Source organism: Saccoglossus kowalevskii, chromosome 9 (assembly GCF_978046115.1).
Source record: "Saccoglossus kowalevskii chromosome 9, keSacKowa6.1, whole genome shotgun sequence".
Taxonomy (NCBI): domain Eukaryota; kingdom Metazoa; phylum Hemichordata; class Enteropneusta; family Harrimaniidae; genus Saccoglossus; species Saccoglossus kowalevskii.
This window is the reverse complement of record NC_140649.1, coordinates 10,720,570-10,792,658: the sequence shown is the minus strand read 5'-3', so window position 1 is coordinate 10,792,658 and position 72,089 is coordinate 10,720,570.

The following is a 72,089-nucleotide window of genomic DNA, read 5'->3' as shown; positions in this document are numbered from 1 at the left end:
AAAGTTTATAGATGTATTTGTTTATATGACCTAAGTTGTTGGCATATAGAAACACGCAGTTGTAAAGTCAAGAAATTTAATAAAGGCCAGTTGAAAGCAGCCTGTGGATGTTCACATGAGCTGACTGTAAACTGTTGGAAAACTGCGTGCAAAGTTGGAAAAAGCGGTTGAAATGTTGGCGAAGTTGCTTGTATATTTAACCTAAGTCATTGGCACGACACTCCCGCAGTTAAATTTCGAAAACATTAAGTAAATGTCTCGAGAATGCCTCATAAATAAGCAGACTATCACAATAGACCACAGGAAAATCGACGACAAACTGTGTACAAAGTTGTGAAAAGCGATTGCAAAGTTGGTAGTTTCATTCGGGATTGTTACCTGTGATATCATATAAACAAGTCCCATAGTTAAAAGTTCGAAAATGTGAAAACTAGTTCCTAATTTGTTGTTAAATTACCGTAGTGTTGCTCAAAGTATGTAGAGGTCATAGGTCATTTTTAAATGGCACTTTTGCAAGCGATATCGATTTTGAAACTTTGAAAAACATGAAATAGCCGCCAATTCGGTTCAATTTCAAATAGTCCATGCAGCTGTGTTGTTAGGTGAACAACTCATGTTTAAAGTAAAGCACAATCGGGCGTGGTTATTACTTGCATGCGAGACTCACTGAGAAAACAATCTGTTGTTTTTACTTTTTGTTTCATCACACACACGGAAAAAATATAAGGCGACATTCATGCATTTTTTCTTACTGTGATGTCAATCATTTCTTGTGAAAATCGTGGAATTTTTGTATTTGTTTAATTAATGAAAAGTTTTAAAATTTCGTGTTTATTTAAAAACAAGTGGTTGGGGTCTGCAGGCACGTAGTGGGATTTATGCTGTTAATACTCCGTGCAAAGTTGTTCAAAGTGATTGCAAAGTTGTGCAAAGTGATTTCAAAGTTTTTAGATGTATTTGTTTATATGACCTAAGTTGTTGGCATATAGAAACACGCCGTTGTAAAGTCAAGAAATTTAATAAAGGCCAGTTGAAAGCAGCCTGTGGATGTTCACATGAGCTGACTGTAAACTGTTGGAAAACTGCGTGCAAAGTTGGAAAAAGCGGTTGAAATGTTGGCGAAGTTGCTTGTATATTTAACCTAAGTCATTGGCACAACACTCCCGCAGTTAAATTTCGAAAACATTAAGTAAATGTCTCGAGAATGCCTCATAAATAAGCAGACTATCACAATAGACCACAGGAAAATCGACGACAAACTGTGTACAAAGTTGTGAAAAGCGATTGCAAAGTTGGTAGTTTCATTCGGGATTGTTACCTGTGATATCATATAAACAAGTCCCATAGTTAAAAGTTCGAAAATGTGAAAACTAGTTCCTAATTTGTTGTTAAATTACCGTAGTGTTGCTCAAAGTATGTAGAGGTCATAGGTCATTTTTAAATGGCACTTTTGCAAGCGATATCGATTTTGAAACTTTGAAAAACATGAAATAGCCGCCAATTCGGTTCAATTTCAAATAGTCCATGCAGCTGTGTTGTTAGGTGACCAACTCATGTTTAAAGTAAAGCATAATTGGGCGTGGTTAGTACTTGCATGGGAGACTCACTGAGTAAACAAGCTGTTGTTTTTTCTTTTTGTTTCATCACACGCACGGAAAAAATATAAGGCGACATTCATGCATTTTTTCTTACTGTGATGTCAATCATTTCTTGTGGAAAATCGTGGAATTTTTGTATTTGTTTAATTAATGAAAAGTTTTAAAATTTCGTATTTTTTTAAAAACAAGTTGTTGGAGTCTGCAGGTACGTAGTGGGATTTATGCTGTTAATACTCCGTGCAAAGTTGTTCAAAGTGATTGCAAAGTTGTGAAAAGTGATTTCAAAGTTTATAGATGTATTTGTTTATATGACCTAAGTTGTTGGCACATAGAAACACGCAGTTGTAAAATCAAGAAATTTAATAAAGGCCAGTTGAAAGCAGCCTGTGGATGTTCACATGAGCTGACTGTAAACTGCGTGCAAAGTTGGAAAAAGCGGTTGAAATGTTGGCGAAGTTGCTTGTATATTTAACCTAAGTCATTGGCACGACACTCCCGCAGTTAAATTTCGAAAACATTAAGTAAATGTCTCGAGAATGCCTCATAAATAAGCAGACTATCACAATAGACCACAGGAAAATCGACGACAAACTGTGTACAAAGTTGTGAAAAGCGATTGCAAAGTTGGCAGTTTCATTCGGGATTGTTACCTGTGATATCATATAAACAAGTCCCATAGTTAAAAGTTCGAAAATGTGAAAACTAGTTGCCAATTTGTTGTGAAATTACCGTAGTGTTGCTCAAAGTATGTAGAGGTCATAGGTCATTTTTAAATGGCACTTTTGCAAGCGATATCGATTTTGAAACTTTGAAAAACATGAAATAGCCGACAATTCGGATCAATTTCAAATAGTCCATGCAGCTGTGTTGTTAGGTGACCAACTCATGTTTAAAGTAAAGCACAATCGGGCGTGGTTAGTACTTGCATGGGAGACTCACTGAGAAAACATGCTGTTGTTTTTTCTTTTTGTTTCATCACACGCACGGAAAAAATATAAGGCGACATTCATGCATTTTTTCTTACTGTGATCAATCATTTCTTGTGGAAAATCGTGGAATTTTTGTATTTGTTTAATTAATGAAAAGTTTTAAAATTTCATATTTTTTTAAAAAACAAGTTTTTGGTGTTTGCAGGCACGTAGTGGGATTTATGCTGTTAATACTCCGTGCAAAGTTGTTCAAAGTGATTGCAAAGTTGTGCAAAGTGATTTCAAAGTTTATAGATGTATTTGTTTATATGACCTAAGTTGTTGGCATATAGAAACACGCAGTTGTAAAGTCAAGAAATTTAATAAAGGCCAGTTGAAAGCAGCCTGTGGATGTTCACATGAGCTGACTGTAAACTGTTGGAAAACTGCGTGCAAAGTTGGAAAAAGCGGTTGAAATGTTGGCGAAGTTGCTTGTATATTTAACCTAAGTCATTGGCACGACACTCCCGCAGTTAAATTTCGAAAACATTAAGTAAATGTCTCGAGAATGCCTCATAAATAAGCAGACTATCACAATAGACCACAGGAAAATCGACGACAAACTGTGTACAAAGTTGTGAAAAGCGATTGCAAAGTTGGTAGTTTCATTCGGGATTGTTACCTGTGATATCATATAAACAAGTCCCATAGTTAAAAGTTCGAAAATGTGAAAACTAGTTCCTAATTTGTTGTTAAATTACCGTAGTGTTGCTCAAAGTATGTAGAGGTCATAGGTCATTTTTAAATGGCACTTTTGCAAGCGATATCGATTTTGAAACTTTGAAAAACATGAAATAGCCGCCAATTCGGTTCAATTTCAAATAGTCCATGCAGCTGTGTTGTTAGGTGAACAACTCATGTTTAAAGTAAAGCACAATCGGGCGTGGTTATTACTTGCATGCGAGACTCACTGAGAAAACAATCTGTTGTTTTTTCTTTTTGTTTCATCACACGCACGGAAAAAATATAAGGCGACATTCATGCATTTTTTCTTACTGTGATGTCAATCATTTCTTGTGAAAATCGTGGAATGTTTGTATTTGTTTAATTAATGAAAAGTTTTAAAATTTCGTGTTTTTTTAAAAACAAGTGGTTGGGGTCTGCAGGCACGTAGTGGGATTTATGCTGTTAATACTCCGTGCAAAGTTGTTCAAAGTGATTGCAAAGTTGTGCAAAGTGATTTCAAAGTTTTTGGATGTATTTGTTTATATGACCTAAGTTGTTGGCATATAGAAACACGCCGTTGTAAAGTCAAGAAATTTAATAAAGGCCAGTTGAAAGCAGACTGTGGATGTTCACATGAGCTGACTGTAAACTGTTGGAAAACTGCGTGCAAAGTTGGAAAAAGCGGTTGAAATGTTGGCGAAGTTGCTTGTATATTTAACCTAAGTCATTGGCACAACACTCCCGCAGTTAAATTTCGAAAACATTAAGTAAATGTCTCGAGAATGCCTCATAAATAAGCAGACTATCACAATAGACCACAGGAAAATCGACGACAAACTGTGTACAAAGTTGTGAAAAGCGATTGCAAAGTTGGTAGTTTCATTCGGGATTGTTACCTGTGATATCATATAAACAAGTCCCATAGTTAAAAGTTCGAAAATGTGAAAACTAGTTCCTAATTTGTTGTTAAATTACCGTAGTGTTGCTCAAAGTATGTAGAGGTCATAGGTCATTTTTAAATGGCACTTTTGCAAGCGATATCGATTTTGAAACTTTGAAAAACATGAAATAGCCGCCAATTCGGTTCAATTTCAAATAGTCCATGCAGCTGTGTTGTTAGGTGAACAACTCATGTTTAAAGTAAAGCACAATCGGGCGTGGTTATTACTTGCATGGGAGACTCACTGAGAAAACAAGCTGTTGTTTTTTCTTTTTGTTTCATCACACGCACGGAAAAATATAAGGCGACATACATGCATTTTTTCTTACTGTGATGTCAATCATTTCTTGTGGAAAATCGTGGAATTTTTGTATTTGTTTAATTAATGAAAAGTTTTAAAATTTCGTATTTTTTTAAAAACAAGTTGTTGGTGTCTGCAGGCACGCAGTGGAATTTATGCTGTTAATACTCCGTGCAAAGTTGTTCAAAGTGATTGCAAAGTTGTGCAAAGTGATTTCAAAGTTTTTAGATGTATTTGTTTATATGACCTAAGTTGTTGGCATATAGAAACACGCAGTTGTAAAGTCAAGAAATTTAATAAAGGCCAGTTGAAAGCAGCCTGTGGATGTTCACATGAGCTGACTGTAAACTGTTGGAAAACTGCGTGCAAAGTTGGAAAAAGCGGTTGAAATGTTGGCGAAGTTGCTTGTATATTTAACCTAAGTCATTGGCACGACACTCCCGCAGTTAAATTTCGAAAACATTAAGTAAATGTCTCGAGAATGCCTCATAAATAAGCAGACTATCACAATAGACCACAGGAAAATCGACGACAAACTGTGTACAAAGTTGTGAAAAGCGATTGCAAAGTTGGCAGTTTCATTCGGGATTGTTACCTGTGATATCATATAAACAAGTCCCATAGTTAAAAGTTCGAAAATGTGAAAACTAGTTGCCAATTAGTTGTGAAATTACCGTAGTGTTGCTCAAAGTATGTAGAGGTCATAGGTAATTTTTAAATGGCACTTTTGCAAGCGATATCGATTTTGAAACTTTGAAAAACATGAAATAGCCGCCAATTCGGTTCAATTTCAAATAGTCCATGCAGCTGTGTTGTTAGGTGACCAACTCATGTTTAAAGTAAAGCACAATCGGGCGTGGTTAGTACTTGCATGGGAGACTCACTGAGAAAACATGCTGTTGTTTTTTCTTTTTGTTTCATCACACGCACGGAAAAAATATAAGGCGACATTCATGCATTTTTTCTTACTGTGATCAATCATTTCTTGTGGAAAATCGTGGAATTTTTGTATTTGTTTAATTAATGAAAAGTTTTAAAATTTCGTATTTTTTTAAAAACAAGTTGCTGGAGTCTGCAGGCACGTATTGGGATTTATGCTGTTAATACTCCGTGCAAAGTTGTTCAAAGTGATTGCAAAGTTGTGCAAAGTGATTTCAAAGTTTATAGATGTATTTGTTTATATGACCTAAGTTGTTGGCATATAGAAACACGCAGTTGTCAAGTCAAGAAATTTAATAAAGGCCAGTTGAAAGCAGCAGCCTGTGGATGTTCACATGAGCTGACTATAAACTGTTGGAAAACTGCGTGCAAAGTTGGAAAAAGCGGTTGAAATGTTGGCGAAGTTGCTTATATATGTAACCTAAGTCATTGGCATGACACTCCCGCAGTTAAATTTCGAAAACATTAAGTAAATGTCTCGAGAATGCCTCATAAATAAGCAGACTATCACAATAGACCACAGGAAAATCGACGAGAAACTGTGTACAAAGTTGTGAAAAGCGATTGCAAAGTTGGCAGTTTCATTCGGGATTGTTACCTGTGATATCATATAAACAAGTCCCATAGTTAAAAGTTCGAAAATGTGAAAACTAGTTCCCAATTTGTTGTTAAATTACCGTAGTGTTGCTCAAAGTATGTAGAGGTCATAGGTCATTTTTAAATGGCACTTTTGCAAGCGATATCGATTTTGAAACTTTGAAAAACATGAAATAGCCGCCAATTCGGTTCAATTTCCAATAGTCCATGCAGCTGTGTTGTTAGGTGAACAACTCATGTTTAAAGTAAAGCACAATCGGGCGTGGTTATTACTTGCATGGGAGACTCACTGAGAAAACAAGCTGTTGTTTTTTCTTTTTGTTTCATCACACGCACGGAAAAAAATATAAGGCGACATTCATGCATTTTTTCTTACTGTGATGTCAATCATTTCTTGTGAAAATCGTGGAATTTTTGTATTTGTTTAATTAATGAAAAGTTTTAAAATTTCGTATTTTTTTAAAAACAAGTTGTTGGTGTCTGCAGGCACGTAGTGGGATTTATGCTGTTAATACTCCGTGCAAAGTTGTTCAAAGTGATTGCAAAGTTGTGCAAAGTGATTTCAAAGTTTTTAGATGTATTTGTTTATATGACCTAAGTTGTTGGCATATAGAAACACGCAGTTGTAAAGTCAAGAAATTTAATAAAGGCCAGTTGAAAGCAGCCTGTGGATGTTCACATGAGCTGACTGTAAACTGTTGGAAAACTGCGTGCAAAGTTGGAAAAAGCGGTTGAAATGTTGGCGAAGTTGCTTGTATATTTAACCTAAGTCATTGGCACAACACTCCCGCAGTTAAATTTCGAAAACATTAAGTAAATGTCTCGAGAATGCCTCATAAATAAGCAGACTATCACAATAGACCACAGGAAAATCGACGACAAACTGTGTACAAAGTTGTGAAAAGCGATTGCAAAGTTGGTAGTTTCATTCGGGATTGTTACCTGTGATATCATATAAACAAGTCCCATAGTTAAAAGTTCGAAAATGTGAAAACTAGTTCCTAATTTGTTGTTAAATTACCGCAGTTTTGCTCAAAGTATGTAGAGGTCATAGGTCATTTTTAAATGGCACTTTTGCAAGCGATATCGATTTTGAAACTTTGAAAAACATGAAATAGCCGCCAATTCGGTTCAATTTCAAATAGTCCATGCAGCTGTGTTGTTAGGTGAACAACTCATGTTTAAAGTAAAGCACAATCGGGCGTGGTTAGTACTTGCATGGGAGAGTCACTGAGTAAAGAAGCTGTTGTTTTTTCTTTTTGTTTCATCACACGCACGGAAAAAATATAAGGCGACATTCATGCATTTTTTCTTACTGTGATGTCAATCATTTCTTGTGGAAAATCGGGGAATTTTTGTATTTGTTTAATTAATGAAAAGTTTTAAAATTTCGTATTTTTTTAAAAACAAGTTGTTGGTGTCTGCAGGCACGTAGTGGGATTTATGCTGTTAATACTCCGTGCAAAGTTGTTCAATGTGATTGCAAAGTTGTGCAAAGTGATTTCAAAGTTTTTAAATGTATTTGTTTATATGGCCTAAGCTGTTGGCATATAGAAACACGCAGTTGTAAAGTCAAGAAATTTAATAAAGGCCAGTTGAAAGCAGCCTGTGGATGTTCACATGAGCTGACTGTAAACTGTTGGAAAACTGCGTGCAAAGTTGGAAAAAGCGGCTGAAATGTTGGCGAAGTTGCTTATATATTTAACCTAAGTCATTGGCACGACACTCCCGCAGTTAAATTTCGAAAACATTAAGTAAATGTCTCGAGAATGCCTCATAAATAAGCAGACTATCACAATAGACCACAGGAAAATCGACGACAAACTGTGTACAAAGTTGTGAAAAGCGATTGCAAAGTTGGTAGTTTCATTCGGGATTGTTACCTGTGAAATCATATAAACAAGTCCCATAGTTAAAAGTTCGAAAATGTGAAAACTAGTTCCTAATTTGTTGTTTAATTACCGTAGTGTTGCTCAAAGTATGTAGAGGTCATAGGTCATTTTTAAATGGCACTTTTGCAAGCGATATCGATTTTGAAACTTTGAAAAACATGAAATAGCCGCCAATTCGGTTCAATTTCAAATAGTCCATGCAGCTGTGTTGTTAGGTGACCAACTCATGTTTAAAGTAAAACACAATTGGGCGTGGTTAGTACTTGCATGGGAGACTCACTGAGTAAAGAAGCTGTTATTTTTTCTTTTTGTTTCATCACACGCACGGAAAAAATATAAGGCGACATTCATGCATTTTTTCTTACTGTGATGTCAATCATTTCTTGTGGAAAATCGGGGAATTTTTGTATTTGTTTAATTAATGAAAAGTTTTAAAATTTCGTATTTTTTTAAAAACAAGTTGTTGGTGTCTGCAGGCACGTAGTGGGATTTATGCTGTTAATACTCCGTGCAAAGTTGTTCAATGTGATTGCAAAGTTGTGCAAAGTGATTTCAAAGTTTTTAAATGTATTTGTTTATATGGCCTAAGCTGTTGGCATATAGAAACACGCAGTTGTAAAGTCAAGAAATTTAATAAAGGCCAGTTGAAAGCAGCCTGTGGATGTTCACATGAGCTGACTGTAAACTGTTGGAAAACTGCGTGCAAAGTTGGAAAAAGCGGCTGAAATGTTGGCGAAGTTGCTTATATATTTAACCTAAGTCATTGGCACGACACTCCCGCAGTTAAATTTCGAAAACATTAAGTAAATGTCTCGAGAATGCCTCATAAATAAGCAGACTATCACAATAGACCACAGGAAAATCGACGACAAACTGTGTACAAAGTTGTGAAAAGCGATTGCAAAGTTGGTAGTTTCATTCGGGATTGTTACCTGTGATATCATATAAACAAGTCCCATAGTTAAAAGTTCGAAAATGTGAAAACTAGTTCCTAATTTGTTGTTTAATTACCGTAGTGTTGCTCAAAGTATGTAGAGGTCATAGGTCATTTTTAAATGGCACTTTTGCAAGCGATATCGATTTTGAAACTTTGAAAAACATGAAATAGCCGCCAATTCGGTTCAATTTTAAATAGTCCATGCAGCTGTTTTGTTAGGTGACCAACTCATGTTTAAAGTAAAACACAATTGGGCGTGGTTAGTACTTGCATGGGAGACTCACTGAGTAAAGAAGCTGTTATTTTTTCTTTTTGTTTCATCACACGCACGGAAAAAATATAAGGCGACATTCATGCATTTTTTCTTACTGTGATGTCAATCATTTCTTGTGGAAAATCGTGGAATTTTTGTATTTGTTTAATTAATGAAAAGTTTTAAAATTTCGTATTTTTTTAAAAAACAAACCGTGCAAAGTTGTTTAAAGTGACTGCAAAGTTGTGCAAAGTGATTTCAAAGTTTATAGATGTATTTGTTTATATGACCTAAGTTGTTGGCATATAGAAACACGCAGTTGTAAAGTGAAGAAATTTAATAAAGGCCAGTTGAAAGCAGCCTGTGGATGTTCACATGAGCTGACTGTAAACTGTTGGAAAACTGCGTGCAAAGTTGGAAAAAGCGGTTGAAATGTTGGCGAAGTTGCTTGTATATTTAACCTAAGTCATTGGCACAACACTCCCGCAGTTAAATTTCGAAAACATTAAGTAAATGTCTCTAGAATGCCTCATAAATAAGCAGACTATCACAATAGACCACAGGAAAATCGACGACAAACTGTGTACAAAGTTGTGAAAAGCGATTGTAAAGTTGGTAGTTTCATTCGGGATTGTTACCTGTGATATCATATAAACAAGTCCCATAGTTAAAAGTTCGAAAATGTGAAAAGTAGTTCTTAATTTGTTGTTAAATTACCGTAGTGTTGCTCAAAGTATGTAGAGGTCACAGGTCATTTTTAAATGGCACTTTTGCAAGCGATATCGATTTTGAAACTTTGAAAAACATGAAATAAATGAAAAAGTCCATGCAGCTGTGTTGTTAGGTGAACAACTCATGTTTAAAGTAAAGCACAATCGGGCGTGGTTATTACTTGCATGGGAGACTCACTGAGAAAACAAGCTGTTGTTTTTTCTTTTTGTTTCATCACACGCACGGAAAAAATATAAGGCGACATTCATGCATTTTTTCTTACTGTGATGTCAATCATTTCTTGTGAAAATCGTGGAATTTTTGTATTTGTTTAATTAATGAAAAGTTTTAAAATTTCGTATTTTTTTAAAAACAAGTTGTTGGTGTCTGCAGGCACGTAGTGGGATTTATGCTGTTAATACTCCGTGCAAAGTTGTTCAAAGTGATTGCAAAGTTGTGCAAAGTGATTTCAAAGTTTTTAGATGTATTTGTTTATATGACCTAAGTTGTTGGCATATAGAAACACGCAGTTGTAAAGTCAAGAAATTTAATAAAGGCCAGTTGAAAGCAGCCTGTGGATGTTCACATGAGCTGACTGTAAACTGTTGGAAAACTGCGTGCAAAGTTGGAAAAAGCGGTTGAAATGTTGGCGAAGTTGCTTGTATATTTACCCTAAGTCATTGGCACAACACTCCCGCAGTTAAATTTCGAAAACATTAAGTAAATGTCTCGAGAATGCCTCATAAATAAGCAGACTATCACAATAGACCACAGGAAAATCGACGACAAACTGTGTACAAAGTTGTGAAAAGCGATTGCAAAGTTGGTAGTTTCATTCGGGATTGTTACCTGTGATATCATATAAACAAGTCCCATAGTTAAAAGTTCGAAAATGTGAAAACTAGTTCCTAATTTGTTGTTAAATTACCGCAGTTTTGCTCAAAGTATGTAGAGGTCATAGGTCATTTTTAAATGGCACTTTTGCAAGCGATATCGATTTTGAAACTTTGAAAAACATGAAATAGCCGCCAATTCGGTTCAATTTCAAATAGTCCATGCAGCTGTGTTGTTAGGTGAACAACTCATGTTTAAAGTAAAGCACAATCGGGCGTGGTTATTACTTGCATGGGAGACTCACTGAGAAAACAAGCTGTTGTTTTTTCTTTTTGTTTCATCACACGCACGGAAAAAATATAAGGCGACATTCATGCATTTTTTCTTACTGTGATGTCAATCATTTCTTGTGGAAAATCGTGGAATTTTTGTATTTGTTTAATTAATGAAAAGTTTTAAAATTTCGTATTTTTTAAAAAACAAGTTGTTGGTGTCTGCAGGCACGTAGTGGGATTTATGCTGTTAATACTCCGTGCAAAGTTGTTCAAAGTGATTGCAAAGTTGTGCAAAGTGATTTCAAAGTTTTTAGATGTATTTGTTTATATGACCTAAGTTGTTGGCATATAGAAACACGCAGTTGTAAAGTCAAGAAATTTAATAAAGGCCAGTTGAAAGCAGCCTGTGGATGTTCACATGAGCTGACTGTAAACTGTTGGAAAACTGCGTGCAAAGTTGGAAAAAGCGGTTGAAATGTTGGCGAAGTTGCTTGTATATTTAACCTAAGTCATTGGCACGACACTCCCGCAGTTAAATTTCGAAAACATTAAGTAAATGTCTCGAGAATGCCTCATAAATAAGCAGACTATCACAATAGACCACAGGAAAATCGACGAGAAACTGTGTACAACGTTGTGAAAAGCGATTGCAAAGTTGGTAGTTTCATTCGGGATTGTTACCTGTGATATCATATAAACAAGTCCCATGGTTAAAAGGTCGAAAATGTTAAAACTAGTTCCTAATTTGTTGTTAAATTACCGTAGTGTTGCTCAAAGCATGTAGAGGTCATAGGTCATTTTTAAATGGCACTTTTGCAAGCGATATCGAATTTGAAACTTTGAAAAACATGAAATAGCCGCCAATTCAGTTCAATTTCAAATAGTACATGCAGCTGTGTTGATAGGTGACCAACTCATGTTTAAAGTAAAGCACAATCGGGCGTGGTTAGTACTTGCATGGGAGAGTCACTGAGTAAAGAAGCTGTTGTTTTTTCTTTTTGTTTCATCACACGCACGGAAAAAATATAAGGCGACATTCATGCATTTTTTCTTACTGTGATGTCAATCATTTCTTGTGGAAAATCGGGGAATTTTTGTATTTGTTTAATTAATGAAAAGTTTTAAAATTTCGTATTTTTTTAAAAACAATTTGTTGGTGTCTGCAGGCACGTAGTGGGATTTATGCTGTTAATACTCCGTGCAAAGTTGTTCAATGTGATTGCAAAGTTGTGCAAAGTGATTTCAAAGTTTTTAAATGTATTTGTTTATATGGCCTAAGCTGTTGGCATATAGAAACACGCAGTTGTAAAGTCAAGAAATTTAATAAAGGCCAGTTGAAAGCAGCCTGTGGATGTTCACATGAGCTGACTGTAAACTGTTGGAAAACTGCGTGCAAAGTTGGAAAAAGCGGCTGAAATGTTGGCGAAGTTGCTTATATATTTAACCTAAGTCATTGGCACGACACTCCCGCAGTTAAATTTCGAAAACATTAAGTAAATGTCTCGAGAATGCCTCATAAATAAGCAGACTATCACAATAGACCACAGGAAAATCGACGACAAACTGTGTACAAAGTTGTGAAAAGCGATTGCAAAGTTGGTAGTTTCATTCGGGATTGTTACCTGTGATATCATATAAACAAGTCCCATAGTTAAAAGTTCGAAAATGTGAAAACTAGTTCCTAATTTGTTGTTTAATTACCGTAGTGTTGCTCAAAGTATGTAGAAGTCATAGGTCATTTTTAAATGGCACTTTTGCAAGCGATATCGATTTTGAAACTTTGAAAAACATGAAATAGCCGCCAATTCGGTTCAATTTCAAATAGTCCATGCAGCTGTGTTGTTAGGTGACCAACTCATGTTTAAAGTAAAACACAATTGGGCGTGGTTAGTACTTGCATGGGAGACTCACTGAGTAAAGAAGCTGTTATTTTTTCTTTTTGTTTCATCACACGCACGGAAAAAATATAAGGCGACATTCATGCATTTTTTCTTACTGTGATGTCAATCATTTCTTGTGGAAAATCGTGGAATTTTTGTATTTGTTTAATTAATGAAAAGTTTTAAAATTTCGTATTTTTTTAAAAAACAAACCGTGCAAAGTTGTTTAAAGTGACTGCAAAGTTGTGCAAAGTGATTTCAAAGTTTATAGATGTATTTGTTTATATGACCTAAGTTGTTGGCATATAGAAACACGCAGTTGTAATGTCAAGAAATTTAATAAAGGCCAGTTGAAAGCAGCCTGTGGATGTTCACATGAGCTGACTGTAAACTGTTGGAAAACTGCGTGCAAAGTTGGAAAAAGCGGTTGAAATGTTGGCAAAGTTGCTTGTATATTTAACCTAAGTCATTGGCACAACACTCCCGCAGTTAAATTTCGAAAACATTAAGTAAATGTCTCGAGAATGCCTCATAAATAAGCAGACTATCACAATAGACCACAGGAAAATCGACGACAAACTGTGTACAAAGTTGTGAAAAGCGATTGCAAAGTTGGTAGTTTCATTCGGGATTATTACCTGTGATATCATATAAACAAGTCCCATAGTTAAAAGTTCGAAAATGTGAAAACTAGTTCCTAATTTGTTGTTAAATTACCGTAGTGTTGCTCAAAGTATGTAGAGGTCACAGGTCATTTTTAAATGGCACTTTTGCAAGCGATATCGATTTTGAAACTTTGAAAAACATGAAATAAATGAAATAGTCCATGCAGCTGTGTTGTTAGGTGAACAACTCATGTTTAAAGTAAAGCACAATCGGGCGTGGTTATTACTTGCATGGGAGACTCACTGAGAAAACAAGCTGTTGTTTTTTCTTTTTGTTTCATCACACGCACGGAAAAAATATAAGGCGACATTCATGCATTTTTTCTTACTGTGATGTCAATCATTTCTTGTGGAAAATCGTGGAATTTTTGTATTTGTTTAATTAATGAAAAGTTTTAAAATTTCGTATTTTTTAAAAAACAAGTTGTTGGTGTCTGCAGGCACGTAGTGGGATTTATGCTGTTAATACTCCGTGCAAAGTTGTTCAAAGTGATTGCAAAGTTGTGCAAAGTGATTTCAAAGTTTTTAGATGTATTTGTTTATATGACCTAAGTTGTTGGCATATAGAAACACGCAGTTGTAAAGTCAAGAAATTTAATAAAGGCCAGTTGAAAGCAGCCTGTGGATGTTCACATGAGCTGACTGTAAACTGTTGGAAAACTGCGTGCAAAGTTGGAAAAAGCGGTTGAAATGTTGGCGAAGTTGCTTGTATATTTAACCTAAGTCATTGGCACGACACTCCCGCAGTTAAATTTCGAAAACATTAAGTAAATGTCTCGAGAATGCCTCATAAATAAGCAGACTATCACAATAGACCACAGGAAAATCGACGAGAAACTGTGTACAACGTTGTGAAAAGCGATTGCAAAGTTGGTAGTTTCATTCGGGATTGTTACCTGTGATATCATATAAACAAGTCCCATAGTTAAAAGTTCGAAAATGTGAAAACTAGTTCCTAATTTGTTGTTTAATTACCGTAGTGTTGCTCAAAGTATGTAGAGGTCATAGGTCATTTTTAAATGGCACTTTTGCAAGCGATATCGATTTTGAAACTTTGAAAAACATGAAATAGCCGCCAATTCGGTTCAATTTCAAATAGTCCATGCAGCTGTGTTGTTAGGTGACCAACTCATGTTTAAAGTAAAACACAATTGGGCGTGGTTAGTACTTGCATGGGAGACTCACTGAGTAAAGAAGCTGTTATTTTTTCTTTTTGTTTCATCACACGCACGGAAAAAATATAAGGCGACATTCATGCATTTTTTCTTACTGTGATGTCAATCATTTCTTGTGGAAAATCGTGGAATTTTTGTATTTGTTTAATTAATGAAAAGTTTTAAAATTTCGTATTTTTTTAAAAAACAAACCGTGCAAAGTTGTTTAAAGTGACTGCAAAGTTGTGCAAAGTGATTTCAAAGTTTATAGATGTATTTGTTTATATGACCTAAGTTGTTGGCATATAGAAACACGCAGTTGTAATGTCAAGAAATTTAATAAAGGCCAGTTGAAAGCAGCCTGTGGATGTTCACATGAGCTGACTGTAAACTGTTGGAAAACTGCGTGCAAAGTTGGAAAAAGCGGTTGAAATGTTGGCAAAGTTGCTTGTATATTTAACCTAAGTCATTGGCACAACACTCCCGCAGTTAAATTTCGAAAACATTAAGTAAATGTCTCGAGAATGCCTCATAAATAAGCAGACTATCACAATAGACCACAGGAAAATCGACGACAAACTGTGTACAAAGTTGTGAAAAGCGATTGCAAAGTTGGTAGTTTCATTCGGGATTATTACCTGTGATATCATATAAACAAGTCCCATAGTTAAAAGTTCGAAAATGTGAAAACTAGTTCCTAATTTGTTGTTAAATTACCGTAGTGTTGCTCAAAGTATGTAGAGGTCACAGGTCATTTTTAAATGGCACTTTTGCAAGCGATATCGATTTTGAAACTTTGAAAAACATGAAATAAATGAAATAGTCCATGCAGCTGTGTTGTTAGGTGAACAACTCATGTTTAAAGTAAAGCACAATCGGGCGTGGTTATTACTTGCATGGGAGACTCACTGAGAAAACAAGCTGTTGTTTTTTCTTTTTGTTTCATCACACGCACGGAAAAAATATAAGGCGACATTCATGCATTTTTTCTTACTGTGATGTCAATCATTTCTTGTGGAAAATCGTAGAATTTTTGTATTTGTTTAATTAATGAAAAGTTTTAAAATTTCGTATTTTTTAAAAAACAAGTTGTTGGTGTCTGCAGGCACGTAGTGGGATTTATGCTGTTAATACTCCGTGCAAAGTTGTTCAAAGTGATTGCAAAGTTGTGCAAAGTGATTTCAAAGTTTTTAGATGTATTTGTTTATATGACCTAAGTTGTTGGCATATAGAAACACGCAGTTGTAAAGTCAAGAAATTTAATAAAGGCCAGTTGAAAGCAGCCTGTGGATGTTCACATGAGCTGACTGTAAACTGTTGGAAAACTGCGTGCAAAGTTGGAAAAAGCGGTTGAAATGTTGGCGAAGTTGCTTGTATATTTAACCTAAGTCATTGGCACGACACTCCCGCAGTTAAATTTCGAAAACATTAAGTAAATGTCTCGAGAATGCCTCATAAATAAGCAGACTATCACAATAGACCACAGGAAAATCGACGAGAAACTGTGTACAACGTTGTGAAAAGCGATTGCAAAGTTGGTAGTTTCATTCGGGATTGTTACCTGTGATATCATATAAACAAGTCCCATGGTTAAATGGTCGAAAATGTTAAAACTAGTTCCTAATTTGTTGTTAAATTACCGTAGTGTTGCTCAAAGCATGTAGAGGTCATAGGTCATTTTTAAATGGCACTTTTGCAAGCGATATCGAATTTGAAACTTTGAAAAACATGAAATAGCCGCCAATTCAGTTCAATTTCAAATAGTACATGCAGCTGTGTTGATAGGTGACCAACTCATGTTTAAAGTAAAGCACAATCGGGCGTGGTTAGTACTTGCATGGGAGAGTCACTGAGTAAAGAAGCTGTTGTTTTTTCTTTTTGTTTCATCACACGCACGGAAAAAATATAAGGCGACATTCATGCATTTTTTCTTACTGTGATGTCAATCATTTCTTGTGGAAAATCGGGGAATTTTTGTATTTGTTTAATTAATGAAAAGTTTTAAAATTTCGTATTTTTTTAAAAACAATTTGTTGGTGTCTGCAGGCACGTAGTGGGATTTATGCTGTTAATACTCCGTGCAAAGTTGTTCAATGTGATTGCAAAGTTGTGCAAAGTGATTTCAAAGTTTTTAAATGTATTTGTTTATATGGCCTAAGCTGTTGGCATATAGAAACACGCAGTTGTAAAGTCAAGAAATTTAATAAAGGCCAGTTGAAAGCAGCCTGTGGATGTTCACATGAGCTGACTGTAAACTGTTGGAAAACTGCGTGCAAAGTTGGAAAAAGCGGCTGAAATGTTGGCGAAGTTGCTTATATATTTAACCTAAGTCATTGGCACGACACTCCCGCAGTTAAATTTCGAAAACATTAAGTAAATGTCTCGAGAATGCCTCATAAATAAGCAGACTATCACAATAGACCACAGGAAAATCGACGACAAACTGTGTACAAAGTTGTGAAAAGCGATTGCAAAGTTGGTAGTTTCATTCGGGATTGTTACCTGTGATATCATATAAACAAGTCCCATAGTTAAAAGTTCAAAAATGTGAAAACTAGTTCCTAATTTGTTGTTTAATTACCGTAGTGTTGCTCAAAGTATGTAGAGGTCATAGGTCATTTTTAAATGGCACTTTTGCAAGCGATATCGATTTTGAAACTTTGAAAAACATGAAATAGCCGCCAATTCGGTTCAATTTCAAATAGTCCATGCAGCTGTGTTGTTAGGTGACCAACTCATGTTTAAAGTAAAACACAATTGGGCGTGGTTAGTACTTGCATGGGAGACTCACTGAGTAAAGAAGCTGTTATTTTTTCTTTTTGTTTCATCACACGCACGGAAAAAATATAAGGCGACATTCATGCATTTTTTCTTACTGTGATGTCAATCATTTCTTGTGGAAAATCGTGGAATTTTTGTATTTGTTTAATTAATGAAAAGTTTTAAAATTTCGTATTTTTTTAAAAAACAAACCGTGCAAAGTTGTTTAAAGTGACTGCAAAGTTGTGCAAAGTGATTTCAAAGTTTATAGATGTATTTGTTTATATGACCTAAGTTGTTGGCATATAGAAACACGCAGTTGTAATGTCAAGAAATTTAATAAAGGCCAGTTGAAAGCAGCCTGTGGATGTTCACATGAGCTGACTGTAAACTGTTGGAAAACTGCGTGCAAAGTTGGAAAAAGCGGTTGAAATGTTGGCGAAGTTGCTTGTATATTTAACCTAAGTCATTGGCACAACACTCCCGCAGTTAAATTTCGAAAACATTAAGTAAATGTCTCGAGAATGCCTCATAAATAAGCAGACTATCACAATAGACCACAGGAAAATCGACGACAAACTGTGTACAAAGTTGTGAAAAGCGATTGCAAAGTTGGTAGTTTCATTCGGGATTATTACCTGTGATATCATATAAACAAGTCCCATAGTTAAAAGTTCGAAAATGTGAAAACTAGTTCCTAATTTGTTGTTAAATTACCGTAGTGTTGCTCAAAGTATGTAGAGGTCACAGGTCATTTTTAAATGGCACTTTTGCAAGCGATATCGATTTTGAAACTTTGAAAAACATGAAATAAATGAAATAGTCCATGCAGCTGTGTTGTTAGGTGAACAACTCATGTTTAAAGTAAAGCACAATCGGGCGTGGTTATTACTTGCATGGGAGACTCACTGAGAAAACAAGGTGTTGTTTTTTCTTTTTGTTTCATCACACGCACGGAAAAAATATAAGGCGACATTCATGCATTTTTTCTTACTGTGATGTCAATCATTTCTTGTGAAAATCGTGGAATTTTTGTATTTGTTTAATTAATGAAAAGTTTTAAAATTTCGTATTTTTTTAAAAACAAGTTGTTGGTGTCTGCAGGCACGTAGTGGGATTTATGCTGTTAATACTCCGTGCAAAGTTGTTCAAAGTGATTGCAAAGTTGTGCAAAGTGATTTCAAAGTTTTTAGATGTATTTGTTTATATGACCTAAGTTGTTGGCATATAGAAACACGCAGTTGTAAAGTGAAGAAATTTAATAAAGGCCAGTTGAAAGCAGCCTGTGGATGTTCACATGAGCTGACTGTAAACTGTTGGAAAACTGCGTGCAAAGTTGGAAAAAGCGGTTGAAATGTTGGCGAAGTTGCTTGTATATTTAACCTAAGTCATTGGCACAACACTCCCGCAGTTAAATTTCGAAAACATTAAGTAAATGTCTCGAGAATGCCTCATAAATAAGCAGACTATCACAATAGACCACAGGAAAATCGACGACAAACTGTGTACAAAGTTGTGAAAAGCGATTGCAAAGTTGGTAGTTTCATTCGGGATTGTTACCTGTGATATCATATAAACAAGTCCCATAGTTAAAAGTTCGAAAATGTGAAAACTAGTTCCTAATTTGTTGTTAAATTACCGTAGTGTTGCTCAAAGTATGTAGAGGTCATAGGTCATTTTTAAATGGCACTTTTGCAAGCGATATCGATTTTGAAACTTTGAAAAACATGAAATAGCCGCCAATTCGGTTCAATTTCAAATAGTCCATGCAGCTGTGTTGTTAGGTGAACAACTCATGTTTAAAGTAAAGCACAATCGGGCGTGGTTATTACTTGCATGGGAGACTCACTGAGAAAACAAGCTGTTGATTTTTCTTTTTGTTTCATCACACGCACGGAAAAAATATAAGGCGACATTCATGCATTTTTTCTTACTGTGATGTCAATCATTTCTTGTGGAAAATCGTGGAATTTTTGTATTTGTTTAATTAATGAAAAGTTTTAAAATTTCGTATTTTTTTAAAAACAAGTTGTTGGTGTCTGCAGGCACGTAGTGGGATTTATGCTGTTAATACTCCGTGCAAAGTTGTTCAAAGTGATTGCAAAGTTGTGCAAAGTGATTTCAAAGTTTTTAGATGTATTTGTTTATATGACCTAAGTTGTTGGCATATATAAACACGCAGTTGTAAAGTCAAGAAATTTAATAAAGGCCAGTTGAAAGCAGCCTGTGGATGTTCACATGAGCTGACTGTAAACTGTTGGAAAACTGCGTGCAAAGTTGGAAAAAGCGGTTGAAATGTTGGCGAAGTTGCTTGTATATTTAACCTAAGTCATTGGCACGACACTCCCGCAGTTAAATTTCGAAAACATTAAGTAAATGTCTCGAGAATGCCTCATAAATAAGCAGACTATCACAATAGACCACAGGAAAATCGACGACAAACTGTGTACAAAGTTGTGAAAAGCGATTGTAAAGTTGGTAGTTTCATTCGGGATTGTTACCTGTGATATCATATAAACAAGTCCCATAGTTAAAAGTTCGAAAATGTGAAAAGTAGTTCTTAATTTGTTGTTAAATTACCGTAGTGTTGCTCAAAGTATGTAGAGGTCACAGGTCATTTTTAAATGGCACTTTTGCAAGCGATATCGATTTTGAAACTTTGAAAAACATGAAATAAATGAAAAAGTCCATGCAGCTGTGTTGTTAGGTGAACAACTCATGTTTAAAGTAAAGCACAATCGGGCGTGGTTATTACTTGCATGGGAGACTCACTGAGAAAACAAGCTGTTGTTTTTTCTTTTTGTTTCATCACACGCACGGAAAAAATATAAGGCGACATTCATGCATTTTTTCTTACTGTGATGTCAATCATTTCTTGTGAAAATCGTGGAATTTTTGTATTTGTTTAATTAATGAAAAGTTTTAAAATTTCGTATTTTTTTAAAAACAAGTTGTTGGTGTCTGCAGGCACGTAGTGGGATTTATGCTGTTAATACTCCGTGCAAAGTTGTTCAAAGTGATTGCAAAGTTGTGCAAAGTGATTTCAAAGTTTTTAGATGTATTTGTTTATATGACCTAAGTTGTTGGCATATAGAAACACGCAGTTGTAAAGTCAAGAAATTTAATAAAGGCCAGTTGAAAGCAGCCTGTGGATGTTCACATGAGCTGACTGTAAACTGTTGGAAAACTGCGTGCAAAGTTGGAAAAAGCGGTTGAAATGTTGGCGAAGTTGCTTGTATATTTACCCTAAGTCATTGGCACAACACTCCCGCAGTTAAATTTCGAAAACATTAAGTAAATGTCTCGAGAATGCCTCATAAATAAGCAGACTATCACAATAGACCACAGGAAAATCGACGACAAACTGTGTACAAAGTTGTGAAAAGCGATTGCAAAGTTGGTAGTTTCATTCGGGATTGTTACCTGTGATATCATATAAACAAGTCCCATAGTTAAAAGTTCGAAAATGTGAAAACTAGTTCCTAATTTGTTGTTAAATTACCGCAGTTTTGCTCAAAGTATGTAGAGGTCATAGGTCATTTTTAAATGGCACTTTTGCAAGCGATATCGATTTTGAAACTTTGAAAAACATGAAATAGCCGCCAATTCGGTTCAATTTCAAATAGTCCATGCAGCTGTGTTGTTAGGTGAACAACTCATGTTTAAAGTAAAGCACAATCGGGCGTGGTTATTACTTGCATGGGAGACTCACTGAGAAAACAAGCTGTTGTTTTTTCTTTTTGTTTCATCACACGCACGGAAAAAATATAAGGCGACATTCATGCATTTTTTCTTACTGTGATGTCAATCATTTCTTGTGGAAAATCGTGGAATTTTTGTATTTGTTTAATTAATGAAAAGTTTTAAAATTTCGTATTTTTTAAAAAACAAGTTGTTGGTGTCTGCAGGCACGTAGTGGGATTTATGCTGTTAATACTCCGTGCAAAGTTGTTCAAAGTGATTGCAAAGTTGTGCAAAGTGATTTCAAAGTTTTTAGATGTATTTGTTTATATGACCTAAGTTGTTGGCATATAGAAACACGCAGTTGTAAAGTCAAGAAATTTAATAAGGGCCAGTTGAAAGCAGCCTGTGGATGTTCACATGAGCTGACTGTAAACTGTTGGAAAACTGCGTGCAAAGTTGGAAAAAGCGGTTGAAATGTTGGCGAAGTTGCTTGTATATTTAACCTAAGTCATTGGCACGACACTCCCGCAGTTAAATTTCGAAAACATTAAGTAAATGTCTCGAGAATGCCTCATAAATAAGCAGACTATCACAATAGACCACAGGAAAATCGACGAGAAACTGTGTACAACGTTGTGAAAAGCGATTGCAAAGTTGGTAGTTTCATTCGGGATTGTTACCTGTGATATCATATAAACAAGTCCCATGGTTAAAAGGTCGAAAATGTTAAAACTAGTTCCTAATTTGTTGTTAAATTACCGTAGTGTTGCTCAAAGCATGTAGAGGTCATAGGTCATTTTTAAATGGCACTTTTGCAAGCGATATCGAATTTGAAACTTTGAAAAACATGAAATAGCCGCCAATTCAGTTCAATTTCAAATAGTACATGCAGCTGTGTTGATAGGTGACCAACTCATGTTTAAAGTAAAGCACAATCGGGCGTGGTTAGTACTTGCATGGGAGAGTCACTGAGTAAAGAAGCTGTTGTTTTTTCTTTTTGTTTCATCACACGCACGGAAAAAATATAAGGCGACATTCATGCATTTTTTCTTACTGTGATGTCAATCATTTCTTGTGGAAAATCGGGGAATTTTTGTATTTGTTTAATTAATGAAAAGTTTTAAAATTTCGTATTTTTTTAAAAACAATTTGTTGGTGTCTGCAGGCACGTAGTGGGATTTATGCTGTTAATACTCCGTGCAAAGTTGTTCAATGTGATTGCAAAGTTGTGCAAAGTGATTTCAAAGTTTTTAAATGTATTTGTTTATATGGCCTAAGCTGTTGGCATATAGAAACACGCAGTTGTAAAGTCAAGAAATTTAATAAAGGCCAGTTGAAAGCAGCCTGTGGATGTTCACATGAGCTGACTGTAAACTGTTGGAAAACTGCGTGCAAAGTTGGAAAAAGCGGCTGAAATGTTGGCGAAGTTGCTTATATATTTAACCTAAGTCATTGGCACGACACTCCCGCAGTTAAATTTCGAAAACATTAAGTAAATGTCTCGAGAATGCCTCATAAATAAGCAGACTATCACAATAGACCACAGGAAAATCGACGACAAACTGTGTACAAAGTTGTGAAAAGCGATTGCAAAGTTGGTAGTTTCATTCGGGATTGTTACCTGTGATATCATATAAACAAGTCCCATAGTTAAAAGTTCGAAAATGTGAAAACTAGTTCCTAATTTGTTGTTTAATTACCGTAGTGTTGCTCAAAGTATGTAGAGGTCATAGGTCATTTTTAAATGGCACTTTTGCAAGCGATATCGATTTTGAAACTTTGAAAAACATGAAATAGCCGCCAATTCGGTTCAATTTCAAATAGTCCATGCAGCTGTGTTGTTAGGTGACCAACTCATGTTTAAAGTAAAACACAATTGGGCGTGGTTAGTACTTGCATGGGAGACTCACTGAGTAAAGAAGCTGTTATTTTTTCTTTTTGTTTCATCACACGCACGGAAAAAATATAAGGCGACATTCATGCATTTTTTCTTACTGTGATGTCAATCATTTCTTGTGGAAAATCGTGGAATTTTTGTATTTGTTTAATTAATGAAAAGTTTTAAAATTTCGTATTTTTTTAAAAAACAAACCGTGCAAAGTTGTTTAAAGTGACTGCAAAGTTGTGCAAAGTGATTTCAAAGTTTATAGATGTATTTGTTTATATGACCTAAGTTGTTGGCATATAGAAACACGCAGTTGTAATGTCAAGAAATTTAATAAAGGCCAGTTGAAAGCAGCCTGTGGATGTTCACATGAGCTGACTGTAAACTGTTGGAAAACTGCGTGCAAAGTTGGAAAAAGCGGTTGAAATGTTGGCGAAGTTGCTTGTATATTTAACCTAAGTCATTGGCACAACACTCCCGCAGTTAAATTTCGAAAACATTAAGTAAATGTCTCGAGAATGCCTCATAAATAAGCAGACTATCACAATAGACCACAGGAAAATCGACGACAAACTGTGTACAAAGTTGTGAAAAGCGATTGCAAAGTTGGTAGTTTCATTCGGGATTATTACCTGTGATATCATATAAACAAGTCCCATAGTTAAAAGTTCGAAAATGTGAAAACTAGTTCCTAATTTGTTGTTAAATTACCGTAGTGTTGCTCAAAGTATGTAGAGGTCACAGGTCATTTTTAAATGGCACTTTTGCAAGCGATATCGATTTTGAAACTTTGAAAAACATGAAATAAATGAAATAGTCCATGCAGCTGTGTTGTTAGGTGAACAACTCATGTTTAAAGTAAAGCACAATCGGGCGTGGTTATTACTTGCATGGGAGACTCACTGAGAAAACAAGGTGTTGTTTTTTCTTTTTGTTTCATCACACGCACGGAAAAAATATAAGGCGACATTCATGCATTTTTTCTTACTGTGATGTCAATCATTTCTTGTGAAAATCGTGGAATTTTTGTATTTGTTTAATTAATGAAAAGTTTTAAAATTTCGTATTTTTTTAAAAACAAGTTGTTGGTGTCTGCAGGCACGTAGTGGGATTTATGCTGTTAATACTCCGTGCAAAGTTGTTCAAAGTGATTGCAAAGTTGTGCAAAGTGATTTCAAAGTTTTTAGATGTATTTGTTTATATGACCTAAGTTGTTGGCATATAGAAACACGCAGTTGTAAAGTGAAGAAATTTAATAAAGGCCAGTTGAAAGCAGCCTGTGGATGTTCACATGAGCTGACTGTAAACTGTTGGAAAACTGCGTGCAAAGTTGGAAAAAGCGGTTGAAATGTTGGCGAAGTTGCTTGTATATTTAACCTAAGTCATTGGCACAACACTCCCGCAGTTAAATTTCGAAAACATTAAGTAAATGTCTCGAGAATGCCTCATAAATAAGCAGACTATCACAATAGACCACAGGAAAATCGACGACAAACTGTGTACAAAGTTGTGAAAAGCGATTGCAAAGTTGGTAGTTTCATTCGGGATTGTTACCTGTGATATCATATAAACAAGTCCCATAGTTAAAAGTTCGAAAATGTGAAAACTAGTTCCTAATTTGTTGTTAAATTACCGTAGTGTTGCTCAAAGTATGTAGAGGTCATAGGTCATTTTTAAATGGCACTTTTGCAAGCGATATCGATTTTGAAACTTTGAAAAACATGAAATAGCCGCCAATTCGGTTCAATTTCAAATAGTCCATGCAGCTGTGTTGTTAGGTGAACAACTCATGTTTAAAGTAAAGCACAATCGGGCGTGGTTATTACTTGCATGGGAGACTCACTGAGAAAACAAGCTGTTGATTTTTCTTTTTGTTTCATCACACGCACGGAAAAAATATAAGGCGACATTCATGCATTTTTTCTTACTGTGATGTCAATCATTTCTTGTGGAAAATCGTGGAATTTTTGTATTTGTTTAATTAATGAAAAGTTTTAAAATTTCGTATTTTTTTAAAAACAAGTTGTTGGTGTCTGCAGGCACGTAGTGGGATTTATGCTGTTAATACTCCGTGCAAAGTTGTTCAAAGTGATTGCAAAGTTGTGCAAAGTGATTTCAAAGTTTTTAGATGTATTTGTTTATATGACCTAAGTTGTTGGCATATATAAACACGCAGTTGTAAAGTCAAGAAATTTAATAAAGGCCAGTTGAAAGCAGCCTGTGGATGTTCACATGAGCTGACTGTAAACTGTTGGAAAACTGCGTGCAAAGTTGGAAAAAGCGGTTGAAATGTTGGCGAAGTTGCTTGTATATTTAACCTAAGTCATTGGCACGACACTCCCGCAGTTAAATTTCGAAAACATTAAGTAAATGTCTCGAGAATGCCTCATAAATAAGCAGACTATCACAATAGACCACAGGAAAAGCGACGAGAAACTGTGTACAAAGTTGTGAAAAGCGATTGCAAAGTTGGTAGTTTCATTCGGGATTGTTACCTGTGATATCATATAAACAAGTCCCATGGTTAAAAGGTCGAAAATGTTAAAACTAGTTCCTAATTTGTTGTTAAATTACCGTAGTGTTGCTCAAAGTATGTAGAGGTCACAGGTCATTTTTAAATGGCACTTTTGCAAGCGATATCGATTTTGAAACTTTGAAAAACATGAAATAAATGAAATAGTCCATGCAGCTGTGTTGTTAGGTGAACAACTCATGTTTAAAGTAAAGCACAATCGGGCGTGGTTATTACTTGCATGGGAGACTCACTGAGAAAACAAGCTGTTGATTTTTCTTTTTGTTTCATCACACGCACGGAAAAAATATAAGGCGACATTCATGCATTTTTTCTTACTGTGATGTCAATCATTTCTTGTGGAAAATCGTGGAATTTTTGTATTTGTTTAATTAATGAAAAGTTTTAAAATTTCGTATTTTTTTAAAAACAAGTTGTTGGTGTCTGCAGGCACGTAGTGGGATTTATGCTGTTAATACTCCGTGCAAAGTTGTTCAAAGTGATTGCAAAGTTGTGCAAAGTGATTTCAAAGTTTTTAGATGTTTTTGTTTATGTGACCTAAGTTGTTGGCATATAGAAACACGCAGTTGTAAAGTCAAGAAATTTAATAAAGGCCAGTTGAAAGCAGCCTGTGGATGTTCACATGAGCTGACTGTAAACTGTTGGAAAACTGCGTGCAAAGTTGGAAAAAGCGGTTGAAATGTTGGCGAAGTTGCTTGTATATTTAACCTAAGTCATTGGCACGACACTCCCGCAGTTAAATTTCGAAAACATTAATTAAATGTCTCGAGAATGCCTCATAAATAAGCAGACTATCACAATAGACCACAGGAAAATCGACGAGAAACTGTGTACAAAGTTGTGAAAAGCGATTGCAAAGTTGGTAGTTTCATTCGGGATTGTTACCTGTGATATCATATAAACAAGTCACATGGTTAAAAGGTCGAAAATGTTAAAACTAGTTCCTAATTTGTTGTTAAATTACCGTAGTTTTGCTCAAAGTATGTAGAGGTCATAGGTCATTTTTAAATGGCACTTTTGCAAGCGATATCGATTTTGAAACTTTGAAAAACATGAAATAGCCGCCAATTCGGTTCAATTTCAAATAGTCCATGCAGCTGTGTTGTTAGGTGACCAACTCATGTTTAAAGTAAAACACAATTGGGCGTGGTTAGTACTTGCATGGGAGACTCACTGAGTAAAGAAGCTGTTATTTTTTCTTTTTGTTTCATCACACGCACGGAAAAAATATAAGGCGACATTCATGCATTTTTTCTTACTGTGATGTCAATCATTTCTTGTGGAAAATCGTGGAATTTTTGTATTTGTTTAATTAATGAAAAGTTTTAAAATTTCGTATTTTTTTAAAAAACAAACCGTGCAAAGTTGTTTAAAGTGACTGCAAAGTTGTGCAAAGTGATTTCAAAGTTTATAGATGTATTTGTTTATATGACCTAAGTTGTTGGCATATAGAAACACGCAGTTGTAATGTCAAGAAATTTAATAAAGGCCAGTTGAAAGCAGCCTATGGATGTTCACATGAGCTGACTGTAAACTGTTGGAAAACTGCGTGCAAAGTTGGAAAAAGCGGTTGAAATGTTGGCGAAGTTGCTTGTATATTTAACCTAAGTCATTGGCACAACACTCCCGCAGTTAAATTTCGAAAACATTAAGTAAATGTCTCGAGAATGCCTCATAAATAAGCAGACTATCACAATAGACCACAGGAAAATGGACGACAAACTGTGTACAAAGTTGTGAAAAGCGATTGCAAAGTTGGTAGTTTCATTCGGGATTATTACCTGTGATATCATATAAACAAGTCCCATAGTTAAAAGTTCGAAAATGTGAAAACTAGTTCCTAATTTGTTGTTAAATTACCGTAGTGTTGCTCAAAGTATGTAGAGGTCACAGGTCATTTTTAAATGGCACTTTTGCAAGCGATATCGATTTTGAAACTTTGAAAAACATGAAATAAATGAAATAGTCCATGCAGCTGTGTTGTTAGGTGAACAACTCATGTTTAAAGTAAAGCACAATCGGGCGTGGTTATTACTTGCATGGGAGACTCACTGAGAAAACAAGGTGTTGTTTTTTCTTTTTGTTTCATCACACGCACGGAAAAAATATAAGGCGACATTCATGCATTTTTTCTTACTGTGATGTCAATCATTTCTTGTGAAAATCGTGGAATTTTTGTATTTGTTTAATTAATGAAAAGTTTTAAAATTTCGTATTTTTTTAAAAACAAGTTGTTGGTGTCTGCAGGCACGTAGTGGGATTTATGCTGTTAATACTCCGTGCAAAGTTGTTCAAAGTGATTGCAAAGTTGTGCAAAGTGATTTCAAAGTTTTTAGATGTATTTGTTTATATGACCTAAGTTGTTGGCATATAGAAACACGCAGTTGTAAAGTGAAGAAATTTAATAAAGGCCAGTTGAAAGCAGCCTGTGGATGTTCACATGAGCTGACTGTAAACTGTTGGAAAACTGCGTGCAAAGTTGGAAAAAGCGGTTGAAATGTTGGCGAAGTTGCTTGTATATTTAACCTAAGTCATTGGCACAACACTCCCGCAGTTAAATTTCGAAAACATTAAGTAAATGTCTCGAGAATGCCTCATAAATAAGCAGACTATCACAATAGACCACAGGAAAATCGACGACAAACTGTGTACAAAGTTGTGAAAAGCGATTGCAAAGTTGGTAGTTTCATTCGGGATTGTTACCTGTGATATCATATAAACAAGTCCCATAGTTAAAAGTTCGAAAATGTGAAAACTAGTTCCTAATTTGTTGTTAAATTACCGTAGTGTTGCTCAAAGTATGTAGAGGTCATAGGTCATTTTTAAATGGCACTTTTGCAAGCGATATCGATTTTGAAACTTTGAAAAACATGAAATAGCCGCCAATTCGGTTCAATTTCAAATAGTCCATGCAGCTGTGTTGTTAGGTGAACAACTCATGTTTAAAGTAAAGCACAATCGGGCGTGGTTATTACTTGCATGGGAGACTCACTGAGAAAACAAGCTGTTGATTTTTCTTTTTGTTTCATCACACGCACGGAAAAAATATAAGGCGACATTCATGCATTTTTTCTTACTGTGATGTCAATCATTTCTTGTGGAAAATCGTGGAATTTTTGTATTTGTTTAATTAATGAAAAGTTTTAAAATTTCGTATTTTTTTAAAAACAAGTTGTTGGTGTCTGCAGGCACGTAGTGGGATTTATGCTGTTAATACTCCGTGCAAAGTTGTTCAAAGTGATTGCAAAGTTGTGCAAAGTGATTTCAAAGTTTTTAGATGTATTTGTTTATATGACCTAAGTTGTTGGCATATATAAACACGCAGTTGTAAAGTCAAGAAATTTAATAAAGGCCAGTTGAAAGCAGCCTGTGGATGTTCACATGAGCTGACTGTAAACTGTTGGAAAACTGCGTGCAAAGTTGGAAAAAGCGGTTGAAATGTTGGCGAAGTTGCTTGTATATTTAACCTAAGTCATTGGCACGACACTCCCGCAGTTAAATTTCGAAAACATTAAGTAAATGTCTCGAGAATGCCTCATAAATAAGCAGACTATCACAATAGACCACAGGAAAAGCGACGAGAAACTGTGTACAAAGTTGTGAAAAGCGATTGCAAAGTTGGTAGTTTCATTCGGGATTGTTACCTGTGATATCATATAAACAAGTCCCATGGTTAAAAGGTCGAAAATGTTAAAACTAGTTCCTAATTTGTTGTTAAATTACCGTAGTGTTGCTCAAAGTATGTAGAGGTCACAGGTCATTTTTAAATGGCACTTTTGCAAGCGATATCGATTTTGAAACTTTGAAAAACATGAAATAAATGAAATAGTCCATGCAGCTGTGTTGTTAGGTGAACAACTCATGTTTAAAGTAAAGCACAATCGGGCGTGGTTATTACTTGCATGGGAGACTCACTGAGAAAACAAGCTGTTGATTTTTCTTTTTGTTTCATCACACGCACGGAAAAAATATAAGGCGACATTCATGCATTTTTTCTTACTGTGATGTCAATCATTTCTTGTGGAAAATCGTGGAATTTTTGTATTTGTTTAATTAATGAAAAGTTTTAAAATTTCGTATTTTTTTAAAAACAAGTTGTTGGTGTCTGCAGGCACGTAGTGGGATTTATGCTGTTAATACTCCGTGCAAAGTTGTTCAAAGTGATTGCAAAGTTGTGCAAAGTGATTTCAAAGTTTTTAGATGTTTTTGTTTATGTGACCTAAGTTGTTGGCATATAGAAACACGCAGTTGTAAAGTCAAGAAATTTAATAAAGGCCAGTTGAAAGCAGCCTGTGGATGTTCACATGAGCTGACTGTAAACTGTTGGAAAACTGCGTGCAAAGTTGGAAAAAGCGGTTGAAATGTTGGCGAAGTTGCTTGTATATTTAACCTAAGTCATTGGCACGACACTCCCGCAGTTAAATTTCGAAAACATTAATTAAATGTCTCGAGAATGCCTCATAAATAAGCAGACTATCACAATAGACCACAGGAAAATCGACGAGAAACTGTGTACAAAGTTGTGAAAAGCGATTGCAAAGTTGGTAGTTTCATTCGGGATTGTTACCTGTGATATCATATAAACAAGTCACATGGTTAAAAGGTCGAAAATGTTAAAACTAGTTCCTAATTTGTTGTTAAATTACCGTAGTTTTGCTCAAAGTATGTAGAGGTCATAGGTCATTTTTAAATGGCACTTTTGCAAGCGATATCGAATTTGAAACTTTGAAAAACATGAAATAGCCGCCAATTCAGTTCAATTTCAAATAGTACATGCAGCTGTGTTGATAGGTGACCAACTCATGTTTAAAGTAAAGCACAATCGGGCGTGGTTAGTACTTGCATGGGAGAGTCACTGAGTAAAGAAGCTGTTGTTTTTTCTTTTTGTTTCATCACACGCACGGAAAAAATATAAGGCGACATTCATGCATTTTTTCTTACTGTGATGTCAATCATTTCTTGTGGAAAATCGTGGAATTTTTGTATTTGTTTAATTAATGAAAAGTTTTAAAATTTCGTATTTTTTTAAAAACAAGTTGTTGGTGTCTGCAGGCACGTAGTGGGATTTATGCTGTTAATACTCCGTGCAAAGTTGTTCAATGTGATTGCAAAGTTGTGCAAAGTGATTTCAAAGTTTTTAGATGTATTTGTTTATATGACCTAAGTTGTTGGCATATAGAAACACGCAGTTGTAAAGTCAAGAAATTTAATAAAGGCCAGTTGAAAGCAGCCTGTGGATGTTCACATGAGCTGACTGTAAACTGTTGGAAAACTGCGTGCAAAGTTGGAAAAAGCGGTTGAAATGTTGGCGAAGTTGCTTGTATATTTAACCTAAGTCATTGGTACGACACTCCCGCAGTTAAATTTCGAAAACATTAAATAAATGTCTCGAGAATGCCTCATAAATAAGCAGACTATCACAATAGACCACAGGAAAATCGACGAGAAACTGTGTACAAAGTTGTGAAAAGCGATTGCAAAGTTGGTAGTTTCATTCGGGATTGTTAGCTGTGATATCATATAAACAAGTCCCATGGTTAAAAGGTCGAAAATGTGAAAACTAGTTCCTAATTTGTTGTTAAATTACCGTAGTGTTGCTCAAAGTATGTAGAGGTTATAGGTCATTTTTAAATGGCACTTTTGCAAGCGATATCGATTTTGAAACTTTGAAAAACATGAAATAGCCGCCAATTCAGTTCAATTTCAAATAGTACATGCAGCTGTGTTGATAGGTGACCAACTCATGTTTAAAGTAAAGTACAATCGGGCGTGGTTAGTACTTGCATGGGAGAGTCACTGAGTAAAGAAGCTGTTGTTTTTTCTTTTTGTTTCATCACATGCACCGAAAAAATATAAGGCGACATTCATGCATTTTTTCTTACTGTGATGTCAATCATTTCTTGTGAAAATCGTGGAATTTTTGTATTTGTTTAATTAATGAAAAGTTTTAAAATTTCGTATTTTTTTAAAAACAAGTTGTTGGTGTCTGCAGGCACGTAGTGGGATTTATGCTGTTAATACTCCGTGCAAAGTTGTTCAATGTGATTGCAAAGTTGTGCAAAGTGATTTCAAAGTTTTTAGATGTATTTGTTTATATGACCTAAGTTGTTGGCATATAGAAACACGCAGTTGTAAAGTCAAGAAATTTAATAAAGGCCAGTTGAAAGCAGCCTGTGGATGTTCACATGAGCTGACTGTAAAGTGTTGGAAAACTGCGTGCAAAGTTGGAAAAAGCGGTTGAAATGTTGGCGAAGTTGCTTGTATATTTAACCTAAGTCATTGGTACGACACTCCCGCAGTTAAATTTCGAAAACATTAAATAAATGTCTCGAGAATGCCTCATAAATAAGCAGACTATCACAATAGACCACAGGAAAATCGACGAGAAACTGTGTACAAAGTTGTGAAAAGCGATTGCAAAGTTGGTAGTTTCATTCGGGATTGTTAGCTGTGATATCATATAAACAAGTCCCATGGTTAAAAGGTCGAAAATGTGAAAACTAGTTCCTAATTTGTTGTTAAATTACCGTAGTGTTGCTCAAAGTATGTAGAGGTTATAGGTCATTTTTAAATGGCACTTTTGCAAGCGATATCGATTTTGAAACTTTGAAAAACATGAAATAGCCGCCAATTCAGTTCAATTTCAAATAGTACATGCAGCTGTGTTGATAGGTGACCAACTCATGTTTAAAGTAAAGTACAATCGGGCGTGGTTAGTACTTGCATGGGAGAGTCACTGAGTAAAGAAGCTGTTGTTTTTTCTTTTTGTTTCATCACATGCACCGAAAAAATATAAGGCGACATTCATGCATTTTTTCTTACTGTGATGTCAATCATTTCTTGTGAAAATCGTGGAATTTTTGTATTTGTTTAATTAATGAAAAGTTTTAAAATTTCGTATTTTTTTAAAAACAAGTTGTTGGTGTCTGCAGGCACGTAGTGGGATTTATGCTGTTAATACTCCGTGCAAAGTTGTTCAAAGTGATTGCAAAGTTGTGCAAAGTGATTTCAAAGTTTTTAGATGTATTTGTTTATATGACCTAAGTTGTTGGCATATAGAAACACGCCGTTGTAAAGTCAAGAAATTTATTAAAGGCCAGTTGAAAGCAGCCTGTGGATGTTCACATGAGCTGACTGTAAACTGTTGGAAAACTGCGTGCAAAGTTGGAAAAAGCGGTTGAAATGTTGGCGAAGTTGCTTGTGTATTTAACCTAAGTCATTGGCACAACACTCCCGCAGTTAAATTTCGAAAACATTAAGTAAATGTCTCGAGAATGCCTCATAAATAAGCAGACTATCACAATAGACCACAGGAAAATCGACGACAAACTGTGTACAAAGTTGTGAAAAGCGATAGCAAAGTTGGTAGTTTCATTCGGGATTGTTACCTGTGATATCATATAAACAAGTCCCATAGTTAAAAGTTCAAAAATGTGAAAACTAGTTCCTAATTTGTTGTTAAATTACCGTAGTGTTGCTCAAAGTATGTAGAGGTCATAGGTCATTTTTAAATGGCACTTTTGCAAGCGATATCGATTTTGAAACTTTGAAAAACATGAAATAGCCGCCAATTCGGTTCAATTTCAAATAGTCCATGCAGCTGTGTTGTTAGGTGAACAACTCATGTTTAAAGTAAAGCACAGTCGGGCGTGGTTATCACTTGCATGGGAGACTCACTGAGAAAACAAGCTGTTGTTTTTTCTTTTTGTTTCACCACACGCACGGAAAAAATATAAGGCGACATTCATGCATTTTTCTTACTGTGATGTCAATCATTTCTTGTGGAAAATCGTGGAATTTTTGTATTTGTTTAATTAATGAAAAGTTTTAAAATTTCGTATTTTTTAAAAACAAGTTGTTGGTGTCTACAGGCACGTAGTGGGATTTATGCTGTTAATACTCCGTGCAAAGTTGTTCAAAGTGATTGCAAAGTTGTGCAAAGTGATTTCAAAGTTTTTAGATGTATTTGTTTATATGACCTAAGTTGTTGGCATATAGAAACACGCAGTTGTAAAGTGAAGAAATTTAATAAAGGCCAGTTGAAAGCAGCCTGTGGATGTTCACATGAGCTGACTGTAAACTGTTGGAAATATGCGTGCAAAGTTGAAAAAAGCGGTTGAAATGTTGGCGAAGTTGCTTGTATATTTAACCTAAGTCATTGGCACGACACTCCCGCAGTTAAATTTCGAAAACATTAAGTAAATGTCTCGAGAATGCCTCATAAATAAGCAGACTATCACAATAGACCACAGGAAAATCGACGACAAACTGTGTACAAAGTTGTGAAAAGCGATTGCAAAGTTGGTAGTTTCATTCAGGATTGTTACCTGTGATATCATATAAACAAGTCCCATAGTTAAAAGTTCGAAAATGTGAAAACTAGTTCCTAATTTGTTGTTAAATTACCGTAGTGTTGCTCAAAGTATGTAGAGGTCATAGGTCATTTTTAAATGGCACTTTTGCAAGCGATATCGATTTTGAAACTTTGAAAAACATGAAATAGCCGCCAATTCGGCTCAATTTCAAATAGTCCATGCAGCTGTGTTGTTAGGTGACCAACTCATGTTTAAAGTAAAACACAATTGGTCGTGGTTAGTACTTGCATGGGAGACTCACTGAGTAAACAAGCTGTTATTTTTTCTGTTTGTTTCATCACACGCACGGAAAAAATATAAGGCGACATTCATGCATTTTTTCTTACTGTGATGTCAATCATTTCTTGTGGAAAATCGTGGAATTTTTGTATTTGTTTAATTAATGAAAAGTTTTAAAATTTCGTATTTTTTTAAAAAACAAACCGTGCAAAGTTGTTTAAAGTGACTGCAAAGTTGTGTGAAGTGATTTCAAAGTTTATAGATGTATTTGTTTATATGACCTAAGTTGTTGGCATATAGAAACACGCAGTTGTAAAGTCAAGAAATTTAATAAAGGCCAGTTGAAAGCAGCCTGTGGATGTTCACATGAGCTGACTGTAAACTGTTGGAAAACTGCGAGCAAAGTTGGAAAAAGCGGTTGAAATGTTGGCGAAGTTGCTTGTATATTTAACCTAAGTAATTGGCACGACACTCCCGCAGTTAAATTTCGAAAACATTAAGTAAATGTCTCGAGAATGCCTCATAAATAAGCAGACTATCACAATAGACCACAGGAAAATCGACGACAAACTGTGTACAAAGTTGTGAAAAGCGATTGCAAAGTTGGTAGTTTCATTCGGGATTGTTACCTGTGATATCATATAAACAAGTCCCATAGTTAAAAGTTCGAAAATGTGAAAACTAGTTCCTAATTTGCTGTTAAATTACCGTAGTGTTGCTCAAAGTATGTAGAGGTCATAGGTCATTTTTAAATGGCACTTTTGCAAGCGATATCGATTTTGAAACTTTGAAAAACATGAAATAGCCGCCAATTCGGTTCAATTTCAAATAGTCCATGCAGCTGTGTTGTTAGGTGACCAACTCATGTTTAAAGTAAAACACAATTGGGCGTGGTTAGTACTTGCATGGGAGACTCACTGAGTAAACAAGCTGTTATTTTTTCTGTTTGTTTCATCACACGCACGGAAAAAATATAAGGCGACATTCATGCATTTTTTCTTACTGTGATGTCAATCATTTCTTGTGGAAAATCGTGGAATTTTTGTATTTGTTTAATTAATGAAAAGTTTTAAAATTTCGTATTTTTTTAAAAACAAGTTGTTGGTGTCTGCAGGCACGTAGTGGGATTTATGCTGTTAATAATCCGTGCAAAGTTGTTCAAAGTGATTGCAAAGTTGTGCAAAGTGATTTCAAAGTTTTTAGATGTATTTGTTTATATGACCTAAGTTGTTGGCATATAGAAACACGCAGTTGTAAAGTCAAGAAATTTAATAAAGGCCAGTTGAAAGCAGCCTGTGGATGTTCACATGCGCTGACTGTAAACTGTTGGAAAACTGCGTGCAAAGTTGGAAAAAGCGGTTGAAATGTTGGCGAAGTTGCTTGTATATTTAACCTAAGTCATTGGCACGACACTCGCGCAGTTAAATTTCGAAAACATTAAGTAAATGTCTCGAGAATGCCTCATAAATAAGCAGACTATCACAATAGACCACAGGAAAATCGACGACAAACTGTGTACAAAGTTGTGAAAAGCGATTTTAAAGTTGGTAGTTTCATTCGGGATTGTTACCTGTGATATCATATAAACAAGTCCCATAGTTAAAAGTTCGAAAATGTGAAAACTAGTTCCTAATTTGTTGTTAAATTACCGTAGTGTTGCTCAAAGTATGTAGAGGTCATATGTCATTTTTAAATGGCACTTTTGCAAGCGATATCGATTTTAAATCTTTGAAAAACATGAAATAGCCGCCAATTCGGTTCAATTTCAAATAGTCCATGCAGCTGTGTTGTTAGGTGACCAACTCATGTTTAAAGTAAAGCACAATCGAGCGTGGTTAGTACTTGCATGGGAGACTCACTGAGAAAACAAGCTGTTGTTTTTTCTTTTTGTTTCATCACACGCACGAAAAAAATATAAGGCGACATTCATGCATTTTTTCTTACTGTGATGTCAATCATTTTTTGTGAAAAATCGTGGAATTTTTGTATTTGTTTAATTAATGAAAAGTTTTAAAATTTCTTATTTTTTTAAAAAACAAGTTGTTGGTGTTTGCATGCACGTAGTGGGATTTATGCTGTTAATAATCCGTGCAAAAATGTTCAAAGTGATTGCAAAGTTGTGCAAAGTGATTTCAAAGTTTATAGATGTATTTGTATATATGACCAAAGTTGTTGGCATATAGAAACGCGCACTTGTAAAGTCAAGATATTTAATAAAGGCCAGTTGAAAGCAGCCTGTGGATGTTCACATGAGCTGACTGTAAACTGTTGGAAAACTGCGTGCAAAGTTGGAAAAATCGGTTGAAATGTTGGCGAAGTTGCTTGTATATTTAACCTAAGTCATTGGCACGACACTCCCGCAGTTAAATTTCGAAAACATTAAGTAAATGTCTCGAGAATGCCTCATAAATAAGCAGACTATCACAATAGACCACAGGAAAATCGACGACAAACTGTGTACAAAGTTGTGAAAGCGATTGCAAAGTTGTTAGTTTCATTCGGGATTGTTACCTGTGATATCATATAAACAAGTCCCATAGTTAAAAGTTCGAAAATGTGAAAACTAGTTCCTAATTTGTTGTTAAATTACCGTAGTGTTGCTCAAAGTATGTAGAGGTCATAGGTCATTTTTAAATGGCACTTTTGCAAGCGATATCGATTTTGAAACTTTGAAAAACATGAAATAGCCGCCAATTCGTTTCAATTTCAAATAGTCCATGCAGCTGTGTTGTTAGGTGACCAACTCATGTTTAAAGTAAAGCACAATCGGGCGTGATTAGTACTTGCATGGGAGACTCACTGAGAAAACAAGCTGTTGTTTTTTCTTTTTGTTTCATCACACGCACGGAAAAAAATATAAGGCGACATTCATGCATTTTTTCTTACTGTGATGTCAATCATTTCTTGTGGAAAATCGTGGAATTTTTGTATTTGTTTAATTAATGAAAAGTTTTAAAATTTCGTATTTTTTTAAAAAACAAGTTGTTGGTGTTTGCATGCACGTAGTGGGATTTATGCTGTTAATAATCCGTGCAAAAATGTTCAAAGTGATTGCAAAGTTGTGCAAAGTGATTTCAAAGTTTATAGATGTATTTGTATATATGACCAAAGTTGTTGGCATATAGAAACGCGCACTTGTAAAGTGAAGATATTTAATAAAGGCCAGTTGAAAGCAGCCTGTGGATGTTCACATGAGCTGACTGTAAACTGTTGGAAAACTGCGTGCAAAGTTGGAAAAATCGGTTGAAATGTTGGCGAAGTTGCTTGTATATTTAACCTAAGTCATTGGCACGACACTCCCGCAGTTAAATTTCGAAAACATTAAGTAAATGTCTCGAGAATGCCTCATAAATAAGCAGACTATCACAATAGACCACAGGAAAATCGACGACAAACTGTGTATAAAGTTGTGAAAGCGATTGCAAAGTTGTTAGTTTCATTCGGGATTGTTACCTGTGATATCATATAAACAAGTCCCATAGTTAAAAGTTCGAAAATGTGAAAACTAGTTCCTAATTTGTTGTTAAATTACCGTAGTGTTGCTCAAAGTATGTAGAGGTCATAGGCCATTTTTAAATGGCACTTTTGCAAGCGATATCGATTTTGAAACTTTGAAAATCATGAAATAGCCGCCAATTTGGTTCAAATTTAAATAGTCCATGCAGCTGTGTTGTTAGTTGACCAACTCATGTTTAAAGTAAAGCACAATCGGGTGTGGTTAGTACTTGCATTGGAGACTCACTCAGAAAACAAGCTGTTGTTTTTTCTTTTTGTTTCATCACACGCACGGAAAAAATATAAGGCGACATTCATGCATTTTTCTTACTGTGATGTCAATCATTTTTTGTGAAAAATCGTGGAATTTTTGTATTTGTTTAATTAATGAAAAGTTTTAAAATTTCTTATTTTTTTAAAAAACAAGTTGTTGGTGTTTGCAGGCACGTAGTGGGATTTATGCTGTTAATAATCCGTGCAAAAATGTTCAAAGTGATTGCAAAGTTGTGCAAAGTGATTTCAAAGTTTATAGATGTATTTGTATATATGACCTAAGTTGTTGGCATATAGAAACGCGCACTTGTAAAGTCAAAATATTTAATAAAGGCCAGTTGAAAGCAGCCTGTGGATGTTCACATGAGCTGAGTGTAAACTGTTGGAAAACTGCGTGCAAAGTTGGAAAAAGCGGTTGAAATGTTGGCCAAGTTGCTTGTATATTTAACCTAAGTCATTGGCACGACACTCCCGCAGTTAAATTTCGAAAACATTAATTAAATGTCTCGAGAATGCCTCATAAATAAGTAGACTATCACAATAGACCACAGGAAAATCGACGACAAACTGTGTACAAAGTTGTGAAAAGCGATTGCAAAGTTGGTAGTTTCGTTCGGGATTGTTACCTGTGATATCATATAAACAAGTCCCATAGTTAAAAGTTCGAAAATGTGAAAACTAGTTCCTAATTTGTTGTTAAATTACCGTAGTGTTGCTCAAAGTATGTAGAGGTCATATGTCATTTTTAAATGGCACTTTTGCAAGCGATATCGATTTTAAAACTTTGAAAAACATGAAATAGCCGCCAATTCGGTTCAATTTCAAATAGTCCATGCAGCTGTGTTGTTAGGTGACCAACTCATGTTTAAAGTAAAGCACAATCGAGCGTGGTTAGTACTTGCATGGGAGACTCACTGAGAAAACAAGCTGTTGTTTTTTCTTTTTGTTTCATCACACGCACGAAAAAAATATAAGGCGACATTCATGCATTTTTTCTTACTGTGATGTCAATCATTTTTTGTGAAAAATCGTGGAATTTTTGTATTTGTTTAATTAATGAAAAGTTTTAAAATTTCTTATTTTTTTAAAAAACAAGTTGTTGGTGTTTGCATGCACGTAGTGGGATTTATGCTGTTAATAATCCGTGCAAAAATGTTCAAAGTGATTGCAAAGTTGTGCAAAGTGATTTCAAAGTTTATAGATGTATTTGTATATATGACCAAAGTTGTTGGCATATAGAAACGCGCACTTGTAAAGTCAAGATATTTAATAAAGGCCAGTTGAAAGCAGCCTGTGGATGTTCACATGAGCTGACTGTAAACTGTTGGAAAACTGCGTGCAAAGTTGGAAAAATCGGTTGAAATGTTGGCGAAGTTGCTTGTATATTTAACCTAAGTCATTGGCACGACACTCCCGCAGTTAAATTTCGAAAACATTAAGTAAATGTCTCGAGAATGCCTCATAAATAAGCAGACTATCACAATAGACCACAGGAAAATCGACGACAAACTGTGTACAAAGTTGTGAAAGCGATTGCAAAGTTGTTAGTTTCATTCGGGATTGTTACCTGTGATATCATATAAACAAGTCCCATAGTTAAAAGTTCGAAAATGTGAAAACTAGTTCCTAATTTGTTGTTAAATTACCGTAGTGTTGCTCAAAGTATGTAGAGGTCATAGGTCATTTTTAAATGGCACTTTTGCAAGCGATATCGATTTTGAAACTTTGAAAAACATGAAATAGCCGCCAATTCGTTTCAATTTCAAATAGTCCATGCAGCTGTGTTGTTAGGTGAACAACTCATGTTTAAAGTAAAGCACAATCGGGCGTGATTAGTACTTGCATGGGAGACTCACTGAGAAAACAAGCTGTTGTTTTTTCTTTTTGTTTCATCACACGCACGGAAAAAAATATAAGGCGACATTCATGCATTTTTTCTTACTGTGATGTCAATCATTTCTTGTGGAAAATCGTGGAATTTTTGTATTTGTTTAATTAATGAAAAGTTTTAAAATTTCGTATTTTTTTAAAAAACAAGTTGTTGGTGTTTGCATGCACGTAGTGGGATTTATGCTGTTAATAATCCGTGCAAAAATGTTCAAAGTGATTGCAAAGTTGTGCAAAGTGATTTCAAAGTTTATAGATGTATTTGTATATATGACCAAAGTTGTTGGCATATAGAAACGCGCACTTGTAAAGTCAAGATATTTAATAAAGGCCAGTTGAAAGCAGCCTCTGGATGTTCACATGAGCTGACTGTAAACTGTTGGAAAACTGCGTGCAAAGTTGGAAAAAGCGGTTGAAATGTTGGCAAAGTTGCTTGTATATTTAACCTAAGTCATTGGCACGACAATCCCGCAGTTAAATTTCGAAAACATTAAGTAAATGTCTCGAGAATGCCTCATAAATAAGCAGACTATCACAATAGACTACAGGAAAATCGACGATAAACTGTGTACAAAGTTGTGAAAGCGATTGCAAAGTTGTTAGTTTCATTCGGGATTGTTACCTGTGATATCATATAAACAAGTCCCATAGTTAAAAGTTCGAAAATGTGAAAACTAGTTCCTAATTTGTTGTTAAATTACCGTAGTGTTGCTCAAAGTATGTAGAGGTCATAGGCCATTTTTAAATGGCACTTTTGCAAGCGATATCGATTTTGAAACTTTGAAAAATATGAAATAGCCGCCAATTAGGTTCAATTTCAAATAGTCCATTCAGCTGTGTTGTTAGGTGACCAACTCATGTTTAAAGTAAAGCACAATCGGGCGTGGTTAGTACTTGCATGGGAGACTCACTGAGTAAAGAAGCTGTTTTTTTTCTTTTTGTTTCATCACACGCACGGAAAAAATATAAGGCGACATTCATGCATTTTTTCTTACTGTGATGTCAATCATTTCTTGTGGAAAATCGTGGAATTTTTGTATTTGTTTAATTAATGAAAAGTTTTAAAATTTCGTATTTTTTTAAAAACAAGTTGTTTGAGTCTGCAGGCACGTAGTGGGATTTATGCTGTTAATACTCCGTGCAAAGTTGTTCAAAGTGATTGCAAAGTTGTGCAAAGTGATTTCAAAGTTTTTAGATGTATTTGTTTATATGACCTAAGTTGTTGACATATAGAAACACGCAGTTGTAAAGTCAAGAAATTTAATAAAGGCCAGTTGAAAGCAGCCTGTGGATGTTCACATGAGCTGACTGTAAACTGTTGGAAAACTGCGTGCAAAGTTGGAAAAAGCGGTTGAAATGTTGGCGAAGTTGCTTGTATATTTAACCTAAGACATTGGCACGACACTCCCGCAGTTAAATTTCGAAAACATTAATTAAATGTCTCGAGAATGCCTCATAAATAAGCAGACTATCACAATAGACCACAGGAAAATCGACGACAAACTGTGTACAAAGTTGTGAAAAGCGATTGCAAAGTTGGTAGTTTCATTCGGGATTGTTACCTGTGATATCATATAAACAAGTCCCATAGTTAAAAGTTCGAAAATGTGAAAACTAGTTCCTAATTTGTTGTTAAATTACGTAGTGTTGCTCAAAGTACGTAGAGGTCATAGGTCATTTTTAAATGGCACTTTTGCAAGCGATATCGATTTTGAAACTTTGAAAAACATGAAATAGCTGCCAATTCGGTTCAATTTCAAATAGTCCATGCAGCTGTATTGTTAGCTGACCAACTCATGTTTAAAGTAAAGCACAATCGGGCGTGGTTAGTACTTGCATGGGACACTCACTGAGTAAAGAAGCAGATGTTTTTTCTTTTTGTTTCATCACACGCACGGAAAAAATATAAGGGGACATTAATGCATTTTTTCTTACTGTGATGTCAATCATTTCTTGTGGAAAATCGTGGAATTTTTGTATTTGTTTAATTAATGAAAAGTTTTAAAATTTCGTATTTTTTTAAAAACAAGTTGTTTGAGTCTGCAGGCACGTAGTGGGATTTATGCTGTTAATACTCCGTGCAAAGTTGTTCAAAGTGATTGCAAAGTTGTGCAAAGTGATTTCAAAGTTTTTAGATGTATTTGTTTATATGACCTAAGTTGTTGACATATAGAAATACGCAGTTGTAAAGTCAAGAAATTTAATAAAGGCCAGTTGAAAGCAGCCTGTGGATGTTCACATGAGCTGACTGTAAACTGTTGGAAAACTGCGTGCAAAGTTGGAAAAAGCGGTTGAAATGTTGGCGAAGTTGCTTGTATATTTAACCTAAGTCATTGGCACGACACTCCCGCAGTTAAATTTCGAAAACATTAATTAAATGTCTCGAGAATGCCTCATAAATAAGCAGACTATCACAATAGACCACAGGAAAATCGACGACAAACTGTGTACAAAGTTGTGAAAAGCGATTGCAAAGTTGGTAGTTTCATTCGGGATTGTTACCTGTGATATCATATAAACAAGTCCCATAGTTAAAAGTTCGAAAATGTGAAAACTAGTTCCTAATTTGTTGTTAAATTACGTAGTGTTGCTCAAAGTATGTAGAGGTCATAGGTCATTTTTAAATGGCACTTTTGCAAGCGATATCGATTTTGAAACTTTGAAAAACATGAAATAGCCGCCAATTCGGTTCAATTTCAAATAGTCCATGCAGCTGTGTTGTTAGGTGAACAACTCATGTTTAAAGTAAAGCACGATCGGTCGTGATTAGTACTTGCATGGGAAACTCACTGAGAAAACAAGCTGTTGTTTTTTCTTTTTGTTTCATCACACGCACGGAAAAAAATATAAGGCGACATTCATGCATTTTTTCTTACTGTGATGTCAATCATTTTTTGTGACAAATTGTGGAATTTTTGTATTTGTTTAATTAATGAAAAGTTTTAAAATTTCGTATTTTTTTAAAAAACAAGTTTTTGGTGTTTGCAGGCACGTAGTGGGATTTATGCTGTTAATAATCCGTGCAAAAATGTTCAAAGTGATTGCAAAGTTGTGCAAAGTGATTTCAAATTTTATAGATGTATTTGTATATATGACCTAAATTGTTGGCATATAGAAACGCGCACTTGTAAAGTCAAGATATTTAATAAAGGCCAGTTGAAAGCAGCCTGTGGATGTTCACATGAGCTGACTGTAATCTGTTGGAAAACTGCGTGCAAAGTTGGAAAAAGCGGTTGACATGTTGGCGAAGTTGCTTGTATATTTAACCTAAGTCATTGGCACGACACTCCCGCAGTTAAATTTCGAAAACATTAAGTAAATGTCTCGAGAATGCCTCATAAATAAGCAGACTATCACAATAGACCACAGGAAAATCGACGACAAACTGTGTACAAAGTAGTGAAAAGCGATTGCAAAGTTGGTAGTTTCATTCGGGATTGTTACCTGTGATATCATATAAACAAGTCCCATAGTTAAAAGTTCGAAAATGTGAAAACTAGTTCCTAATTTGTTGTTAAATTACGTAGTGTTGCTCAAAGTATGTAGAGGTCATAGGTCATTTTTAAATGGCACTTTTGCAAGCGATATCGATTTTGAAACTTTGAAAAACATGAAATAGCTGCCAATTCGGTTCAATTTCAAATAGTCCATGCAGCTGTATTGTTAGGTGACCAACTCATGTTTAAAGTAAAGCACAATCGGGCGTGGTTAGTACTTGCATGGGACACTCACTGAGTAAAGAAGCAGATGTTTTTTCTTTTTGTTTCATCACACGCACGGAAAAAATATAAGGGGACATTAATGCATTTTTTCTTACTGTGATGTCAATCATTTCTTGTGGAAAATCGTGGAATTTTTGTATTTGTTTAATTAATGAAAAGTTTTAAAATTTCGTATTTTTTTAAAAACAAGTTGTTTGAGTCTGCAGGCACGTAGTGGGATTTATGCTGTTAATACTCCGTGCAAAGTTGTTCAAAGTGATTGCAAAGTTGTGCAAAGTGATTTCAAAGTTTTTAGATGTATTTGTTTATATGACCTATGTTGTTGACATATAGAAATACGCAGTTGTAAAGTCAAGAAATTTAATAAAGGCCAGTTGAAAGCAGCCTGTGGATGTTCACATGAGCTGACTGTAAACTGTTGGAAAACTGCGTGCAAAGTTGGAAAAAGCGGTTGAAATGTTGGCGAAGTTGCTTGTATATTTAACCTAAGTCATTGGCACGACACTCCCGCAGTTAAATTTCGAAAACATTAATTAAATGTCTCGAGAATGCCTCATAAATAAGCAGACTATCACAATAGACCACAGGAAAATCGACGACAAACTGTGTACAAAGTTGTGAAAAGCGATTGCAAAGTTGGTAGTTTCATTCGGGATTGTTACCTGTGTTATCATATAAACAAGTCCCATAGTTAAAAGTTCGAAAATGTGAAAACTAGTTCCTAATTTGTTGTTAAATTACGTAGTGTTGCTCAAAGTATGTAGAGGTCATAGGTCATTTTTAAATGGCACTTTTGCAAGCGATATCGATTTTGAAACTTTGAAAAACATGAAATAGCCGCCAATTCGGTTCAATTTCAAATAGTCCATGCAGCTGTGTTGTTAGGTGAACAACTCATGTTTAAAGTAAAGCACGATCGGTCGTGATTAGTACTTGCATGGGAAACTCACTGAGAAAACAAGCTGTTGTTTTTTCTTTTTGTTTCATCACACGCACGGAAAAAAATATAAGGCGACATTCATGCATTTTTTCTTACTGTGATGTCAATCATTTTTTGTGAAAAATTGTGGAATTTTTGTATTTGTTTAATTAATGAAAAGTTTTAAAATTTCGTATTTTTTTAAAAAACAAGTTTTTGGTGTTTGCAGGCACGTAGTGGGATTTATGCTGTTAATAATCCGTGCAAAAATGTTCAAAGTGATTGCAAAGTTGTGCAAAGTGATTTCAAATTTTATAGATGTATTTGTATATATGACCTAAATTGTTGGCATATAGAAACGCGCACTTGTAAAGTCAAGATATTTAATAAAGGCCAGTTGAAAGCAGCCTGTGGATGTTCACATGAGCTGACTGTAATCTGTTGGAAAACTGCGTGCAAAGTTGGAAAAAGCGGTTGACATGTTGGCGAAGTTGCTTGTATATTTAACCTAAGTCATTGGCACGACACTCCCGCAGTTAAATTTCGAAAACATTAAGTAAATGTCTCGAGAATGCCTCATAAATAAGCAGACTATCACAATAGACCACAGGAAAATCGACGACAAACTGTGTACAAAGTAGTGAAAAGCGATTGCAAAGTTGGTAGTTTCATTCGGGATTGTTACCTGTGATATCATATAAACAAGTCCCATAGTTAAAAGTTCGAAAATGTGAAAACTAGTTCCTAATTTGTTGTTAAATTACGTAGTGTTGCTCAAAGTATGTAGAGGTCATAGGTCATTTTTAAATGGCACTTTTGCAAGCGATATCGATTTTGAAACTTTGAAAAACATGAAATAGCTGCCAATTCGGTTCAATTTCAAATAAGTCCATGCAGCTGTATTGTTAGGTGACCAACTCATGTTTAAAGTAAAGCACAATCGGGCGTGGTTAGTACTTGCATGGGACACTCACTGAGTAAAGAAGCAGATGTTTTTTCTTTTTGTTTCATCACACGCACGGAAAAAATATAAGGGGACATTAATGCATTTTTTCTTACTGTGATGTCAATCATTTCTTGTGGAAAATCGTGGAATTTTTGTATTTGTTTAATTAATGAAAAGTTTTAAAATTTCGTATTTTTTTAAAAACAAGTTGTTTGAGTCTGCAGGCACGTAGTGGGATTTATGCTGTTAATACTCCGTGCAAAGTTGTTCAAAGTGATTGCAAAGTTGTGCAAAGTGATTTCAAAGTTTTTAGATGTATTTGTTTATATGACCTAAGTTGTTGACATATAGAAATACGCAGTTGTAAAGTCAAGATATTTAATAAAGGCCAGTTGAAAGCAGCCTGTGGATGTTCACATGAGCTGACTGTAATCTGTTGGAAAACTGCGTGCGAAGTTGGAAAAAGCGGTTGACATGTTGGCGAAGTTGCTTGTATATTTAACCTAAGTCATTGGCACGACACTCCCGCAGTTAAATTTCGAAAACATTAAGTAAATGTCTCGAGAATGCCTCATAAATAAGCAGACTATCACAATAGACCACAGGAAAATCGACGACAAACTGTGTACAAAGTAGTGAAAAGCGATTGCAAAGTTGGTAGTTTCATTCGGGATTGTTACCTGTGATATCATATAAACAAGTCCCATAGTTAAAAGTTCGAAAATGTGAAAACTAGTTCCTAATTTGTTGTTAAATTACCGTAGTGTTGCTCAAAGTATGTAGAGGTCATAGGTCATTTTTAAATGGCACTTTTGCAAGCGATATCGATTTTGAGACTTTGAAAAACATGAAATAGCCGCCAATTCGGTTCAATTTCAAATAGTCCATGCAGCTGTGTTGTTAGGTGACCAACTCATGTTTAAAGTAAAGCACAATCGGGCGTGGTTAGTACTTGCATGGGAAACTCACTGAGTAAACAAGCTGTTTTTTTTTTCTTTTTGTTTCATCACACGCACGGAAAAAATATAAGGCGACATTCATGCATTTTTTCTTACTGTGATGTCAATCATTTTTTGTGAAAAATCGTGGAATTTTTGTATTTGTTTAATTAATGAAAAGTTTTAAAATTTCGTATTTTTTTAAAAAACAAGTTGTTGGTGTTTGCAGGCACGTAGTGGGATTTATGCTGTTAATAATCCGTGCAAAAATGTTCAAAGTGATTGCAAAGTTGTGCAAAGTGATTTCAAAGTTTATAGATGTATTAGTATATATGACCTAAGGTGTTGGCATATAGAAACGCGCACTTGTAAAGTCAAGATATTTAATAAAGGCCAGTTGAAAGCAGCTTGTGGATGTTCACATGAGCTGACTGTAAACTGTTGGAAAACTGCGTGCAAAGTTGGAAAAAGCGGTTAAAATGTTGGCGAAGTTGCTTGTATATTTAACCTAAGTCATTGGCACGACACTCCCGCAGTTAAATTTCGAAAACATTAATTAAATGTCTCGAGAATGCCTCATAAATAAGCAGACCATCACAATAGACCACAGGAAAATCGACGACAAACTGTGTACAAAGTTGTGAAAAGCGATTGCAAAGTTGGTAGTTTCATTCGGGATCGTTACCTGTGATATCATATAAACAAGTCCCATAGTTAAAAGTTCGAAAATGTGAAAACTAGTTCCTAATTTGTTGTTAAATTACCGTAGTGTTGCTCAAAGTATGTAGAGGTCATAGGTCATTTTTAAATGGCACTTTTGCAAGCGATATCGATTTTGAAACTTTGAAAAACATGAAATAGCCGCCAATTCGGTTCAATTTCAAATAGTCCATGCAGCTGTGTTGTTAGGTGACCAACTCATGTTTAAAGTAAAGCACAATCGGGCGTGGTTAGTACTTGCATGGGAGACTAACTGAGAAAACAAGCTGTTGTTTTTTCTTTTTGTTTCATCACACGCACGGAAAAAATTTAAAGCGACATTCATGCATTTTTTCTTACTGTGATGTCAATCATTTCTTGTGGAAAATCGTGGAATTTTTGTATTTGTTTAATTAATGAAAAGTTTTAAAATTTCGTATTTTTTTAAAAACAAGTTGTTGGTGTCTGCAGGCACGTAGTGGGATTTATGCTGTTAATACTACGTGCAAAGTTGTTCAAAGTGATTGCAAAGTTGTGCAAAGTGATTTCAAAGTTTATAGATGTATTTGTTTATATGACCTAAGTTGTTGGCATATAGAAACACGCAGTTGTAAAGTCAAGAAATTTAATAAAGGCCAGTTGAAAGCAGCCTGTGGATGTTCACATGAGCTGACTGTAAACTGTTGTAAAACTGCGTGCAAAGTTGGAAAAAGCGGTTGAAATGTTGGCGAAGTTGCTTGTATATTTAACCCATGTAATTGGCACGACACTCCCGCAGTTAAATTTCGAAAACATTAAGTAAATGTCTCGAGAATGCCTCATAAATAAGCAGACTATCACAATAGACCACAGGAAAATCGACGACAAACTGTGTACAAAGTTGTGAAAAGCGATTGCAAAGTTGGCAGTTTCATTCGGGATTGTTCCCTGTGATATCATATAAACAAGTCCCATAGTTAAAAGTTCGAAAATGTGAAAAATAGTTCCTAATTTGTTGTTATATTACCGTAGTGTTGCTCAAAGTATGTAGAGGTCATTTTTAAATGGCACTTTTGCAAGCGATATCGATTTTGAAACTTTGAAAAACATGAAATAGCCGCCAATTCGGTTCAATTTCAAATAGTCCATGCAGCTGTGTTGTTAGGTGACCAACTCATGTTTAAAGTAAAGCATAATTGGGCGAGGTTAGTACTTGCATGGGAGACTCACTGATTAAAGAAGCTGTTGTTTTTTCTTTGTGTTTCATCACACGCACGGAAAAAATATAAGGCGACATTCATGCATTTTTTCTTACTGTGATGTCACTCATTTCTTGTGGAAAATCGTGGAATTTTTGTATTTGTTTAATTAATGAAAAGTTTTAAAATTTCGTATTCTTTTTTAAAAACAAACCGTGCAAAGTTGTTCAAAGTGATTGCAAAGTTGTGCAAAGTGATTTCAAAGTTTATAGATGTATTTGTTTCTATGACCTAAGTTGTTGGCATATAGAAACACGCAGTTGTAAAGTCAAGAAATTTAATAAAGGCCAGTTGAAAGCAGCCTGTGTATGTTCACATGAGCTGACTGTAAACTGTTGGAAAACTGCGTGCAAAGTTGGAAAAAGCGGTTGAAATGTTGGCGAAGTTGCTTGTATATTTAACCTAAGTCATTGGCACGACACTCCCGCAGTTAAATTTCGAAAACATTAAGTAAATGTCTCGAGAATGCCTCATAAATAAGCAGACTATCACAATAGACCACAGGAAAATCGACGACAAACTGTGTACAAAGTTGTGAAAAGCGATTGCAAAGTTGGCAGTTTCATTCGGGATTGTTCCCTGTGATATCATATAAACAAGTCCCATAGTTAAAAGTTCGAAAATGTGAAAACTAGTTCCTAATTTGTTGTAAAATTACCGTAGTGTTGCTCAAAGTATGTAGAGGTCATAAGTCATTTTTAAATAGCACTTTTGCAAGCGATATCGATTTTGAAACTTTGAAAAATATGAAATAGCCGCCAATTCGGTTCAATTTCAAATAGTCCATGCAGCTGTGTTGTTAGGTGACCAACTCATGTTTAAAGTAAAGCATAATTGGGCGTGGTTAGTACTTGCATGGGAGACTCACTGAGAAAATAAGCTGTTGTTTTTTCTTTTTGTTTCATCACACGCACGGAAAAAATATAAGGCGACATTCATGCATTTTTTCTTACTGTGATGTCAATCATTTTTTGTGAAAAATCGTGGAATTTTTGTATTTGTTTAATTAATGAAAAGTTTTAAAATTTCTTATTTTTTTAAAAAACAAGTTGTTGGTGTTTGCAGGCACGTAGTGGGATTTATGCTGTTAATAATCCGTGCAAAAATGTTCAAAGTGATTGCAAAGTTGTGCAAAGTGATTTCAAAGTTTATAGATGTATTTTTATATATGACCTAAGTTGTTGGCATATAGAAACGCGCTCTTGTAAAGTCAAGATATTTAATAAAGGCCAGTTGAAAGCAGCCTGTGGATGTTCACATGAGCTGACTGTAAACTGTTGGAAAACTGCGTGCAAAGTTGGAAAAAGCGGTTGAAATGTTGGCGAAGTTGCTTGTATATTTAACCTAAGTCATTGGCACGACACTCCCGCAGTTAAATTTCGAAAACATTAAGTAAATGTCTCGAGAATGCCTCATAAATAAGCAGACTATCACAATAGACCACAGGAAAATCGACGACAAACTGTGTACAAAGTTGTGAAAAGCGATTGCAAAGTTGGTAGTTTCATTCGGGATTGTTACCTGTGATATCATATAAACAAGTCCCATAGTTAAAAGTTCGAAAATGTGAAAACTAGTTCCTAATTTGTTGTTAAATTACCGTAGTGTTGCTCAAAGTATGTAGAGGTCATAGGTCATTTTTAAATGGCACTTTTGCAAGCGATATCGATTTTGAAACTTTGAAAAACATGAAATAGCCGCCAATTCGGTTCAATTTCAAATAGTCCATGCAACTGTGTTTTTAGGTGACCAACTCATGTTTAAAGTAAAGCACAATCGGGCGTGGTTAGTACTTGCATGGGAGACTCACTGAGAAAACAAGCTGTTGTTTTTTCTTTTTGTTTCATCACACGCACGGAAAAAATATCAGGCGACATTCATGCATTTTTTCTTACTGTGATGTCAATCATTTCTTGTGGAAAATCGGGGAATTTTTGTATTTGTTTAATTAATGAAAAGTTTTAAAATTTCGTATTTTTTTAAAAAACAAACCGTGCAAAGTTGTTCAAAGTGATTGCAAAGTTGTGCAAAGTGATTTCAAAGTTTATAGATGTATTTGTTTATATGACCTAAGTTGTTGGCATATAGAAACACGCAGTTGTAAAGTCAAGAAATTTAATAAAGGCCAGTTGAAAGCAGCCTGTGGATGTTCACATGAGCTGACTGTAAACTGTTGGAAAACTGCGAGCAAAGTTGGAAAAAGCGGTTGAAATGTTGGCGAAGTTGCTTGTATATTTAACCTAAGTCATTGGCACGACACTCCCGCAGTTAAATTTCGAAAACATTAAGTAAATGTCTCGAGAATGCCTCATAAATAAGCAGACTATCACAATAGACCACAGGAAAATCGACGACAAACTGTGTACAAAGTTGTGAAAAGCGATTGCAAAGTTGGCAGTTTCATTCGGGATTGTTCCCTGTGATATCATATAAACAAGTCCCATAGTTAAAAGTTCGAAAATGTGAAAACTAGTTCCTAATTTGTTGTTAAATTACCGTAGTGTTGCTCAAAGTATGTAGAGGTCATAGGTCATTTTTAAATGGCACTTTTGCAAGCGATATCGATTTTGAAACTTTGAAAAACATGAAATAGCCGCCAATTCGGTTCAATTTCAAATAGTCCATGCAGCTGTGTTGTTAGGTGACCAACTCATGTTTAAAGTAAAGCATAATTGGGCGTGGTTAGTACTTGCATGGGTGACTTACTGAGTAAACAAGATGTTGTTTTTTCTTTTTGTTTCATCACACGCACGGAAAAAATATAAGGCGACATTCATGCATTTTTTCTTACTGTGATGTCAATCATTTCTTGTGGAAAATCGGGGAATTTTTGTATTTGTTTAATTAATGAAAAGTTTTAAAATTTCGTATTTTTTTAAAAACAAGTTGTTGGTGTCTGCAGGCACGTAGTGGGATTTATGCTGTTAATACTCCGTGCAAAGTTGTTCAAAGTGATTGCAAAGTTGTGCAAAGTGATTTCAAAGTTTATAGATGTATTTGTTTATATGACCTAAGTTGTTGGCATATAGAAACACGCAGTTGTAAAGTCAAGAAATTTAATAAAGGCCAGTTGAAAGCAGCCTGTGGATGTTCACATGAGCTGACTGTAAACTGTTGGAAAACTGCGTGCAAAGTTGGAAAAAGCGGTTGAAATGTTGGCGAAGTTTCTTGTATATTTAACCTAAGTAATTGGCACGACACTCCCGCAGTTAAATTTCGAAAACATTAAGTAAATGTCTCGAGAATGCCTCATAAATAAGCAGACTATCACAATAGACCACAGGAAAATCGACGACAAACTGTGTACAAAGTTGTGAAAAGCGATTGCAAAGTTGGCAGTTTCATTCGGGATTGTTCCCTGTGATATCATATAAGCAAGTCCCATAGTTAAAAGTTCGAAAATGTGAAAACTAGTTCCTAATTTGTTGTTAAATTACCGTAGTGTTGCTCAAAGTATGTAGAGGTCATAGATCATTTTTAAATGGCACTTTTGCAAGCGATATCGATTTTGAAACTTTGAAAAACATGAAATAGCCGCCAATTCGGTTCAATTTCAAATAGTCCATGCAGCTGTGTTGTTAGGTGACCAACTCATGTTTAAAGTAAAGCATAATTGGGCGTGGTTAGTACTTGCATGGGAGACTCACTGAGTAAACAAGCTGTTGTTTTTTCTTTTTGTTTCATCACACGCACGGAAAAAATATAAGGCGACATTCATGCATTTTTTCTTACTGTGATGTCAATCATTTCTTGTGGAAAATCGTGGAATTTTTGTATTTGTTTAATTAATGAAAAGTTTTAAAATTTCGTATTTTTTTTAAAAACAAACCGTGCAAAGTTGTTCAAAGTGATTGCAAAGTTGTGCAAAGTGATTTCAAAGTTTATAGATGTATTTGTTTATATGACAATGTTTATATCACTTTATATGACCTAAGTGATATCATATAAACAAGTCCCATAGTTAAAAGTTCGAAAATGTGAAAACTAGTTCCTAATTTGTTGTTAAATTACCGTAGTGTTGCTCAAAGTATGTAGAGGTCATAGGTCATTTTCAAATAGTCCATGGAGCTGTGTTGTTAGGTGACCAACTCATGTTTAAAGTAAAGCATAATTGGGCGTGGTTAGTACTGGCATGGGAGACTCACTGAGTAAACAAGCTGTTGTTTTTTCTTTTTGTTTCATCACACGCACGGAAAAAATATAAGGCGACATTCATGCATTTTTTCTTACTGTGATGTCAATCATTTCTTGTGGAAAATCGTGGAATTTTTGTATTTGTTTAATTAATGAAAAGTTTTAAAATTTCGTATTTTTTTTAAAAACAAACCGTGCAAAGTTGTTCAAAGTGATTGCAAAGTTGTGCAAAGTGATTTCAAAGTTTATAGATGTATTTGTTTATATGACCTAAGTTGTTGGCATATAGAAACACGCAGTTGTAAAGTCAAGAAATTTAATAAAGGCCAGTTGAAAGCAGCCTGTGGATGTTCACATGAGCTGACTGTAAACTGTTGGAAAACTGCGTGCAAAGTTGGAAAAAGCGGTTGAAATGTTGGCGAAGTTGCTTGTATATTTAACCTAAGTCATTGGCACGACACTCCCGCAGTTAAATTTCGAAAACATTAAGTAAATGTCTCGAGAATGCCTCATAAATAAGCAGACTATCACAATAGACCACAGGATAATCGACGAAAAACTGTGTACAAAGTTGTGAAAAGCGATTGCAAAGTTGGTAGTTTCATTCGGGATTGTTACCTGTGATATCATATAAACAAGTCCCATAGTTAAAAGTTCGAAAATGTGAAAACTAGTTCTTAATTTGTTGTTAAATTACCGTAGTGTTGCTCAAAGTATGTAGAGGTCATAGGTCATTTTTAAAAGGCACTTTTGCAAGCGATATCGATTTTGAAACTTTGAAAAACAGGAAATAGCCGCCAATTCGGTTCAATTTCAAATAGTCCATGCAGCTGTGTTGTTAGGTGACCAACTCATGTTTAAAGTAAAGCACAATCGGGCGTGGTTAGTACTTGCATGGGAGACTCACTGAGAAAACAAGCTGTTGTTTTTTCTTTTTGTTTCATCACACGCACGGAAAAAATATAAGGCGACATTCATGCATTTTTTCTTACTGTGATGTCAATCATTTCTTGTGGAAAGTCGGGGAATTTTTGTATTTGTTTAATTAATGAAAAGTTTTAAAATTTCGTATTTTTTTAAAAACAAGTTGTTGGTGTCTGCAGGCACGTAGTGGGATTTATGCTGTTAATACTCCGTGCAAAGTTGTTCAAAGTGATTGCAAAGTTGTGCAAAGTGATTTCAAAGTTTTTAGATGTATTTGTTTATATGACCTAAGTTGTTGGCATATAGAAACACGCAGTTGTAAAGTCAAGAAATTTAATAAAGGCCAGTTGAAAGCAGCCTGTGGATGTTCACATGAGCTGACTGTAAACTGTTGGAAAACTGCGTGCAAAGTTGGAAAAAGCGGTTGAAATTTTGGCGAAGTTGCTTGTATATTTAACCTAAGTCATTGGCACGACACTCCCGCAGTTAAATTTCGAAAACATTAAGTAAATGTCTCGAGAATGCCTCATAAATAAGCAGACTATCTCAATAGACCACATTAAAACCGACGACAAACTGTGTACAATGTTGTGAAAAGCGATTGCAAAGTTGGCAGTTTCATTCGGGATTGTTCCCTGTGATATCATATAAACAAGTCCCATAGTTAAAAGTTCGAAAATGTGAAAACTAGTTCCTAATTTGTTGTTAAAATACCGTAGTGTTGCTCAAAGTATGTAGAGGTCATAGGTCATTTTTAAATGGCACTTTTGCAATCGATATCGATTTTGAAACTTTGAAAAACATGAAATAGCCGCCAATTCGGTTCAATTTCAAATAGTCCATGCAGCTGTGTTGTTAGGTGACCAACTCATGTTTAAAGTAAAGCACAATCGGGCGTGGTTAGTACTTGCATGGGAGACTCACTGAGAAAACAAGCTTTTGTTTTTTCTTTTTGTTTCATCACACGCACGGAAAAAATATAAGGCGACATTCATGCATTTTTTCTTACTGTGATGTCAATCATTTCTTGTGGAAAATCGGGGAATTTTTGTATTTGTTTAATTAATGAAAAGTTTTAAAATTTCGTATTTTTTTAAAAACAAGTTGTTGGTGTCTGCAGGCACGTAGTGGGATTTATGCTGTTAATACTCCGTGCAAAGTTGTTCAAAGTGATTGCAAAGTTGTGCAAAGTGATTTCAAAGTTGTTAGATGTATTTGTTTATATGACCTAAGTTGTTGGCATATAGAAACACGCAGTTGTAAAGTCAAGAAATTTAATAAAGGCCAGTTGAAAGCAGCCTGTGGATGTTCACATGAGCTGACTGTAAACTGTTGGAAAACTGCGTGCAAAGTTGGAAAAAGCGGTTGAAATGTTGGCGAAGTTGCTTGTATATTTAACCTAAGTCATTGGCACGACACTCCCACAGTTAAATTTCGTAAACATTAAGTAAATGTCTCGAGAATGCCTCATAAATAAGCAGACTATCACAATAGACCACAGGAAAATCGACGACAAACTGTGTACAAAGTTGTGAAAAGCGATTGCAAAGTTGGCAGTTTCATTCGGGATTGTTCCCTGTGATATCATATAAACAAGTCCCATAGTTAAAAGTTCGAAAATGTGAAAACTAGTTCCTAATTTGTTGTTAAATTACCGTAGTGTTGCTCAAAGTATGTAGAGGTCATAGGTAATTTTTAAATGGCACTTTTGCAAGCGATATCGATTTTGAAACTTTGAAAAACATGAAATAGCCGCCAATTCGGTTCAATTTCAAATAGTCCATGCAGCTGTGTTGTTAGGTGACCAACTCATGTTTAAAGTAAAGCATAATTAGGCGTGGTTAGTACTTGCATGGGAGACTCACTGATTAAAGAAGCTGTTCTTTTTTCTTTGTGTTTCATCACACGCACGGAAAAGATATAAGGCGACATTCATGCATTTTTTCTTACTGTGATGTCAATCATTTCTTGCGGAAAATCGTGGAATTTTTGTATTTGTTTAATTAATGAAAAGTTTTAAAATGTCGTATTTTTTTTAAAAACAAACCGTGCAAAGTTGTTCAAAGTGATTGCAAAGTTGTGCAAAGTGATTTCAAAGTTTATAGATGTATTTGTTTATATGACCTAAGTTGTTGGCATATAGAAACACACAGTTGTAAAGTCAAGAAATTTAATAAAGGCCAGTTGAAAGCAGCCTGTGGATGTTCACATGAGCTGACTGTATACTGTTGGAAAACTGCGTGCAAAGTTGGAAAAAGCGGTTGAAATGTTGGCGAAGTTGCTTGTATATTTAACCTAAGTCATTGGCACGACACTCCCGCAGTTAAATTTCGAAAACATTAAGTAAATGTCTCGAGAATGCCTCATAAATAAGCAGACAATCACAATAGACCACAGGAAAATCGACGACAAACTGTGTACAAAGTTGTGAAAAGCGATTGCAAAGTTGGCAGTTTCATTCGGGATTGTTCCCTGTGATATCATATAAACAAGTCCCATAGTTAAAAGTTCGAAAATGTGAAAACTAGTTCCTAATTTGTTGTAAAATTACCGTAGTGTTGCTCAAAGTATGTAGAGGTCATAGGTCATTTTTAAATGGCACTTTTGCAAGCGATATCGATTTTGAAACTTTGAAAAACATGAAATAGCCGCCAATTCGGTTCAATTTCAAATAGTCCATGCAGCTGTGTTGTTAGGTGACCAACTCATGTTTAAAGTAAAGCATAATTGGGCGTGGTTAGTACTTGCATGGGAGACTCACTGAGTAAACAAGCTGTTGTTTTTTCTTTTTGTTTCATCACACGCACGGAAAAAATATAAGGCGACATTCATGCATTTTTTCTTACTGTGATGTCAATCATTTCTTGTGGAAAATCGGGGAATTTTTGTATTTGTTTAATTAATGAAAAGTTTTAAAATTTCGTATTTTTTTAAAAACAAGTTGTTGGTGTCTGCAGGCACGTAGTGGGATTTATGCTGTTAATACTCCGTGCAAAGTTGTTCAAAGTGATTGCAAAGTTGTGCAAAGTGATTTCAAAGTTTTTAGATGTATTTGTTTATATGACCTAAGTTGTTGGCATATAGAAACACGCAGTTGTAAAGTCAAGAAATTTAATAAAGGCCAGTTGAAAGCAGCCTGTGGATGTTCACATGAGCTGACTGTAAACTGTTGGAAAACTGCGTGCAAAGTTGGAAAAAGCGGTTGAAATGTTGGCGAAGTTGCTTGTATTTTTAACCTAAGTCATTGGCACGACACTCCCGCAGTTAAATTTCGTAAACATTAAGTAAATGTCTCGAGAATGCCTCATAAATAAGCAGACTATCACAATAGACCACAGGAAAATCGACGACAAACTGTGTACAAAGTTGTGAAAAGCGATTGCAAAGTTGGCAGTTTCATTCGGGATTGTTCCCTGTGATATCATATAAACAAGTCCCATATTTAAAAGTTCGAAAATGTGAAAACTAGTTCCTAATTTGTCGTTAAATTACCGTAGTGTTGCTCAAAAAATGTAGAGGTCATAGGTCATTTTTAAATGGCACTTTTGCAAGCGATATCGATTTTGAAACTTTGAAAAACATGAAATAGCCGCCAATTCGGTTCTATTTCAAATAGTCCATGCAGCTGTGTTGTTAGGTGACCAACTCATGTTTAAAGTAAAGCACAATCGGGCGTGGTTAGTACTTGCATGGGAGACTCACTGAGAAAACAAGCTGTTGTTTTTTTCTTTTTGTTTCATCACACGCACGGAAAAAATATAAGGAGACATTCATGCATTTTTTCTTACTGTGATGTCAATCATTTCTTGTGGAAAATCGTGGAATTTTTGTATTTGTTTAATTAATGAAAAGTTTTAAAATTTCGTATTTTTTTAAAAACAAGTTGTTGGTGTCTGCAGGCACGTAGTGGGATTTATGCTGTTAATACTCCATGCAAAGTTGTTCAAAGTGATTGCAAAGTTGTGCAAAGTGATTTCAAAGTTTTTAGATGTATTTGTTTATATGACCTAAGTTGTTGGCATATAGAAACACGCAGTTGTAAAGTCAAGAAATTTAATAAAGGCCAGTTGAAAGCAGCCTGTGGATGTTCACATGAGCTGACTGTAAACTGTTGGAAAACTGCGTGCAAAGTTGGAAAAAGCGGTTGAAATGTTGGCGAAGTTGCTTGTATATTTAACCTAAGTCATTGGCACGACACTCCCGCAGTTAAATTTCGTAAACATTAAGTAAATGTCTCGAGAATGCCTCATAAATAAGCAGACTATCACAATAGACCACAGGAAAATCGACGACAAACTGTGTACAAAGTTGTGAAAAGCGATTGCAAAGTTGGCAGTTTCATTCGGGATTGTTCCCTGTGATATCATATAAACAAGTCCCATAGTTAAAAGTTCGAAAATGTGAAAACTAGTTCCTAATTTGTTGTTAAATTATCGTAGTGTTGCTCAAAGTATGTAGAGGTCATAGGTCATTTTTAAATGGCACTTTTGCAAGCGATATCGATTTTGAAACTTTGAAAAACATGAAATAGCCGCCAATTCGGTTCAATTTCAAATAGTCCATGCAGCTGTGTTGTTAGGTGACCAACTCATGTTTAAAGTAAAGCATAATTGGGCGTGGTTAGTACTTGCATGGGAGACTCACTGAGTAAACAAGCTGTTGTTTTTTCTTTTTGTTTCATCACACGCACGGAAAAAATATACGGCGACATTCATGCATTTTTTCTTATTGTGATGTCAATCATTTCTTGTGGAAAATCGTGGAATTTTTGTATTTGTTTAATTAATGAAAAGTTTTAAAATTTCGTATTTTTTTTAAAAACAAACCGTGCAAAGTTGTTCAAAGTGATTGCAAAGTTGTGCAAAGTGATTTCAAAGTTTATAGATGTATTTGTTTATATGACCTAAGTTGTTGGCATATAGAAACACGCAGTTGTAAAGTCAAGAAATTTAATAAAGGCCAGTTGAAAGCAGCCTGTGGATGTTCACATGAGCTGACTGTAAACTGTTGGAAAACTGCGTGCAAAGTAGGAAAAAGCGGTTGAAATGTTGGCGAAGTTGCTTGTATATTTAACCTAAGTCATTGGCACGACACTCCCGCAGTTAAATTTCGTAAACATTAAGTAAATGTCTCGAGAATGCCTCATAAATAAGCAGACTATCACAATAGACCACAGGAAAATCGACGACAAACTGTGTACAAAGTTGTGAAAAGCGATTGCAAAGTTGGCAGTTTCATTCGGGATTGTTACCTGTGATATCATATAAACAAGTCCCATAGTTAAAAGTTCGAAAATGTGAAAACTAGTTCCTAATTTGTTGTTAAATTACCGTAGTGTTGCTCAAAGTATGTAGAGGTCATAGGTCATTTTTAAATGGCACTTTTGCAAGCGATATCGATTTTGAAACTTTGAAAAACATGAAATAGCCGCCAATTCGGTTCAATTTCAAATAGTCCATGCAGCTGTGTTGTTAGGTGACCAACTCATGTTTAAAGTAAAGCATAATTGGGCGTGGTTAGTACTTGCATGGGAGACTCACTGAGTAAACAAGCTGTTGTTTTTTTCTTTTTGTTTCATCACACGCACGGAAAAAATATAAGGCGACATTCATGCATTTTTTCTTACTGTGATGTCAATCATTTCTTGTGGAAAATCGGGGAATTTTTGTATTTGTTTAATTAATGAAAAGTTTTAAAATTTCGTATTTTTTTAAAAACAAGTTGTTGGTGTCTGCAGGCACGTAGTGGGATTTATGCTGTTAATACTCCGTGCAAAGTTGTTCAAAGTGATTGCAAAGTTGTGCAAAGTGATTTCAAAGTTTTTAGATGTATTTGTTTATATGACCTAAGTTGTTGGCATATAGAAACACGCAGTTGTAAAGTCAAGAAATTTAATGAAGGCCAGTTGAAAGCAGCCTGTGGATGTTCACATGAGCTGACTGTAAACTGTTGGAAAACTGCGTGCAAAGTTGGAAAAAGCGGTTGAAATGTTGGCGAAGTTGCTTGTATATTTAACCTATGTCATTGGCACGACACTCCCGCAGTTAAATTTCGTAAACATTAAGTAAATGTCTCGAGAATGCCTCATAAATAAGCAGACTATCACAATAGACCACAGGAAAATCGACGACAAACTGTGTACAAAGTTGTGAAAAGCGATTGCAAAGTTGGCAGTTTCATTCGGGATTGTTCCCTGTGATATCATATAAACAAGTCCCATAGTTAAAAGTTCGAAAATGTGAAAACTAGTTCCTAATTTGTCGTTAAATTACCGTAGTGTTGCTCAAAGTATGTAGAGGTCATAGGTCATTTTTAAATGGCACTTTTGCAAGCGATATCGATTTTGAAACTTTGAAAAACATGAAATAGCCGCCAATTCTGTTCAATTTCAAATAGTCCATGCAGCTGTGTTGTTAGGTGACCAACTCATGTTTAAAGTAAAGCACAATCGGGCGTGGTTAGTACTTGCATGGGAGACTCACTGAGTAAACAAGCTGTTGTTTTTTCTTTTTGTTTCATCACACGCACGGAAAAAATATACGGCGACATTCATGCATTTTTTCGTACTGTGATGTCAATCATTTCTTGTGGAAAATCGTGGAATTTTTGTATTTGTTTAATTAATGAAAAGTTTTAAAATTTCGTATTTTTTTTAAAAACAAACCGTGCAAAGTTGTTCAAAGTGATTGCAAAGTTGTGCAAAGGGATTTCAAAGTTTATAGATGTATTTGTTTATATGACCTAAGTTGTTGGCATATAGAAACACGCAGTTGTAAAGTCAAGAAATTTAATAAAGGCCAGTTGAAAGCAGCCTGTGGATGTTCACATGAGCTGACTGTAAACTGTTGGAAAACTGCGTGCAAAGTAGGAAAAAGCGGTTGAAATGTTGGCGAAGTTGCTTGTATATTTAACCTAAGTCATTGGCACGACACTCCCGCAGTTAAATTTCGTAAACATTAAGTAAATGTCTCGAGAATGCCTCATAAATAAGCAGACTATCACAATAGACCACAGGAAAATCGACGACAAACTGTGTACAAAGTTGTGAAAAGCGATTGCAAAGTTGGCAGTTTCATTCGGGATTGTTACCTGTGATATCATATAAACAAGTCCGATAGTTAAAAGTTCGAAAATGTGAAAACTAGTTCCTAATTTGTTGTTAAATTACCGTAGTGTTGCTCAAAGTATGTAGAGGTCATAGGTCATTTTTAAATGGCACTTTTGCAAGCGATATCGATTTTGAAACTTTGAAAAACATGAAATAGCCGCCAATTCGGTTCAATTTCAAATAGTCCATGCAGCTGTGTTGTTAGGTGACCAACTCATGTTTAAAGTAAAGCATAATTGGGCGTGGTTAGTACTTGCATGGGAGACTCACTGAGTAAACAAGCTGTTGTTTTTTCTTTTTGTTTCATCACACGCACGGAAAAAATATAAGGCGACATTCATGCATTTTTTCTTACTGTGATGTCAATCATTTCTTGTGGAAAATCGGGGAATTTTTGTATTTGTTTAATTAATGAAAAGTTTTAAAATTTCGTATTTTTTTAAAAACAAGTTGTTGGTGTCTGCAGGCACGTAGTGGGATTTATGCTGTTAATACTCCGTGCAAAGTTGTTCAAAGTGATTGCAAAGTTGTGCAAAGTGATTTCAAAGTTTTTAGATGTATTTGTTTATATGACCTAAGTTGTTGGCATATAGAAACACGCAGTTGTAAAGTCAAGAAATTTAATAAAGGCCAGTTGAAAGCAGCCTGTGGATGTTCACATGAGCTGACTGTAAACTGTTGGAAAACTGCGTGCAAAGTTGGAAAAAGCGGTTGAAATGTTGGCAAAGTTGCTTGTATATTTAACCTATGTCATTGGCACGACACTCCCGCAGTTAAATTTCGTAAACATTAAGTAAATGTCTCGAGAATGCCTCATAAATAAGCAGACTATCACAATAGACCACAGGAAAATCGACGACAAACTGTGTACAAAGTTGTGAAAAGCGATTGCAAAGTTGGCAGTTGCATTCGGGATTGTTCCCTGTGATATCATATAAACAAGTCCCATAGTTAAAAGTTCGAAAATGTGAAAACTAGTTCCTAATTTGTCGTTAAATTACCGTAGTGTTGCTCAAAGTATGTAGAGGTCATAGGTCATTTTTAAATGGCACTTTTGCAAGCGATATCGATTTTGAAACTTTGAAAAACATGAAATAGCCGCCAATTCGGTTCAATTTCAAATAGTCCATGCAGCTGTGTTGTTAGGTGACCAACTCATGTTTAAAGTAAAGCACAATCGGGCGTGGTTAGTACTTGCATGGGAGACTCACTGAGAAAACAAGCTGTTGTTTTTTTCTTTTTGTTTCATCACATGCACGGAAAAAATATAAGGAGACATTCATGCATTTTCTCTTACTGTGATGTCAATCATTTCTTGTGGAAAATCGTGGAATTTTTGTATTTGTTTAATTAATGAAAAGTTTTAAAATTTCGTATTTTTTTTAAAAACAAACCGTGCAAAGTTGTTCAAAGTGATTGCAAAGTTGTGCAAAGTGATTTCAAAGTTTTTAGATGTATTTGTTTATATGACCTAAGTTGTTGGCATATAGAAACACGCAGTTGTAAAGTCAAGACATTTAATAAAGGCCAGTTGAAAGCAGCCTGTAGATGTTCACATGAGCTGACTGTAAACTGTTGGAAAACTGCGTGCAAAGTTGGAAAAAGCGGTTGAAATGTTGGCGAAGTTGCTTGTATATTTAACCTAAGTCATTGGCACGACACTCCCGCAGTTAAATTTCGAAAACATTAAGTAAATGTCTCGAGAATGCCTCATAAATAAGCAGACTATCACAATAGACCACAGAAAAATCGACGACAAACTGTGTACAAAGTTGTGAAAAGCGATTGCAAAGTTGGCAGTTTCATTCGGGATTGTTCCCTGTGATATCATATAAACAAGTCCCATAGTTAAAAGTTCGAAAATGTGAAAACTAGTTCCTAATTTGTTGTTAAATTACCGTAGTGTTGCTCAAAGTATGTAGAGGTCATAGGTCATTTTTAAATGGCACTTTTGCAAGCGATATCGATTTTGAAACTTTGAAAAACATGAAATAGCCGCCAATTCGGTTCAATTTCAAATAGTCCATGCAGCTGTGTTGTTAGGTGACCAACTCATGTTTAAAGTAAAGCATAATTGGGCGTGGTTAGTACTTGCATGGGAGACTCACTGAGTAAACAAGCTGTTGTTTTTTCTTTTTGTTTCATCACACGCACGGAATAAATATACGGCGACATTCATGCATTTTTTCTTACTGTGATGTCAATCATTTCTTGTGGAAAATCGTGGAATTTTTGTATTTGTTTAATTAATGAAAAGTTTTAAAATTTCATATTTTTTTTAAAAACAAACCGTGCAAAGTTGTTCAAAGTGATTGCAAAGTTGTGCAAAGTGATTTCAAAGTTTATAGATGTATTTGTTTATATGACCTAAGTTGTTGGCATATAGAAACACGCAGTTGTAAAGTCAAGAAATTTAATAAAGGCCAGTTGAAAGCAGCCTGTGGATGTTCACATGAGCTGACTGTAAACTGTTGGAAAACTGCGTGCAAAGTTGGAAAAAGCGGTTGAAATGTTGGCGAAGTTGCTTGTATATTTAACCTAAGTCATTGGCACGACACTCCCGCAGTTAAATTTCGAAAACATTAAGTAAATGTCTCGAGAATGCCTCATAAATAAGCAGACTATCGCAATAGACCACAGGATAATCGACGAAAAACTGTGTACAAAGTTGTGAAAAGCGATTGCAAAGTTGGTAGTTTCATTCGGGATTGTTACCTGTGATATCATATAAACAAGTCCCATAGTTAAAAGTTCGAAAATGTGAAAACTAGTTCCTAATTTGTTGTTAAATTATCGTAGTGTTGCTCAAAGTATGTAGAGGTCATAGGTCATTTTAAATGGCACTTTTGCAAGCGATATCGATTTTGAAACTTTGAAAAATATGAAATAGCCGCCAATTCGGTTCAATTTCAAATAGTCCATGCAGCTGTGTTGTTAGGTGACCAACTCATGTTTAAAGTAAAGCATAATTGGGCGTGGTTAGTACTTGCATGGGAGACTCACTGAGTAAACAAGCTGTTGTTTTTTCTTTTTGTTTCATCACACGCACGGAAAAAATATACGGCGACATTCATGCATTTTTTCTTACTGTGATGTCAATCATTTCTTGTGGAAAATCGTGGAATTTTTGTATTTGTTTAATTAATGAAAAGTTTTAAAATTTCGTATTTTTTTTAAAAACAAACCGTGCAAAGTTGTTCAAAGTGATTGCAAAGTTGTGCAAAGTGATTTCAAAGTTTATAGATGTATTTGTTTATATGACATAAGTTGTTGGCATATAGAAACACGCAGTTGTAAAGTCAAGAAATTTAATAAAGGCCAGTTGAAAGCAGCCTGTGGATGTTCACATGAGCTGACTGTAAACTGTTGGAAAACTGCGTGCAAAGTTGGAAAAAGCGGTTGAAATGTTGGCGAAGTTGCTTGTATATTTAACCTAAGTCATTGGCACGACACTCCCGCAGTTAAATTTCGAAAACATTAAGTAAATGTCTCGAGAATGCCTCATAAATAAGCAGACTATCACAATAGACCACAGGATAATCGACGAAAAACTGTGTACAAAGTTGTGAAAAGCGATTGCAAAGTTGGTAGTTTCATTCGGGATTGTTACCTGTGATATCATATTAACAAGTCCCATAGTTAAAAGTTCGAAAATGTGAAAACTAGTTCTTAATTTGTTGTTAAATTACCGTAGTGTTGCTCAAACTATGTAGAGGTCATAGGTCATTTTTAAAAGGCACTTTTGCAAGCGATATCGATTTTGAAACTTTCAAAAACATGAAATAGCCGCCAATTCGGTTCAATTTCAAATAGTCCATGCAGCTGTGTTGTTAGGTGACCAACTCATGTTTAAAGTAAAGCGCAATCGGGAGTGGTTAGTACTTGCATGGGAAACTCACTGAGTAAACAAGTTGTTGTTTTTTCTTTTTGTTTCATCACACGCATGGAAAAAATATAAGGCGACATTCATGCATTTTTTCTTACTGTGATATCAATCATTTCTTGTGGAAAATCGTGGAATTTTTGTATTTGTTTAATTAATGAAAAGTTTTAAAATTTCGTATTTTTTTTAAAAACAAACCGTGCAAAGTTGTTCAAAGTGATTGCAAAGTTGTGCAAAGTGATTTCAAAGTTTATAGATGTATTTGTTTATATGACATAAGTTGTTGGCATATAGAAACACGCAGTTGTAAAGTCAAGAAATTTAATAAAGGCCAGTTGAAAGCAGCCTGTGGATGTTCACATGAGCTGACTGTAAACTGTTGGAAAACTGCGTGCAAAGTTGGAAAAAGCGGTTGAAATGTTGGCGAAGTTGCTTGTATATTTAACCTAAGTCATTGGCACGACACTCCCGCAGTTAAATTTCGAAAACATTAAGTAAATGTCTCGAGAATGCCTCATAAATAAGCAGACTATCACAATAGACCACAGGATAATCGACGAAAAACTGTGTACAAAGTTGTGAAAAGCGATTGCAAAGTTGGTAGTTTCATTCGGGATTGTTACCTGTGATATCATATTAACAAGTCCCATAGTTAAAAGTTCGAAAATGTGAAAACTAGTTCTTAATTTGTTGTTAAATTACCGTAGTGTTGCTCAAACTATGTAGAGGTCATAGGTCATTTTTAAAAGGCACTTTTGCAAGCGATATCGATTTTGAAACTTTCAAAAACATGAAATAGCCGCCAATTCGGTTCAATTTCAAATAGTCCATGCAGCTGTGTTGTTAGGTGACCAACTCATGTTTAAAGTAAAGCGCAATCGGGAGTGGTTAGTACTTGCATGGGAAACTCACTGAGTAAACAAGTTGTTGTTTTTTCTTTTTGTTTCATCACACGCATGGAAAAAATATAAGGCGACATTCATGCATTTTTTCTTACTGTGATATCAATCATTTCTTGTGGAAAATCGTGGAATTTTTGTATTTGTTTAATTAATGAAAAGTTTTAAAATTTCGTATTTTTTTAAAAACAAGTTGTTGGTGTCTGCAGGCACGTAATGGGATTTATGCTGTTAATACTCCGTGCAAAGTTGTTCAAAGTGATTGCAAAGTTGTGCAAAGTGATTTCAAAGTTTTTAGATGTATTTGTTTATATGACCTAAGTTGTTGGCATATAGAAACACGCAGTTGTAAAGTCAAGAAATTTAATAAAGGCCAGTTGAAAGCAGCCTGTGGATGTTCACATGAGCTGACTGTAAACTGTTGGAAAACTGCGTGCAAAGTTGGAAAAAGCGGTTGAAATGTTGGCGAAGTTGCTTGTATTTTTAACCTAAGTCATTGGCACGACACTCCCGCAGTTAAATTTCGTAAACATTAAGTAAATGTCTCGAGAATGCCTCATAAATAAGCAGACTATCACAATAGACCACAGGAAAATCGACGACAAACTGTGTACAAAGTTGTGAAAAGCGATTGCAAAGTTGGCAGTTTCATTCGGGATTGTTCCCTGTGATATCATATAAACAAGTCCCATATTTAAAAGTTCGAAAATGTGAAAACTAGTTCCTAATTTGTCGTTAAATTACCGTAGTGTTGCTCAAAAAATGTAGAGGTCATAGGTCATTTTTAAATGGCACTTTTGCAAGCGATATCGATTTTGAAACTTTGAAAAACATGAAATAGCCGCCAATTCGGTTCAATTTCAAATAGTCCATGCAGCTGTGTTGTTAGGTGACCAACTCATGTTTAAAGTAAAGCACAATCGGGCGTGGTTAGTACTTGCATGGGAGACTCACTGAGAAAACAAGCTGTTGTTTTTTTCTTTTTGTTTCATCACACGCACGGAAAAAATATAAGGAGACATTCATGCATTTTTTCTTACTGTGATGTCAATCATTTCTTGTGGAAAATCGTGGAATTTTTGTATTTGTTTAATTAATGAAAAGTTTTAAAATTTCGTATTTTTTTAAAAACAAGTTGTTGGTGTCTGCAGGCACGTAGTGGGATTTATGCTGTTAATACTCCGTGCAAAGTTGTTCAAAGTGATTGCAAAGTTGTGCAAAGTGATTTCAAAGTTTTTAGATGTATTTGTTTATATGACCTAAGTTGTTGGCATATAGAAACACGCAGTTGTAAAGTCAAGAAATTTAATAAAGGCCAGTTGAAAGCAGCCTGTGGATGTTCACATGAGCTGACTGTAAACTGTTGGAAAACTGCGTGCAAAGTTGGAAAAAGCGGTTGAAATGTTGGCGAAGTTGCTTGTATATTTAACCTAAGTCATTGGCACGACACTCCCGCAGTTAAATTTCGTAAACATTAAGTAAATGTCTCGAGAATGCCTCATAAATAAGCAGACTATCACAATAGACCACAGGAAAATCGACGACAAACTGTGTACAAAGTTGTGAAAAGCGATTGCAAAGTTGGCAGTTTCATTCGGGATTGTTCCCTGTGATATCATATAAACAAGTCCCATAGTTAAAAGTTCGAAAATGTGAAAACTAGTTCCTAATTTGTTGTTAAATTACCGTAGTGTTGCTCAAAGTATGTAGAGGTCATAGGTCATTTTTAAATGGCACTTTTGCAAGCGATATCGATTTTGAAACTTTGAAAAACATGAAATAGCCGCCAATTCGGTTCAATTTCAAATAGTCCATGCAGCTGTGTTGTTAGGTGACCAACTCATGTTTAAAGTAAAGCATAATTGGGCGTGGTTAGTACTTGCATGGGAGACTCACTGAGTAAACAAGCTGTTGTTTTTTCTTTTTGTTTCATCACACGCACGGAAAAAATATACGGCGACATTCATGCATTTTTTCTTACTGTGATGTCAATCATTTCTTGTGGAAAATCGTGGAATTTTTGTATTTGTTTAATTAATGAAAAGTTTTAAAATTTCGTATTTTTTTTAAAAACAAACCGTGCAAAGTTGTTCAAAGTGATTGCAAAGTTGTGCAAAGTGATTTCAAAGTTTATAGATGTATTTGTTTATATGACCTAAGTTGTTGGCATATAGAAACACGCAGTTGTAAAGTCAAGAAATTTAATAAAGGCCAGTTGAAAGCAGCCTGTGGATGTTCACATGAGCTGACTGTAAACTGTTGGAAAACTGCGTGCAAAGTTGGAAAAAGCGGTTGAAATGTTGGCGAAGTTGCTTGTATATTTAACCTAAGTCATTGGCACGACACTCCCGCAGTTAAATTTCGAAAACATTAAGTAAATGTCTCGAGAATGCCTCATAAATAAGCAGACTATCACAATAGACCACAGGATAATCGACAAAAAACTGTGTACAAAGTTGTGAAAAGCGATTGCAAAGTTGGTAGTTTCATTCGGGATTGTTACCTGTGATGTCATATAAACAAGTCCCATAGTTAAAAGTTCGAAAATGTGAAAACTAGTTCCTAATTTGTTGTTAAATTATCGTAGTGTTGCTCAAAGTATGTAGAGGTCATAGGTCATTTTTAAATGGCACTTTTGCAAGCGATATCGATTTTGAAACTTTGAAAAACATGAAATAGCCGCCAATTCGGTTCAATTTCAAATAGTCCATGCAGCTGTGTTGTTAGGTGACCAACTCATGTTTAAAGTAAAGCATAATTGGGCGTGGTTAGTACTTGCATGGGAGACTCACTGAGTAAACAAGCTGTTGTTTTTTCTTTTTGTTTCATCACACGCACGGAAAAAATATACGGCGACATTCATGCATTTTTTCTTATTGTGATGTCAATCATTTCTTGTGGAAAATCGTGGAATTTTTGTATTTGTTTAATTAATGAAAAGTTTTAAAATTTCGTATTTTTTTTAAAAACAAACCGTGCAAAGTTGTTCAAAGTGATTGCAAAGTTGTGCAAAGTGATTTCAAAGTTTATAGATGTATTTGTTTATATGACCTAAGTTGTTGGCATATAGAAACACGCAGTTGTAAAGTCAAGAAATTTAATAAAGGCCAGTTGAAAGCAGCCTGTGGATGTTCACATGAGCTGACTGTAAACTGTTGGAAAACTGCGTGCAAAGTTGGAAAAAGCGGTTGAAATGTTGGCGAAGTTGCTTGTATTTTTAACCTAAGTCATTGGCACGACACTCCCGCAGTTAAATTTCGTAAACATTAAGTAAATGTCTCGAGAATGCCTCATAAATAAGCAGACTATCACAATAGACCACAGGAAAATCGACGACAAACTGTGTACAAAGTTGTGAAAAGCGATTGCAAAGTTGGCAGTTTCATTCGGGATTGTTCCCTGTGATATCATATAAACAAGTCCCATATTTAAAAGTTCGAAAATGTGAAAACTAGTTCCTAATTTGTCGTTAAATTACCGTAGTGTTGCTCAAAAAATGTAGAGGTCATAGGTCATTTTTAAATGGCACTTTTGCAAGCGATATCGATTTTGAAACTTTGAAAAACATGAAATAGCCGCCAATTCGGTTCAATTTCAAATAGTCCATGCAGCTGTGTTGTTAGGTGACCAACTCATGTTTAAAGTAAAGCACAATCGGGCGTGGTTAGTACTTGCATGGGAGACTCACTGAGAAAACAAGCTGTTGTTTTTTTCTTTTTGTTTCATCACACGCACGGAAAAAATATAAGGAGACATTCATGCATTTTTTCTTACTGTGATGTCAATCATTTCTTGTGGAAAATCGTGGAATTTTTGTATTTGTTTAATTAATGAAAAGTTTTAAAATTTCGTATTTTTTTAAAAACAAGTTGTTGGTGTCTGCAGGCACGTAGTGGGATTTATGCTGTTAATACTCCATGCTAAGTTGTTCAAAGTGATAGCAAAGTTGTGCAAAGTGATTTCAAAGTTTTTAGATGTATTTGTTTATATGACCTAAGTTGTTGGCATATAGAAACACGCAGTTGTAAAGTCAAGAAATTTAATAAAGGCCAGTTGAAAGCAGCCTGTGGATGTTCACATGAGCTGACTGTAAACTGTTGGAAAACTGCGTGCAAAGTTGGAAAAAGCGGTTGAAATGTTGGCGAAGTTGCTTGTATATTTAACCTAAGTCATTGGCACGACACTCCCGCAGTTAAATTTCGTAAACATTAAGTAAATGTCTCGAGAATGCCTCATAAATAAGCAGACTATCACAATAGACCACAGGAAAATCGACGACAAACTGTGTACAAAGTTGTGAAAAGCGATTGCAAAGTTGGCAGTTTCATTCGGGATTGTTCCCTGTGATATCATATAAACAAGTCCCATAGTTAAAAGTTCGAAAATGTGAAAACTAGTTCCTAATTTGTTGTTAAATTACCGTAGTGTTGCTCAAAGTATGTAGAGGTCATAGGTCATTTTTAAATGGCACTTTTGCAAGCGATATCGATTTTGAAACTTTGAAAAACATGAAATAGCCGCCAATTCGGTTCAATTTCAAATAGTCCATGCAGCTGTGTTGTTAGGTGACCAACTCATGTTTAAAGTAAAGCATAATTGGGCGTGGTTAGTACTTGCATGGGAGACTCACTGAGTAAACAAGCTGTTGTTTTTTCTTTTTGTTTCATCACACGCACGGAAAAAATATACGGCGACATTCATGCATTTTTTCTTACTGTGATGTCAATCATTTCTTGTGGAAAATCGTGGAATTTTTGTATTTGTTTAATTAATGAAAAGTTTTAAAATTTCGTATTTTTTTTAAAAACAAACCGTGCAAAGTTGTTCAAAGTGATTGCAAAGTTGTGCAAAGTGATTTCAAAGTTTATAGATGTATTTGTTTATATGACCTAAGTTGTTGGCATATAGAAACACGCAGTTGTAAAGTCAAGAAATTTAATAAAGGCCAGTTGAAAGCAGCCTGTGGATGTTCACATGAGCTGACTGTAAACTGTTGGAAAACTGCGTGCAAAGTTGGAAAAAGCGGTTGAAATGTTGGCGAAGTTGCTTGTATATTTAACCTAAGTCATTGGCACGACACTCCCGCAGTTAAATTTCGAAAACATTAAGTAAATGTCTCGAGAATGCCTCATAAATAAGCAGACTATCACAATAGACCACAGGATAATCGACAAAAAACTGTGTACAAAGTTGTGAAAAGCGATTGCAAAGTTGGTAGTTTCATTCGGGATTGTTACCTGTGATGTCATATAAACAAGTCCCATAGTTAAAAGTTCGAAAATGTGAAAACTAGTTCCTAATTTGTTGTTAAATTATCGTAGTGTTGCTCAAAGTATGTAGAGGTCATAGGTCATTTTTAAATGGCACTTTTGCAAGCGATATCGATTTTGAAACTTTGAAAAACATGAAATAGCCGCCAATTCGGTTCAATTTCAAATAGTCCATGCAGCTGTGTTGTTAGGTGACCAACTCATGTTTAAAGTAAAGCATAATTGGGCGTGGTTAGTACTTGCATGGGAGACTCACTGAGTAAACAAGCTGTTGTTTTTTCTTTTTGTTTCATCACACGCACGGAAAAAATATACGGCGACATTCATGCATTTTTTCTTATTGTGATGTCAATCATTTCTTGTGGAAAATCGTGGAATTTTTGTATTTGTTTAATTAATGAAAAGTTTTAAAATTTCGTATTTTTTTTAAAAACAAACCGTGCAAAGTTGTTCAAAGTGATTGCAAAGTTGTGCAAAGTGATTTCAAAGTTTATAGATGTATTTGTTTATATGACCTAAGTTGTTGGCATATAGAAACACGCAGTTGTAAAGTCAAGAAATTTAATAAAGGCCAGTTGAAAGCAGCCTGTGGATGTTCACATGAGCTGACTGTAAACTGTTGGAAAACTGCGTGCAAAGTAGGAAAAAGCGGTTGAAATGTTGGCGAAGTTGCTTGTATATTTAACCTAAGTCATTGGCACGACACTCCCGCAGTTAAATTTCGTAAACATTAAGTAAATGTCTCGAGAATGCCTCATAAATAAGCAGACTATCACAATAGACCACAGGAAAATCGACGACAAACTGTGTACAAAGTTGTGAAAAGCGATTGCAAAGTTGGCAGTTTCATTCGGGATTGTTACCTGTGATATCATATAAACAAGTCCCATAGTTAAAAGTTCGAAAATGTGAAAACTAGTTCCTAATTTGTTGTTAAATTACCGTAGTGTTGCTCAAAGTATGTAGAGGTCATAGGTCATTTTTAAATGGCACTTTTGCAAGCGATATCGATTTTGAAACTTTGAAAAACATGAAATAGCCGCCAATTCGGTTCAATTTCAAATAGTCCATGCAGCTGTGTTGTTAGGTGACCAACTCATGTTTAAAGTAAAGCATAATTGGGCGTGGTTAGTACTTGCATGGGAGACTCACTGAGTAAACAAGCTGTTGTTTTTTTCTTTTTGTTTCATCACACGCACGGAAAAAATATAAGGCGACATTCATGCATTTTTTCTTACTGTGATGTCAATCATTTCTTGTGGAAAATCGGGGAATTTTTGTATTTGTTTAATTAATGAAAAGTTTTAAAATTTCGTATTTTTTTAAAAACAAGTTGTTGGTGTCTGCAGGCACGTAGTGGGATTTATGCTGTTAATACTCCGTGCAAAGTTGTTCAAAGTGATTGCAAAGTTGTGCAAAGTGATTTCAAAGTTTTTAGATGTATTTGTTTATATGACCTAAGTTGTTGGCATATAGAAACACGCAGTTGTAAAGTCAAGAAATTTAATGAAGGCCAGTTGAAAGCAGCCTGTGGATGTTCACATGAGCTGACTGTAAACTGTTGGAAAACTGCGTGCAAAGTTGGAAAAAGCGGTTGAAATGTTGGCGAAGTTGCTTGTATATTTAACCTATGTCATTGGCACGACACTCCCGCAGTTAAATTTCGTAAACATTAAGTAAATGTCTCG